Here is a 72,089-nt window from a genome sequence, read left to right as displayed (position 1 = left end):
TCCATGGCGAAATTCTGGCGTGTATAGAACAACTCGTTACCTATACCCTCTCTGAGGAATGGCTCAAACCACACTAGGCATCGATCACAAGGCTTTTCCATTCATGGCATCAAAATGACCGTCGAAAATCGAAATAAATCACATCCATTCTTTACTTTCTTCTTCACGTAATTGTGAAGCTCTGGTGCTGTCATAGAGATGTTTTAGCAGTGGAGTGACGCAGATGCAGACTTCTTCCGGAAACTGTGCTGAAGACAAAATGATATTTAAATTACCGGTATTTTATCAGCTTACTCCATCTTCAAATCTTTTACAAATTGTGTAATCCTCTCTTCTATGTCGACTTTTATCTTTGTATCCAGGCTTTTGAGTGAATTGGGCAGTAATAATGACTGTTTCGGCACGCACGTGATCCTTTCTTATAGGCAGGTGTTCAATGTATTTTTACAAGTTCTGCTTTTTAGTGGACCCCTCAATTATCTTTTTTCGTAAGAGCATCGATAATGTAATAAATTTTGTTTTAAACTATGCATTGCTATGTATAGGCCTTATGCTTTTAATTCATGAATTACCTCTATCGTGCAGTCAACTATTGTGTAGGCCTACTCAAGATCATTTGTAATTTTTATATTATCATTCTATGTTCTGTGGAAGAAGAAAAATGAAAATGAATTAATTGAACTGTCTTGGAATCTATAGCCGACCAGGAATCTAGCTTAAAACTTGATTGAAATAAATAGACAAAACACACGCAAGAAACAAAAACATCTTATGTAATGACCTAAAAAGAGTAGGCCTATATCGCTCCATGCGCCTTTACCACACCTTAGAGAAATGGATTGACCTGTATGTGGAACAGAAGAAAAAAGATAGTTGAATTGAGAGCAACGTATAACAAATTATCACTGTCAATACAATAATAACAATAAAAACATTCAGTCGTTTCCCTTTTCTCTGTTTCTTATCGTTCCCTCCCCTATGTTTATATACACACATAAAAATGACTTAAATCAACCAGCTCACTTAGCACAAATTAATACATCGAAACATGTTCTTGCTATGTTCGTAATTGGTGCAAAACTGTCTGAAAAATATCGGTAATTAGATAAACAACAGAGTCTCTTACACAGTAGCAAAAACCTTAACCAACGTATACGTGCGAGAAGGAGCATAGATTTAGTAATTTCACTTACCCTGTATTTAACAGTAAGGTTGCTTTCGGATATCAGAGAGAGAGAGAGAGAGAGAGAAAGAGAAAGAAAAAAATGACTAACATGAGGGTCGTCTGAAGTTTCTACTTTGATTTCCTATCGGAACATTGCCCACCGCCATAAATCGCTCGTAGCTCGCTGAGTGGCGCTCTGCACGTCGCTATGAAAAACACTGCCGCCAGCGGTTCTTGTCTGTGCATGGCTTGGACACAGTGTAGAGATTTGGTACGCCGCCGAAACGCACAGTTTGTGCATTTCTTTTCTCCACCGCCCCTCAACGGCGCTACTCCGAGCAATATCGCATGGTCTAACGAGGACCCTTAAGTGAGACAGAGCTTTCTCTCACCTTGCATTGGTGTCAAGTTCTACCGTTGAGAGTCGCAGCGGAGTACCCCCGAAGTCTGATGGTTTGAAATCAAGATGCCCTTTCGTCAAGTGACCCGCGGAGTCAACCTCTTTACCAGAGTCCAGCGTGACCACGAATTTCTGTCATTCACTCTCAATAGAGAGAAAACAAAGTGAAATACCTGCGTAATAAGTTTTGTTTTCAGGGATTAATATGCGGTTAATCAATGGCGTTAATTTTTTTTACTTCATCAAAGGTATAAAAGTGAGAAGTAATTTTTCCATTCTTTAAATGTTAAACGGATGATGTCAATAACCTCTCTACTTTAAGATGTACACTTCTGATGAAACTATGCGTAGAAACATGACAAAAATTTAATGTCTTGATATCTGAATATGGGCTCTGTATTGATTGAAAGTTACTTAATAACCTAAATGAACCTTGTAAACATGAGTACAGTAATACAAACTGCATAACATCTCACACGAAATGAAGAAATTAGAGTTCAAGTTATCATTCTTATGGAAAACAGAGAAGTGTATTACATCAATCATTTCTGTCGGTTGCTATGTAAAAGAACAAACTCGATAAATCAATCATGGTTTAACAATGAAGAAATACCGTTTGGGACAGTGATCCCGATATTATACCATGTTTTTCCCGAGGATTATATCTGCAGTCAATTGTTCATCTGTCTGTAAATCAACCTATTTGCAACAGATACAAAATAAAAATGAAAATGAAAATACCAGTCCACATTCACAATGTTGAAAAAGCCACAATGCTCATAACGGTGTTTGTTCATTTGATTGTTTTGTTGTTTTTTTTTTCAATTTAGGTTAAATCAAAGTCAATTTGGCATAATTTTTGCTATCATAATGGAACTTGCAATCAATCTATGGCGAGGACTGTGGCTGTACATGTCCTGAACACTGTGTAGGCTAAAGCAAACTAACAGCAAACATACCCGTATAAGGCCCCTGTTATGAAGATGGACGAAGATTGAGGTATATTCCACATTCTTAAGTGATTAGAGTGGATGTCATCTATTTGAAAATGACAACAACAGCAACATAGTGGATAGATTTCCCATTAATCTTTTCCTCTATAAAATTAAACTGCGGTCATGCAGAAAAGTGGCTGAAGTCATGAAGGAATGCAATTAACCATTAAAGCATTTCACCTCCTCAGAGGGAGGGTCGTTGTTTTTAGTGCCTAATGGAGAAAGAACACCAGCTTCCTCTCTCTTCTCGCTTTTTCTCGTCTGGAGGCCTATCCTCGCGAGATTACAGGCCTCCATCGTCTGTTGACGAAAACAACAAAACCTATCACGTTCTCCTAAATCGAGTTCCATTACAGAATCGACTCTAAGAAGACCGATGTAGTTCTTCACCTCGCAGCTTTGTTCTCATCAGACTCGCCTTGCTGTCATGCGCTCATCCCCCAGCTTAATACCAGAGTAAAGGTATTCTAAACTTCCCATCAATGGCCATACTTGCTTGAGACACTGACTGCAATAGTCGACAACTGCAGTGTCTGAAGTCTGTTAATATGTCCGAAGTCTGCCGATAACGAGATGCGTTTCTATTATATATGTTACTACATTGTATGTTACCTGGAATGTACTGTTATTTTGACATTACTATACAGATCTAAAATGTTGTTTGGAAATTAAGATAAGAAAGAAATGAATGAATGAATGAATGAATGAATGAATGAACGAACGAATGAATTAATTAATGAATGAGTGAATAGTAATGAATGAATTAAGTAATTGATATAATAACAATCGTTTTTTATTTGTCATTCACAATCGACGCGAAAGCTATACCCTAAAGGAGATGGAGAGGGCAGTATCCCCTAAACACACACACACACACACACACACACACACACACACACACAAACTTTTTTTTATGATATTCTTAATTTGAATTTCATGCTTTATCAGGCTCATTTTCTCAATGAAATTAAGTTTGAACAAGAATACGCAGCTGTATTCTTCTCACTTGTGCTGCTGAATCATTTTTAACATACATTATACAATTCATACCACGATACAAAATTGATATAAACGCACACACACATACATACACACACACACACACACACACACACACACACACACACACACACACACACACACACACATACACACTCACACACACTTTGACAACAATAACAACAAAATATTTTCCTTTTTACAAGATGAAAAAAAAAAATCTGCCCTTAATTACAACCTCTTCTGAAAATCAGTATTTGCTGAGGGTTTCGTCTATTGACCCCCACCCATTAGGGCCAGGCATTGCCTTTTGGACCCCATTAGGAGCAGTGATAATGTCTCTTCAACCCCCTTCCATTCATTTCGCGGCTCTTATTTTAGAAACATTATTCTACCATTCCTCTTACGGCAGATAAAATGAATTCTTCATGTAGACTTATTATGATAAAAAGATTTGTTTTCGATTTAGTAATCAGCGTAGCAGAGGTATATGTTTCAGCAAACAAACAATTTCACAATTGCGAAGTAAATATTGATATTTTTTCACTTTAATTTTCAATCTGTTTTCATATTTCTTAGGAAAATGTCATACAAAACAGTAAGATTATACAATAGGAAAATTACAAAGTACAAATTAGGTGAAACATTCACCTGAATGTACGATAAACGGACAGACAAACAAACATTTAGGGCCTACATCACAAGTAAGACATCAGGACCTCACTCTGAGTTCGATGTAGTTGTCAGTCGAGGGGAAAAATCGACGTGATGCTTCACTGGTCCAACCTGCTAAAGGTTACTAAGCTGTTCGTTATTCCAAAGGTTCGTTAATCCGAAAATGAAATAAAGTTTGTTATTTCATCGGTTCGTTATTTCGAGGGTTCGTCATTCCGAAGGTTCGGTAATCCGAGTACGCACGGTCTTTACACCTTTTAGGATTAATGAACGTTATTTCATTTCCGGATAAACGAACCTTTGGGATTACGAACCTTCGGTACAACGAACCTTTGGAAAAACGAATGTCACCCTCTTCTAATTACGACGCAAATCGTATGCATAATACAAATGTATGTCATAAATTTTGAGGGAATTTTGCAATGATTACGTTTTCTCCTCTCATCAGATATCACCTGCCTGAAAATTTGACTGCAGAATTCTTGATTGCGTCTTCCTAGAAACAAGGTCATCAGCAGATGATATTTATAGCCGGAAGTATGTACCACGCCCTTAAGAAACCATCCCATTGTAATGACTTTTTGTCATTTCCGTTTTGTTGCAAGTAAAGAGAGTGCTGGTTCAGTCAATTTGACTTCTCCGTCACTAACGATCAGTTGTCCTCTTGAGCGAATATGACGGTCTAACAATATTCTGCTGTTAATTAGAGTAAGAATATATAAAAGCAGATGGCGAAAGGAACAAGCAAAAACCTAATATTTATATTGTTACGTGAGATTAAACATTAAAGCTTATTACGTGGGGATAATGATACAATTTAAGAGCGTAGAGAAAAAAAGGGGGAGAAATCAACAACCTCAACGAAAAAAGCAACATCGCAAGAAGTGAATCAGTCCTACAATATATGCAAGGCGCAACCGTTGGTCACCGAGAGGGAAGAGGAAAAAGCAGAGATTTGCTCATCGTTATCTCACTGACGAAGAATGCCTTTAAAGTAGGTCTTCACAGGTGTCGGACATCAACTTCAAGTGACGTCATCAAGTGACTCGTGGGGAAGGAGAAGAACCAAGATGGATCCCTCACAGTTATCCGGCATAGTGGCAGGAAAAAATTCAATGAGACTGGAAGGGATGAGGGAGAGAGAAAGGTGAATGTCCTGAAAAAGGAAACTGCTGCTATAGCAACCCCCCCCCCAAAAAAAAAAGCAAAAACAAAAACAAAAAACAAAAAACAAAAGCAAAGCAAACTAAGATAAAACAAAAGAAAGCAAAAAGCAAAGTAGAAAGTTGAATAAAATAAAATTAAATAAAACAAAACAACACCGAACCGATTTCCTTTGGAAAAAGCTCTCAAAGCTACCCTAAATAAGGAACAAAGCTGGATGCCTGGAGGGAACTGAGTGTCGTGACTTTTTGTTGGGAAGTATGGGTCGAGGGGTGATCCATTACGGAGGGTTGTTGTGATATAACGCTTATAGCACATTATATATTTGGCTCTAATCCCTGTGCAATCCATTAATGTTCGTACCTCAATCAAAGTTGTTGAGACTTCTGTCTTGTTTGGAAGAACTTTCTTTGGCAACGATTCTTCTGATTCTTTTTATTTTCCGTGACATTTTGTTTGATTTCGTCTCTTCCTTTTATATCAATTTTTGTTATCTATCACTCATGATATTTTCTCCATCCTATAAAGTATACGTTAAGTGCATTATTAATCGTAAACTTCAAGGTGTAAAGACGTGCTTCCTTCAGTTTTTAAAAAGAATCTCAATCAGCAATGATATCTGACTTTTTATATTGCTTCATGAATATACAGTCAGCCGCGGAATAGGAATTGTATACCTTGTGAAACCAATGTTCATTATAAAAAAGCGGAAGAAGCTTGGGTTTACTTTTTTTTCTACTTTTTGGATGAACCTATGGAATGGGAAGAATTTTTGATAATCTTGTACACTATACAACTGACAGTTACGCCGTATATGGACAAAATACAAAATACATGCTGATATTTTATATGTATACAATAATGGCAAATTTTGACTCTTATAGTTTATTAGAAGGGAAAAGAATGAAATGGCACTTTGAAGAAAATCCATGAATTATATCTACTCCTTTAGTGTAATGTGTGGAAATGGACTAGGAAACAGAGCGGAGTGAAATGCGACGAGGGAACGATTAGACTTGGAAAAAGCATATGAGAAAAAGGAAAGAAATTAGTATTTCTTTCAAAGCATAGCAGACGTTGCCAATTATAGAAATGCTGTTGGCACATACTAATATTTCCCACGTGCCACTACAAGACCAAGAAACACTGATGGAAATTTGAAATGTATTATGTGACTGACATCGCTCTGATACCTTCGATCTTGCCAGATTTCCTCATTGCATTCATTATGCCAATAACTATATTTTTTTACAAGCTAAAACATAGTCACGAGACAGTCTTAATCATTTTCTTCGGACAAGGATAGTATAAGGCAGGTTTACTTTTAATAAGAGCATCTACATCTGACAATATTAACATCGTATAGCATTAAAGGATGCGGCTTTTTCGTGTTCAATAATTATGACAGAAAAGAGTATAGGATTTCGGTGTATTTTGTCTCTCTTCTTTCTTTTCTTCCCGCCAACCTCCAGTTTAAATGTAAATGCAATAGAGATCCAAACGGCATCGGTTGAGTAAAGCGGGGGGGGGGGGGTCAGAATGTGGCGAATCACTTCTTCCGGTTTATCCATTTATCGAATCGAAATCGATGCGGTATGTCTTCGTTGTGTCTGGAGCGAAAGGGCAATGGACTATACCCACCCACCCGTCAGTTGCCCATGATATCCCCGTGCATGTGTGAAACAGCATTCATTATAAGCTGCAATGAGAAATCCTTACGATGAAGCATACGACACGAGCGAGGGCAGTGTAGTGCTCGTCAAAGCACGACGCATTCGTCGAAGTCGAATGCGATCCATCAATCTGCACTCTTCGTGCGAAAGAATGCATCAGTTATAACTTGTCGCGCCGTGACAAATTGGCGGATTAGATCTCCAGCGCATACTCACTTGCAACGCGCCGTATGTCACACACGCCATGAGGAAACCCCTCGAAGTGTGCATGCTTGCAAAAGTTTTGTGCGCCACCTGTCACATTATCTGTATAAGCTGTCGATATTTCCAGGCATCAAAATGCTGTAGAGTCTGGTAAGGGTCAATAACATTATTCTGCATGCAGCTACCACTACAACAATATACGCGGTCACACTGGCAAAAGATAGCGAAGTGTAAGACCTCAAGGTTTTGCCAGTGTGACCGTAATCTTCTCGCAAAACTTCCCGCAAAACTTTCCACTCAGACTGGGGATATTTCCCGGAGCCCCGTCAATGTTCTCGATCTTTGGGCAGTGTGCACGCTAGAAACGGAATATTTGCCAAGTTTGTCACGTTACCAGTCCACCGTCTGTTTCTGAAGCGCGCGGTCATTGTGATGTACAGGTGTGCATTATTACGTAACAATCACCAGCTGTCAGACTCTTTCGTCTTCCTTGCGCACGCGCACTGTAATGACTCAAACTTTGGATCAAGAAGTTTGGCTGCAAGTGTGAACGGACGACCAAAGATCTTGAAGACTTCGCTATCTTAAACTTCTCGATCTTTTGCCAGTGTGACGGCGGCTTATAAAATCACCACCACCTCCAACAACAACAACAACAACAACAACAATATACATACTAGAATGGACCTATGACATGAAACCTAACAATTATCAATACGCAATCACAGACAACTATGGGTTAAAACTAACTTACTTTGAAAGATTCAAATCCATTTGATTCAATTAAAACTTTATTACCAAATTCACATGTTTGTTTTCAATATAATTTCAAGGGAAATGCATTACAATAATAATTATATAAAGATATACATGCATGAACATATTCATTCAAAATAATTGTATAATTGGAAAAGAGAGGCCCACGTAAAAGAGAAGCATGTGTGGGCCACTCAATAAAGTGATCTTTCAATCGACAAAAAAAAAAATAATGAGACAACGAGCCTTTAATGTCCAAACCTTTTGTCCGAGCAAGAAGGAAGCTAAGAAAACAGAGAAAACTTACTGACCTAAGATGCGATACAACTCTCCCTTCTATTTCATCTGAACTAACAGCAGTGTGCAATTTTCTACAGGAGAAATGTAACGTGCTGAAGAGATATGTTGTATTAGTTACGTCAGTTGTGTCAGTTACGAAGGAATTCGGATTATTGTTTAAAATAAAGGTTTTCGATCATCATGATAATCATAGCGACGTACTGTTTGAGTACATAATTACGATGTCGTTGATAAGAAAATCATAATTTTGTTTCCGATGATATCATGTTTGTCATTGTCGCTGATGGTTAGTCGATTCTCCCTATCGCGTTCATTATACATAAGTGGTCACATGATTTTTTTTTAAAATCTTTTACTTTCTTTTGTGGATGTGTGCGTGTTAGGGAGAATTTTCACCTTTCAATTCCGGACAGGCTGGACACTTACCTGAATAAATAATGCATGACTTACGCCGGAGTTCTCTCGATGACCTGTTGAGAGCTCTCCTATTTGTGTCGGAACCTGGAAAATGTCGTCAAGTATATTATTGCCGTCTCGACATGTACTATGTGCAAAATCTCTCAGGATATACCCGTGTCACAGACAAGAGTTACTCAACTGACAACTTAATATGGTTAAAATGGTTGGTCTGTTGATGACAATAATGGTTTGTTCCGGAGAGGGATCGTTTCACTTCATATCACTTTCTCTTCAACTCGTGAAAACAATCAAAATTCCATGTCAGAACAAGCAAAGCATGATGATAAAGCGTACATACAATGGCATGACAATTTCGACATAATTGCATATCTATTTTTATCACGAGATGGATAATAAAACAACACAACGCGTATAGAGAGGACAAAATACCATGGAGGTTTAAAATCGAAATTAAGCATGGTCTTTGCTAAATTCTTACGTAAGTATGATACTGTTACACTGAATGATATGCGATCTTTGCTCACTGAAGCGTTTAATGGTAAACTGTATCACGATGCATGGGAAACCATTTCGTGAGGCACCATGGATGAGCATGACATGCATGCTTGTGTGATAATGGCGGTGGTGACGTGTTTTTTAGCACTTGTTTGGGCGTGCGTGTGTTCCCAGACGCCTCGTAGCGATGTGCGAAGCATACAGCTTGTGTTGCTTGATTGCAAACTCCAGTTATCGAACATTGACAATCTAGATATCCCCTTCAAGTATCACGTCGCTGAAGGCTCGGTCACAAATACCATTAAGAACTGCTACGAACGCCGTACGAACGATTTGTAGACAATTTCGTAAGATCTTCTTAAGAAGGCCGTACGAAACCAGCGTTCGTAGACCGTTCGCAGACCGTTCGTAAGTTCGTAGCCTGGTCGATGATCTTGTCCAAGACTTTTTTTAACTTCATACGAAACCGTCTCGTCGTAAGGCGTCGTACAAACATCGTAACAACTACGCAAGATTTTGCAGGGTCGAGAGACAATTCTTGAAGCCTCAAATTTTTACGATGATTGTAAGAACGCCTTAAGTTGTTCATAGAGGACTCTTACGTCTTTCGTAAGAATGCCTTACGAACAGAGATTCGTACGGCGTTCTTACGAACAACTCTTCGAGTTTGTAAGGCGTTCGTAAGGGACTCATAAGGCGTAGGTACACAATTTGTTCTTGTGAATTAAACAGCGTTCGTACGAAATTCGTAAGAAGGCCGTAAGAATCTGTGCCCCATGTACGAATCTCTACGAACTCTAGAATTCGTACGAACAGTGACATTCGTACGAACCTTTGTGACCGTAGCTTGGATGTAGAGCAGTATCTCAAGATAAAAATCATATTTACCATTTCGTCTGATCTCGGTTTCGTTAAAGAGAGCATATTAGGAACGGTAGCCCAAAACAAACAAGCAAACAAACAAACAAACAAACAAGCAAACAAAAACCATGGGAGAGGGGAGTGATATAGGGACGGTGAAGAAGTTTCAGTAATGGAAACAGGTTTATTTTATTGCACTGGCCGCCAAAATAACCGAAAGCAAATAATGATAAAAAAACAATGTTGGAAATGAGTAATTCACTGAAAAGGAGGGCTCGTATTTATGTCGACTACCCCTAAAAGAAATACGGATCGTGATGAAATTTTGGTGAAAAAAAGCATAAAGAAAATTCATACAGCTACATGCAACTGCATGTACACACAGGATATAGATACAAACACAAAGATATAGGCCTACATCGCGGGGGAAGATAACAAAATGGAAAGGGAAAACGAAGAGTGCAAATGGGGAGGAGGAGAGCGGAAATGGGGTGGTAGGAGGGGGAGAAAATGAAAAGGAGGGAGAGGGGGACTGGCACGTAGACCTAACTTTTTTGTTTATGATATTTATGTTCATGATGTAATACCTGATTTATCTTGTGTTATGTTTTGTTGGGAAAACGAAGAATGAAAATGAATGAATTGAATTGAATTGAATTGAAAATTGAATTAACTACTCGACAAACAACCAAAACAAAGAAACACACACACACACACACACACACACTCAATATTAACCCATACACACTCCTACTCATTTATGACGTCCACCTTCATCAGTTGACACGACCACACACGCATATGAGAACACAACACGTAGATGATATCTACTCATACAGTATGCCTACATTGTCACTGATCTTCAATAATGATACAAGCACATGCTAAATTGCACCTAATTTACTTAATTTACCACTCTACACATTTAGCCTTTTACTTTTCTTCGTCCCTTCCTTCCCTACTCGCTTTCCACTGTTAATTCCACTAAGTTGTAACCATGAGCCACTTTTTTTTTTTCTGCCATCAACGATCACAAACGTCCTTAAGATGGCAGACTCCTTCATTTCTATATCTCTTAGATTGAACGCGACTGTATCGTTGACTTCTTTGATTTCATTGCACTCGTTCAACTTTCAAAAATCATCGTGATCATTACATTTTTTGTTCGAATGATTGTCATGGAAAATGCTGAAGTATAATCAAAATCAACTGAACTTAACTGACCTGAACAGAATTTCCTGCCTGTATAATGTGTCATTTTTCCTGACCCAGGGTTTCCTCATTGTCTTAATTTTTTTTTTCATCTAAAATTATTCTTGTGTAATCGTTGGAATATACAAGCTGCCAGAGATAGGGAGGTGGCTTTAAGAAAACTAATCTTCAGTGAACTGTGTGAGTGTGTGTTGCGAACGTGTGTTTGTCTAACCATGCCCGTGTATGTGTTCGGTGATCGTGAACGACGGTCATACGTATAATGTACGTTTCCCCGGGGTTTAATCGACGAGGAAGCGCATGTATACCTGCGTTGTTTGAACCGTGTACCCCTACTCTGGGCTCCATTTTACCCCCTTTGGAAGATCCGCTCTAAAGCTTGGAATACAGCGAGGCAAACTCTCTCTTATCGATTACGAACGCTTGAGAACGCTAACGGGGACACTCGGCGACCTCCTATTACAACCAGCGAGAGGGTACGGTCGTTCTGAACTTTCCAACAGCTAATGCATGTTGAAATCCGAAACCACATTAGTGCAACGCTAAAACAAGAATTTTCTTTTTAATTCTCCTTCGTCTTAAAGTTGCTGACCCCTTCTAGTTCATATTCCTTCTTTTATTTTGTTTCGTCTTCTAATGCACATTGTCTTGCCATTGTCATCGCTTTTCTCTTCCCCCTGTTTTCTTAATTTTTTTCGTTTGTTCTTTTCTTCTTTCTCTAATTCTCGCTCTTTTTTCTTATCTCTGTTACTTAGTTCTTTTCCTTTCTCTTCTTAAGTCATCATTTTCATTACTGTTTAAGCAGATGTACTCAATAAACTCCTTTTACTCTTTAAAAACGTGTTTAGAATTGATTTTTGAAGTCATACGTCTGACTCATTTTATTTTATTTTCTATTACATTTGTTCTACAGTATTATCATTGTTCATTTCATCTTAATTACGTGTTTTATACCATTAAAATCCTTCGCTTGTTTGTTCACACTATGTTAGGAAAAAAGGAAACTTGGTGATGAAAATTGATATTTTTCCAAGCGCATCTTATGTCTATACAAGCATCAAGGATAGTCAATTCGTTTTGAATGGACTGTCACAAAAAATGATTGCGGCGCCAGAACACTATGAGGGAAACCAATTATGCACATACGATGCCGCTCGTCATTATTTCAGCCCTATGAAAAATGAGAAATTGCCAGATTATCTTTCACTCTCTATATAATGTGTTATTTGTATAGAAATAAAAACTATCTTCATATAGTTAAAGAGGAAAACTGGAGGAGAAAGAATGAGGAGGAAGAGGAGAAGAACGGAGAGAAGGGGTGGGAGCTAGGAAAATAAGATGAGGGACGATTTTAAAGAACGCAATACAGAGCAGAGTTTGTAAATTATGGTGAAATTTTGAGGAAGTATGAGGGCATGACACTCAAAAGATGGGGTTAACTGAAAGTTGTCTGTGTATAGAACGCTGTCGTTGAATGTAGGCCTATTCATTTTTAAATCATACCAGTGCATACAGAATTGTGTAATATCTCATGACAAAGTTCTACTCACGTCCATCATCTATTTGCAACAGAAAATTTTACAGTATAATATAGGGGGGAAAATGAGAAAGCGTCATAACTCTACACAATAGAAACTGTTCAACAAACTCGTATCTTCATTTCTTTATTTCGAAAACGATGGCAACGAAAACGCAACTTGATTGTGTAATCCATAGCGTCACAGTGAATGACGCCCTTATAAGTTTTAAGTATAGATACTTTTATCATAAGGGTCACAAAGAACGTGATTATGATAGTGGGAATACTGCACATTTTGACCATTAAGGGTATTGTTTACCTTTGGGAGAAGTGATTTAAAAGATGCTATCAATCATGTGCTGCATATGTGTAGGTCAGTTGTATCACAAAACATCTTACCATATAAATATTTTGCAATAAAGCCTAAAATATAAACTATTTTTCTCACTAAACCGTTTACTGTAGACGGTCTAGAGACAATCGTACTATAACTATTGTTCACATTTGTATAACAATACTTAACACTAATCATACTGATTAACTTTTTTACACCGATTGTATCTATCCCTAAGTCACATTTTAGAACTATTTTGAAGCACTAAAGCTGGGTTTTGGTTCATCTGAAAACAGTAAATAATGCCTTCAATCGAAAACATGATGAGTGGTTGCTCTGGACGTCATAAACCCGAGAGCATAAGCGTCATTAATGCACGCCCTCTAATAAGCTTCATTGACTATATGACCATGTTTCGCTGCGCGTCGCAACTCTCAACGCTCGTCGACTGCGCTCCCAGAGCCTGCACCCACAATCCCATGTTACCGTCGCACTCTTCACTGTACGAGTATGTGGCGGACAAAGTGGTAATCACGTGACTAAAACTCCATTCCTCAGTGGCTGCGCACGAATGCATCCCACGCCGACGGAAAATGATGTCCCGTCGACAAGACCGAAGACCTTCCAGATAAAAAGAGAAACGGCACTCACGTGTCGACATACACACATAGACGTACACGCACGCGGACATCTAACGGAATAAGAAGTCCGTGTTCGGAATATTATCTTATTGCTTTGCATCCAATCGATCTCCGTAGTGTCTTAGATTTTCGCGCCATCGCTTGTCAGTCCATTGCCAACAATCAGTGCATTGCACCTCTACACACGTCTCTGCGTTTGAATAAACTGATCAAACCGACAGAAAGCATTGCTAGAGGCAACTTTTAGTTTTGAGGCAATTTTCTGTCATCGATCGTATTCTTTGGGAAGAGAGAGCGAGAGAGGGACATATAAAGCTATATAGAAAACGGAGCAAACTTGGATTGCATAATCTCTCGCTCCTTGGAAAATGAGAACAATTTGAATAAATCAACGGTGACTCCTACTGTATTTTGAAAGTGGAGACGATATTGGAAACGTTGGTGCAATAGGATGGATTTCTTTTGATGCACGCTGTTATAAGGTGAGTTTTTATCATTATTTTTTGGGCACATATGTGCTTGATATCATCGATTAAACTGTGTAAACAGAATTTGTAATGCGTTATCATAATCCTACTGGATTTGTTTACTCCAAGGAAAAATAATTAGAAACGCACAGTTCCAACAGCAGCAGCAGCAGAATGGATAAATTCGTTGTTTTGAATTTAAACCGTCAACGCTAGTATTAAGCATCACTGTGCATGCCACACCTTCACTCAATTTCAGTTATTGCCTATAAAGAGGTAAGTAGACAATTCTACAATCTGTTTTAAGAGTTCCTCATCCATCCAGTCTTACTTAAGAAAAAATATTTGAAGTCGGACATGGATGGCGGTATGTTATAGGAATTTAAATCACGTCATCGTTTAAACTCAAACGTAATGTTGGTTGCCAAAAATAAAGTGCCGTCTAAAATGTGACAAGTATTAATTCATAAAGTCATAGAGAACTGCTTTTGTGTATTCATTGCTTTAATTGGTTATAAGTTTTTTATTCAATGTCAGATAGTGTAAAAGTCTCCTTCACTAGACCCTTTTGTTCATATAATAACAATATCTTTTTCATAATGATCTCTGTTTCAAAAGTATCTGGGTTTTTTTTTCCAAATTTTGGTAGCATTTTTTTTTTAATTGTTCTCTCTCCAAATTCCTATTTCCTATTTCTCTCTCAAATAGGCAAAATTTGTAATTTTCCTTATGATGTTTCGCGTGTTTGATGAATTTGAACGGTTTCTTTGTAATGATTCCCCGATATAATGCATTCCACATGCAGTGCAGTCTAGAGGTGCCAACAAAACATTGACAAAATGAAAATTCCCAGGGACTTGATGAGGTAACGAGGAACTAACGATATTTCATTTCAATTCATTCCATCTCAAACAAAAACAAAAATACACAATCATAGAACACAACGTAATTGTCGAACACAAAATATTTTTACTATACATTGTATATTCATGCCATGAGTTCGTACATTTTAATAATAAGGTAACAAACTTTAAAGAAAGCTATATAGGATTCATTGACCTGGTATAGTAAATAATGGGTAAGTAAGTAGGCTGTTGGAAATGGGGGGGGGGGGGGCTGCTAAAAAGCGTAGCTTTCGTCGGAAAAAAAAAACCCACCCCACATATTTCCACAGTAAAAAAAAAAATGACCTGGGTTCATTACGCTAGCAGTGTCTTCTATGTTGTGTACAGGGAAGCTCTAATGGAAAACTGCAAGTGAAAATTAACCATTAAGTGCTTAAAAAGCAACAACAGCATGAACACATTTGTTAATGACCTGCTATAACCAGAAAAAGCGGAAATAAACGGAATGATCAAAATCGCGATATATCTTTGATGTGATGATCATGACGGTGACGAATGTTGTAGTCGCTAGTGGTTTTTTTTTTCCAAAATCCACTTGAGCATATATACAAGCCATTTAACAAAGTTCTACAACGTGTAATACAATATATATTTATAGAATATCACAAATACAGCGTCTGGAGGAAAATCGATTGAAACTGTCAATATTTCTCTCCTTGATTCCATAAATCGATGAATCAAACAGTCAATCGTCCAATACGGTATAATTTATAAGAATGAAAACCTGTAAATCAAGGGAATACTCAAACGATTTTTTTTAAAAAAATCTACATTCTGGAAAGAACACAAAAAGAACGTAAACCCCTCCATTTTGTTCTCATTGTATCCTACCCATGTACGCGAACTGAATTCACTTTTCGACTTATTCCTATAGCAAAATTAAAAAATCATCACACCATTACACTGTGTGCAGTCTGAACCTGGCAGGTTCAGAAATTTGTAGGCAAATGGTAACGAGATAAACCCTGGAATTTGTTTTCATGTAATCATGGTAAATTGAACAGTTTACTATCACTTTGATATTGATAAAGGCAATGTTACCTTCCAGTAGTGTTAGTCATTTGAAATAACCATCGTAAATTCAGTCGTTTGGTAACTTTAGTTATCCTCGGGAACATGCTACAAACTAAACAAACTATACAAACTATTTTTAGCGTACTTAGAGACACACGTGACACAGAGCCATCTCTTTATGTATAATTAAGAGGAATCGCTTTCAACAAATTTCGATGAAATCATTAACGAATTACACGTACGTAAAACAATTAGAAAGTGTGTCTGAGGTCTTAAATACAATGATGTGATAGCCAAATTTGTGTAATTACAAATGCGTAACGAATCAACGAACGATCGAGAAAGTAGAAAAATATAACTTGGCAATGAGCACTAGATGCCAAAGGAAAAGAGCGAAGATAAGGAGATAAAAAAAAATATTAAGATAAAAATAAATAAAGAAATGACCATCGGAGGGAAAATTAATTCTCGATGTAGTAACTTAAAGGAGCATAAAACGTTGGAGAAGCGATGAAAATGACACTAGAAGTAGTCGGAATTGCTAGTCGGATGGAAAAGAAAATAATCATGTTAAGTATAAGGAAGGTTGTATTTTGACATGATGTATGATATAGTATGGTTTGAATACATAAAATGCATCTTCATAGTAAAAGGAGAGTATAGTCAAACAAACATAAACGTAATTGTAGAAATTGTAATATGAATATGAAATTAAAACAGGAAAGTCACAGAATTTCGAAGTTTTAAAATGTTCACAAAACAATGTTGTCGCCTCACAACTTGATAACTTCCCTATTTTCTATCCGATTTTCAGCAAAATTTTACGGTTGTACTCGTAAGATACAACGCTTTCTTATCAGACCAATAACAGAATTGGAATTCATCTAAGTAGGCCTACATGACAGAAATGGTTGTGATGACATTCTTTAATAACCCACTTGCACATCAGCTGCACTTGATGTTATGACTCAAATTCAACAAATCCATGAAATAGGCATTTTTTAGATGCCATTTGTAATCCATACAAATACAGAAAAAAAAAAGATATGGAAAGCTCTGACTTCTCAGTGTTACAACTTTTGTAGAAGGAACTGAAACAATGTCCTGGTAGAACAAAATACCAATAGCCATTATTGCTGTTTTTATTTGAAATGCAAAACTCTGGGACGAGAAGAAGACCGCCTAATTGAACAGCTCCGTATCATGACGGATAATACCTTTCATGTTTGCATTTGTGATTCAAGGATTTGAACATTTTTATTCTGCTTACCTAGATGTTGCTGGAATAATAATGATTGCTCATTCAAGAGTATCATCTTTAGATTATCAGGAACAAACATTACAAAGGAACGGGAAATAAGTTCAGGGAGATGTAGTGCGATAAACAGGACGTTTAGAGCATGAGTGAGTTAAGTTGAATTACGGGCATTGCCATCTTCCCCATGCGCGGCAGTGAGCTTGAATGCAGTGTCAATAGCATGTGACACTCCTAAGGAAGTTATTTAGTGAATAAGAACAAGTGTCAGACAAACAAAAAATAATATACTCTGTTCGGGAGGCTGCACAAAGAAGTGCAGTTTAAAAGCAATAGCAAGATAATCGGAGCTCATGAAATGTTTTTTATGAATATAGAAATGAAATATGGAACCACGAGACAAAATAAATCACTCTAAAAGTCCTTCATTGCCCTTTGAGCTATGACAGGACCCATCATTCATGTTTTGGATTTTGGCGCATTAACACTCAACGTCGAACACAAGTTTAGACAACATCCCTCAACTAGTGGCTCGTCTGGTAATGCACAAAATACACCGTGCACATCCTCGTCCTGTAAAACAATAAGAGTAAATAATCTCTTTCAACTTTGTCTGAGGAAAATTCAATACTTGTTTTGCCGTGCCTTTAAATCATCATTATTTTGACACCCAGATCACTCCAAAATTCACAAACGTATATCATTCAAACAATTCACGCTGCACAGAACGCTTCATTAAAAGAGAAAAAGAAAAAAAAATGACCATTTGCAACACATTTGCTTGCAATGACAATGGCACTTTCACTCGCTGATTTTGCTGTGTGACAGAATGGCAAATTTTCTGCCGCCCTCTCAAGCGGTTACTTCATATCTATGGAAGATAATAAAGCCTCTTTACTTTGGCGTGCAATGCCCTATTAATGCCATATTTATGGCAGCAAAAGTACCATTGAGGAGAACGTTTTCTGATGTTATGACCTGTCTCAGTAAGTCTTGTTGTCTTTGACTTATATAGGCTATCAAGACTTATTTATTACTAAAGCGTGCAAGAGACTGTGTCACCTGCTTCGTGTTGGTCATCAAGCGGGAATTTAATTTGCGGAGCAGGTTCTATTCACGGAGAGGTCAATTTTCTATCAAAGATGTTTAGACAATGACCACAGCAGATCACCGGTTCTTAGTCGGTTCACCGCCGGATATGAAACCACTGACTTGCCACCATTAAACAAACGAACAAATAATTATATCAAGCAAACAAAACTAAGCATGCATGCTGAAATTCTGTGTAAACTTGGGCGGAGCAAGGCCCTGCCTTACAACTTCGCGTCGATTCATTAGTCCATACAGCACCGCGGACTGTATCATCTATCACTGGTACCCAAAGGGTGAGAGCTTGGATGCAACGTACGACGGATATTAATCAATGAAACACTTACAGAAAAAAAATACACAACATCAAACAAAACAGAAAGGAACCCGGAGAGCGCGCGGGTGGGTGGGGGCTCAGTGATATGAGGAGAAAGGGGATAAAGCCCACCTTTATGCAGCCCAAATCCGGGTGAGAAGTTGGCGGCTCGGATGGCAGGTGGGGCTTGGCACGCGGACAAAACAAGACGTATCCCGTGTCGGACAGCCAGCCGCGGCTAATTTAAAAAGAAGTGTGGATATGCGAGCTTCTGTACCAATTCATCAACATATCTCTGCAATAACAAGTCATGCCGGAGAACAGAGTCTTACGAATCTATGGACTATTGCAGCCAAATTGATGTTCTCAATAATTTATTTCTGTTTTGTTTTCCCCTCCAAAAGTACATTGGCACCTGTTCGCTATTCTTTTTTTCAGTCATTGGGAAAGACTCTCAAATGTCTGCGTGTGTGTGTGTGTGTCTGTGTGTGTGCGTGCTCGCCTCTTCTAACAATTTTACGTTTGTTGTCATAACTGCGTTTTATTTTTATTTTTCTATTTAGGAAATTTTCATCTTCATTTTCATCTAAATCTGTATTGTGTTGATTTGTACGATGTGTTACGCTGTTACCGATTTCTTTCTCACGATAATAGCTGACAGCCCTTGTGAATGTAGTTGTAAAGAGCAATTTGTATAATAAAACTATTTATTTTGTTTGTTGTGCTCTGTTTTGTTTGTTGTGTTTGCTTTTACTCTAAAAGTCTATGTATAATGTATACAGGTCTTCTTTGAAAATCAGGTCTGCTAGATATCAGCAGCACTGAACGGAATGTCCCTGTTAAAAGATGTTGTGAATAGATCAATGTAAAAAAGATACACTAACCACCAAAAATGTATCAAGATGTCAGATTCATTGTTCATGGTATATTGACACAGGGATTCATCCACACAATTTCTACTGCAACATGTCATCATAAATCGTCATTTAGAGTCATACCAGTCAAGGTCAAACAGTCAGCAAACCACCTCTACCTTCTTCCGTTCCCAAAATATGCTAGTCCGCAGAAAGTTCTTCTCTTAAAACTATCAGTCATCAAGCTCGTACGTTACAGTACCAATGTATAACACGTCAACCCGTGTTTTGGGTGCAAATACTATATGACTTTAAAATTTCCAGTGGCCACGAAAGCTCATGACACAAAATTCATGTATGATGTGAGTGTTCTCATGAGAGCGAAAGTATTAGATTCAAGTCAGTGTGTTGTTGAAGTGGACAGATTCATGTCATGGAACAACACAGATTCGCCTTGATTCGGATGACCTCGTAAGTGCTGATATGTAAACGATGTTAGTAGTTCAGTAGGCGAAATAGGGTACAGTACCTTACGGGAAGCACACGCGACTATTCGAGCTAAAAGAATAAATTGAGTCTGCATGAAGAACAGTGCTTCCCTTTTCCAATTAATTGTTGCGTGTGGGAAAGCGTTAAGCAGTCCTGTTTTAAAGGCTTATTAGTAAAATTTCATCATGACCTTCGATATACACATTACGCCCAAATTGGAGTAGGTAATGAAGAAGCCCTTTTAGAGTACAGCCACTGGTTTGAAGAAAACCTGGGAAAGGGGATCACACACGCAGGAAAGAAGCGAGTTTCCATCGTGACGCGCAACGAGCCTTGAATGTAACGAATTTTCAAGGGCTCTTGAGGGACCAGGGGATAGCGAGCTTGGCTTGGCACGGAGGCACAATATCCAACACACGACGCCGACATCAGCAGGGTCACGCTTTAGCACATGCGTGCAACACGTTTTGCTGCATCGTTGTGGGCTAAGATTGTATAATGTTCATTAACAAAAGGATAGCGTGAGGCCAATTCGCAATTCTCGGAGTTTGCTTTTCTTCATTTGAATTTGATGTGCCCTCCGAAACAACAACAACAACAACAACAACAACAACAACAACAACAACAACAACAACAGCAGCAGCAGCAGCAGCAGCAAACAAAAGCAACGACGACAGCAGCATAGGTATAGGGGCACTACTTCTCCCCAATTCGTATAGTCGTTCATACTACTCTGCCTTCTTGACAGGTACTTAGTGTTCGGTTTTCGACGCCTCTATCCTACTTCGCGCCCTGGGGAAAATTATGTATTTGGAATTTGCCCCCCAAAAAGGTCTGCTTCCTTTTCTCCACGTGCCCCAGCGACAATGAGATGACAAATAAAAACTGAAAATCAGAACACGTATTGAATCCTTTAGATACAACAAATAAACTGAAACTTAGATAAAAACAAAAATATAGCTATTTATACAACCTAACATGATTTAGAGATGGCTCAAACTGGTTGACACAGTGGCCATCGTTGACAAGCACTTGGAACTAGCAATCCTGATCAGGGCTCACGTTCTGTATCATTTTCAAGTCGCACAACTAGAAATTATGGTTATACCTCACATACAACTCACACCTCACAACACCTACAGATTCGAAAGTTTATTATGCGTAATCATACCACTTAGACCATAATTATGAAATTGATACATGTTTGACTTTAATAAGTGTATATTGCTCCAAATCCACTATGTAGAGTGGTCAACAGAGTGCTCAAGGCGCATGTACACTATTATGTCACATATTTTGAGTGGTGTGATGTCAGATCAATCAATCCTGTGATATAATATAACAGAATTCAACATGATATCATTATTATACAATGGCATTGTAATATATATATATATATATATATATATATATATATGTATATATATATGTATATATATATATTTATATATATATATGTACATATATATACATATATATCATATAATACATATAAAATATTGGATGAATGTAGGTCATTACTCTTGGGAAACTGGGAATAGCAAAAATTAATAATAATGATAACAAGAATGATATCTTGTTAAGCTACGGGAAGCCAAGGAGAGGCGCGGAAGTTCAAATATCGCGTGAGAGAGAGAGTTGCTATACTGTGTGTGAATTCGAAACAATTAGTCAGTTATAATTAGTATGGCTTCTTGAGTACGTCCTGTTTATCCCAGTAAGACCGCCTAATAGGTGGTCTAACAAGCCTGTTCGTAATTCCCTAACATGCATGTTTCCAAATTGATCTTTGTCTTTTCTTCAGTTGGTTGTTAGGCATTTCACTCGTTTTCGATGCAACGTAATGCATAATCAACGTGATAGGAACGTTACAGTTTCTGGAATGCTTGTTCAAGGAAAGAATAAGAATGATTGCTTATAGACCAAGTGATCAGAATTGCCAGTCAATCTGAAAGGAAAATCTTACATAATATTAGATTGTAAAATATGATTTGATATGATAATTGTATGATGACATAATACGCTCTACATAGTTTAGTATAATAACATAAAATATAATGTATAATATAATATAACATAATAAAATCAATATAATCAATATAATATAATATAATATAGTATAATATGATATAATATGATATAACATAATATAATATCATATCATATAATAGAATAGAATAGAATAGAATAGAATAGAATGGAATAGAGTAGAATAGAATAGAATAGAATATAACATAATATAACATAATATTATAAAAAATAACACATAACTTGACATGGGCTGAGTGTAGGTCATATTGATCTCCACTGTGCCCAGCAAAAAGAAGAAAAAAAAAAGCAAAATATCCTGAAGACACGTAGGAGGCCAGGAGGGAGAGATGGGGAATTTCAAAATATCGCGTGAGAGTTGCTACTGTTTCTGGTCAACATAGAAAGAAGTGGTCAGTTCTATGGCTTCTTGGTTTCCTCCATCTTATACCAAAAATATCGCCTAATTACGTGGTCCAATAATCATCCTGTTCTTAATTCCCTGGTGTGCACGTTTCCGAAATGATTTTTCTCCTTTTCTCAGCTGGTTAGACGCATCACTCATCTTCAAAGTGACAAATGCGACATAATGGAAAGCAATCAATGGAATGTAAAAGAAAAAATAAGATTGCTTAGACTAATTGATCAGAATGGCGCATGGACATTTGATGGAAGAATCTATTTCATTGTTTTGCATTGGATGAATTAACATTGTTGTTTTTTCTATTATTATTGCCAATAGTAGGCTTTCATGAAAACTTTTTTGCAGTCAAGTGAATAAGCTGGCGAGCATATCTGAAAGGATTTTATGAATGTTCATTACATCACAGATGCGTGTCTCAGTGAAAGTATAAAAAAGCAACATTCTTCTCACGGTCTCATTGTGTTGCTATATGCTCTTACGTGTTCTTGCAGACAACAATTCGTCTACTGCTGATCAAAACAGCAACTGAGATCTACCTGACTACATTGGGAAAGCGTGAACGTACAGTATCACCACGATGTTCGAACGCGGCGATCCGAGTTCGGACTCCCACAACATGACGGGGGTCTACGCCGATTTGGCCCCCTCCAGCACCCACACCGACGACGACAACTTCTACGACGAATACGTATACTCGTCGCCCCCCGAAGAGGGCCAACTTTTCCCTCACGTCCACACCGCCGCCAAGGTCGTCCTCGGCATAAGCTACACCCTTATGATACCCGTTTGCAGTATTGGCAACCTACTCCTGTGCTGCGTCATCTACCGCTTCCGGCGCATGCGCACCACCACCAACCTCCTCATTGGCAACCTGGCCCTTTCAGACTTCATCGTAGCGGCGGTGGTGGCGCCTTTCAATTTCTTCTACTCCGTTCACCAGACGTGGCCGTTCGGGCAAGCCATGTGCGTCACCGTCGGTTACCTGAAAGCTACGTCATTCTACGTGTCCATCAACTCACTGCTAGCCATTGCAATCGACAGGTGGGTATAATAATCTTTAGGGAGTATTTTTCTTTGACCCTTCCAGTCCCACAAACTAAACTTCTGTGTTTGGTGCTGTATCTTTCTTTTGCTGTTTACTATTTTCTCTCATACTTAATTATTTGTTTCAGCTGTGGAATTTTATAAGGCTTTCTTTTCTGGTTTCTATATTTATAAGTTAACTTTAAATTGGCAACACAAGTGAAATATTACCGTGGGGTTTTTTTTATCCCTCAAGCTGACAAACTGTCGTGAATGTATTTCTTATTTTGTGCAAATTTCACGAATTTAGTCAGTTCCATCTCATCCTTCTCCAACGTGCAAAAGTTAAAAAATACAAAGTGAACTTCCGCGGCGTCAAATTGATGATGACAAAAAGATGAAAATTTCAGCGACAAAATTCCTCACGGACTTGAGAGATTAACAAGGGATCACGCCCCATCCCCTGTTTTGGAAATTGGGAGACGAGAGAATGAGATTAAGAATTGTGACAAATACATTTTCTCCTTGTCTCTTTAACCTTTATTTTTGCATTCACGAATTATTTTGATTGATTTAAAATTGAAAAGGATCAATAGGATATCGGTATCAAGATTTTTTTTTATTATTATTTCTTGCCAGTTGAATATAAATTCATGCGTACTTAATACTCAAGTCTCTGCCCTGCACAACACTTTGAGTGTGTGTCTGCGACACCAATAACATTTGCATAGAATTTCGATTACTTTGTTTTTTAGAGGGTTTATGTGTCATATCAAAAATTGCATTCAACCTTGACGCGAAACGCGAATCTACCATTAATGCGCGGGGGGGGGGGGGAGGGTTATAGCGGCCTTTTTTAACTTTCATTTCGGCAGGATAGATTTGGGATGGGAAAGCCACTTATCATTTCGGACACTGTCTTCCTTCACAGTCTCTGGTATTGGGAAGAGAAATCGTAGAGACACCCCCTACGGCTGTTTCTCAGATTTTTGCCATTTATTTTCTTTTTCCAGCACAGCTTTTGCCGAAGCAACTCCAATGTATCTCTTCTGATGCTATTATAGCAATTTCCCTCTCGCTACAAACGCACACCGATTGTGCGTTGCACTTTGTCTTTTTTTCTGAAAAAAAAAACACTAAACAATACAAAGCTAAACAAAAACAACTTCTGATTCGTACGAGGTTAGGACAAATAAATCATCCGCCTAAAATACCAAGGCGCCACCAGCGTTGCTGAACGCACAACTATCCTGCGCCTTTGGCGATAATCGAATTTCAGGATTGCATGTGACAGCCGCAAGTCTGACTCTAAAATCTTGACAACAAAACGAAACTTTGAAGCATCGCAGAATATCTAAAACTCTGAACTTTGTCTCCCTGGTCACTGTGTTTAATTTTCCAGCCACACTTTTCAGTACGAATTACAGTAGGCATGATTGGTAGATGTGCAGATAAAAGGAGATAAAAGGACATATCAGCGGCAAACTCTGGAAAGTTGTTGCCGAATGTGCAAGGCGTGACCTATCATGTCTATCAAGAAGGTTGATGCGAAGCTATAGCTGCAACTGGTACAAATGACTTCCAGCCTTTTCGATTAAAATTTTATCTAAATTGCTCACGGGGCTGATACTGAGTCATAAAACAGAGCAAAGCGTAATTTATATACAACGGGGTTTTGTTTTGTTTGTTTTTATTTACACTGCATATCTTGTTTCTTGGAGGCAATTCTAAGAAGCTTGCTTTTGCTTTAATACACTTCTTTCATGTACAACTGAGAAAAGCAAATCATGACGTTTGGATCGTGTGCATGGGATTATATCAAAGATAATGAAGGACTGGAGATCTTTACTGTCATACCCTTGTTCTAACGTGTTTCGAAAAGTATTGATAAATGATGTGATACAAATCCATAAAGTGAATATTATACGAGAGAACTTTGAGGTTTCATGTCAAACCAGATGGTATAAACCACAAAAATCTCAATGTTGGCAGAACGTTCACATCGCAAAAGTTAGCACACAATTTGGGGATTTAGTGTTTTGTTTTTTTCAACTTTTCGTACGATCTTCTGTTGGTCTTTCGTTGTCTAATACCCTGTCTTAACGGACTTTACTCGGACATTCTCCTGGCATTCTCCGGAGGTGAAACAAAGGGTAACATCTTCAAATAATCCTCAGTGCTCCACGTCTTACAAGCTTGGCTTTTTAGTGGAGCACTGTTTTCCATCGTTATGATTACTTTCCATTTTTGTTGCCATGACAAAGTGCATTGTTTCTTTTTATGACATCATTTGCATATACAATGTACTTTATATTGTATTTGAAAAAAAACTGCCCTTATCAGACGAATGAAAGACAAATCGACAACTTATACCGCTTTGAATCACGTTCTCTTTTTCTTTTTTGATGATGGAAATAAACAAACTAGTGAACTGAAAAAAAAGAATAATTTGCAAAAGATTGGGTGAACGATGAGTGCACCGTCTTAGCAGGCATTGCTCAAAGTTCTTTCCCGTGTACCATAGCACACTGAGCCGTCTCAGGCCAATTCGTTACTAGTACTCGGGAAATGCTTATCATTAAGACACTATATCACAGCATACATGCGAACTACTAGTACAGACATCATCTACAAACATGTTCGAATTACTGTATTCTTCTGGAAGAAATTAAACTTTACGTTAATTGAATGCATTTTATTGCTCATCTCTTAAAGATCTCATTAATCCAATGAAGAAATCAGTCATAAAATCAGCGACAGACTAGAACACGAAGGTGGATATACCGTTCGACTAATAGCAGACAGCGCGCGCAACAAAATTTCCGGTCAAGGTGACTTCGTTTGGCTTCGCCGGGTAAGATTTACCTTGAGAGTGTCGTAAAATACAGCCTACGTTGGTGCATATCAGACGCTACCCCGAGTCTACCCTGGATGGTCTATAGCATTTTAGGGTAAATATGCACCGAGGAACTCCGGAGGCTACCCGGAAGGTGGCTGTCCAAAGTATTGTGTCTTAAGAAACACGAGGCAACAATATTCTCCGAGTGTCCTCCGGAGGCTAGCTATCCAGAGCTCTATGGTCTGTTCAGACGGGATATAATAGTCGTTGATATCGGCTGAGAATAAAATTTTTAACATTGCATGCCAACTGGAAGGTCCAAAGAGGACACAAAACGTATCTGCTGGCAAGTGAGGTATTCGTGTGACTTTTTGCATCCTGGACTGAAGACGGCTTGCAAATTCATAGGTTTTGACTCACTCTCCCAAAACTTGGATAAAAAATGAATAAATAAAAAATACATAAACAGAAAAAGAGACAAGAATATATTTATATACATTTACATGAAAGTCGATTCTACTATTTTTTGCGTGATCTCAGAACGTTTGTTTAATCGTTAAAGCCAAATCATTTTTTTTTCTAATGAAGTTTCATACAAGGTCAAAAGCGAACGGACATAATGGGAACGCGGAACAGAGGACTGTTAACCTTATAGTAGGCCAGCCAAGACGATTTTTTTTACTTTGGACGGCAAAATTTGTTAATGCTAAGTTTTCCAGCTGAAAGTCTTGCAAAAATACTCAAGTTTAGCGTACGACCGGATGTCAAGCGCGTTTTTGCCGAAAAATGCCTTTTTTAGCACAAAATTTGAAAGAATGTCAAAAATCACGATTTTTATTTTTTTTACCGAAATAAGTAATGGTTGATAAGTACCTTTCAAACTAGAAATGTGTTATCTTCCATTTCAAGTTTAGAACCTGACTAATATGCATTTGAATGTAGAATTTTTACACGCACATATATGGCGCAATGAAACATAAAAACTTGATTTACACAAAATTGTACTTTGTAAAATCTACCAATATTTCAAAGTTTTTTTAAACTACCTAAATCAATCTATTCAAAAGTTTTTATTTTTCCGAAATATAATATATATTCTGATATCTTATGCAGCATAGAAATTACAAGATAAGGCGAAAGATAACTCGTTTTATGTTATCCTAAATGGGACGATGTATTTTTACCGGACGCGCATTTTGAATGAAAAATCGAATGTATAGCGTAAGCCCATATATATTGTACATGGTATAGTGCGTGTAGGTATTTATCTTACATAATTGGCAAAGTCAATGGACAGGTTGGATAGCTGACTGCAAAACCCTTTGTGGCACCTTGATATGACTGAAATGTGTTTCTCCCCCCCCCCCTAAAAAAAATAATAAATAAATAAAATCAGTAGTGTTGTTACCATGGCAACTGATCATCATTAGGTCACTCCCTGAAAATTTCAAATATTCATAATTGTAAAACGTACGAAAGTGTTGAAACATTTTGTGTGTGTGTGAAAAATGTATCAATCTAACTAATCTATGTTTAACAATGAAACCTAAGAGTTATATATAAATTGTTTACTATGTTCGGAAATGGTTGTCATGGAAACCGTGATAACAAATCACGTTTTACTGGGAAAAAATACGATACCAAATCTCCCATCCTGCATACTCACCCCTTCCCCCGAGAATGCTTTGGAATTCATAATGCTATATAGTTTGCATTCTCAGGCCCTGAAACGGAGCCCTACAAGGGATAGGCACGAAATCACTTTTACTTTTGTAATGTTCTAAGGCGAGGTGTTTGCATTTTATTTTGATTTATTCTCCCGCAGAAGACTTATACTAAATGTTTCTTTTATGATGGTTGATTGTTTACATGAACGTTGTTTGGAACGCACACTTAGTCGGCGACATAAAAATGTTATTATGTATCCCGGATTTGTGTGAAAAAGTAAGGCAAATATCACCCTCAAAAGAGAAAACAAGAAGTAAAAAGGAAGTAGAAGTGAAATGCGTACAATGCAATAACAGCCTCATTTCCCCATCCCATCATTAAGTCGGTTATATCATAGAGTCTATATTGCAGATTATATTAATCCTTGGCCAAGTTCTATGTCCTTGGAGCAGACATGTAACAACTTGTTTGTTTGCAATTCGATTTTTTTTTCTATATTATCACAAATTTGTGGAAAAAAAATCATTTCAGTTATCACCAACACTCTAAATTCCCAGTCAACCAACAAAACGTACTACACAATGTGCACACGCCCGCAACCACCGTCTCAAACAGCGTTCACGAATGAAGTACAGTAAACAGTAAACGAGGCAATAAATTTCTCTTTTTTAAAGCAATGATTTGCCATTAGCGTACATTTACTAGAATAGCAGCACTTGACATCTATGTTGCTGGTTACCAAAATGCTGATTAGAATACCATACACAGTAAGAACATGCTTGAATCCTGCAAAATATATATAATTATTTCTCTTCAACAATATTTCGTTTTGAAAGGTAAAGAACCTCAGTCTCTATTTGTGGACATCTAAAAAAAAAACAAAAAAAAATCCATCTGAAAGCAATCTTCTTAAATGATTAAAAGCATTAGAAAAGAATGAGTCCTCAGTGAAAATGTCTATCATGAACAAATCTCTGTGACACATCCAAAGAGTTTGAAAAACAATACAAATTGTGCTGACTACATTAACTGCATTGATAGCCTCAATATTTTTTTTAATGTGACATATACTATAATGTGTCCAGCATCACAAACGTTACACCAGTTAGAAAAACAAAATGTTCTCTTTAAGCAATATTTCAATATCTCTATCTTTTTAACAATTTGTGGTTACATATTCTAGCTAATTATGACTGTACGCTGTTGCATTGAACTTTCGTCAATGTACAACTAAATTAGAATGGCGACTGCCAAATTTTTATAAATCTACTTTTAGTCTGATATTATTTTTGTGTTCTGCAGACCAGTGTGATAAGATATCTGTACTGAATACTCGTCTCTCAGTGAAGAAAAAAAAATCACCTCTCCAAAATGCATGGGTAATGTTTCCCTCTAATACTTTCCCATATTCCAAGTACCAGAATACATTGCTGGGGCCCTGAATAGCTAGCATATATTACAGTATTACCAACATCATGACAATTATGGCACATGTGAAAGAAACCTGGCAAAACATACATCTTGACCAGTACATTTTCTTTTCACTACTTCTTGTACTTGGCGTTTGGATTGAAACATTTTACTTATGTTCATTCCTTTAAGCTACATACTATTCTTTTATATCTTAAACTAGAAAAGAAAAAACATGCTCTATGCTATTTCCCTTCAGATTCACCAACTGTTACTTTGTGAAATTTTCTCTTTTTAAGCACTTCAACGTGCAGTTTTCTTTTTTTTTCTGACTAACATGTCACATATTTTCCTCCATCTGATGAAGAAGGGCAAAGTTCACTTCCCTTTTGTTGCCCCCCCCCCCCCCCCCCATAAAAACAAAAACAAAAGACATTCCAATCTGACAGGATTAAAATGTTGGCGTTTGGGCTTCAAAGGAAATAACAGGATCAATTTCCATGAACTACTAGTATGCGGCTTGTAACTCTGAGTCTCAAAGGCATGGTATAGTTTTGGTTGAGATGGAGATTCAGACTTTAACTTTTTGCAAGCAAATAAAAACAACTTATGAAATATGAAAGAGCATCAAATTCTTAGAGTAATTTGAAGCTTGTTTGATTAAAGTTCTTGGTTTTGAAACGGCCGAGAATTTTTTTTTTAAAAGTGACACAAAATGATGATAATTAGAAGTGGGTGCCACCTTTATTAGGACCTCTTTTTTTTGTACATCTCAGCCTTTTCAAAACCAATTTTTAACAAATAAATTTGGAATTCCTCTTGGTATTGTTTACTCTTTAATATTTCATAACAGGGTTCTCATTATTTTACAAAATCTCCATCTCAGCCCCCATCTCAACCAAAAGTAGACCATCCCTCATCCCTTTAATGCTGCCATCAAAATTGGAAATAGATCTATATCAAATCATATTGTAAATGCTCTTTGCCAAGTAGTGTTGTGCACATTTTGGTACATTGTATCAGGCCTTGTTTTACTTCATCACTAAGGAAAAAAAAAGAAAAAAAAAAGATTAGAAAAGAGGCATTTAATCTGGATTAGTAGAAATTTCTAATATATACACATGTCTTTTATATATTCAACTTCTATAATAGTCCTGAAAGCACATTGTGATTATATTTGAGAAGTTTAGATGGATGCATTCCACATGTAAGTTCAGGTTCTGATGACATCCTTCATACGGAATCTGGATGCGGACCGGATAGCCTGACAGGGTTGTTTCTGGAGAGAGACAGAGAGAGAGAGAGAGAGAGAAAGAATGGTGTATCTGTCTTTACTTGATGAGGAAAGTGACATGGGCATTTTAATCTTTGGTGAAGACACAGTGACATACAAGTATATGCTAATAAAGACATACGGTTACTTGATTTCCTCTATATGTAGTGTTTCCTTGAAACTGTAAAGTATATTATTTTATACAGTAGATCCTAATTGTAGCAATTTAACCGTGAGTACACAATGAAATATAAAATGTAGGAAACTTTCATGATCCAAATATCCAATTCTTTCCATTAAGCTTTTTATTCCATTCAGAAGAAGTTCAAGGTAGTGCTTGCCTGATACTGCAACTGGATGCATTCAACACTTTCGTGCATATAATGTCCCCGTGACTTTTCACATCAATACCCTCATAACTAATCAAAGTCAAATTGCTTAGAGGTTATGGTAACTTTGCCATCCGAAGGTAAATATAATGTCATGGTAGCAATGCTCTACAGTCAATAAAAATCAGGGTTTCCCTGTAATTTACAATCAGCAGCAAAATCACAACAATAACTAAAATGCTACTTGTACAAGGCTCAGCAGGTAATCATCTCTTCTGTATAAAACCAAAGTTAAAGATGATCTGCTGAGTAAATGTTAAGTTATTGCAAGATGAGAATAGGACAGATGTGCGTGTGAATGGATGACTGCAACAACATAAAAACTCCTGCAACCATCTTTGACAGAGGCTAAAAAAGAAATAATCAGCGTTAATTCATGTAAATCTTCGTTGTTGGAGTGATTGACTACATGCATATGCAGTACTGCATTCATTTAGCAAAACATGTGTTAATTTTCTGCCCAATGAACGATCGACAGTCAAAAATTTGGTCAAGATGTCAAAGGCTTGACAAAATATTCCAACATATTTGGGGTTTACATTTTACATGTATTATTGCTTACCTCCCATATTTCCTTTCGAAATAGAGTACAGGATGCACAGATTAGAAGTTGGTAGTCAGGACATCTGTCTCTTTCTTTTTTTTTCTCTCTTGTCCGTAGTTGGCTGTGGTTTGCAGGGTCCATTTTGTCCACTTTGTGCTAATTCTGGTCGAAAATACAATTAACAAAAACTTAAATAAGTTATCATTTTCATGAGTGAAACAGGATAATCATAGTGCAACAAAAAACAAACACATTCATCACGAATTAGAATTAATCATCACGATCTCATGAATCCCTTAGTATGAGATTTTGGATTTTCAAGTCACTGTCAACATTAATTTGTCTTACATGTAATACATTAATCATGTCATTGTTATTATCATCTTTGATGCTCTAAAGCCATATCTTACTGAAAATGAATTATGTAGGATGGAAGTCATCTTGACACCTGTAATTCCTGTACACAAATATTAGATTGTGTCATGCTCTCATTTGTATGTGGATTAGGATATGATTTCCTTGCATAAATCGGTTTGTATTCATGAGATGATATTCCTAATTTCAAATCGTTGACACTTACTTGTGAGCTGGAAAGGGCATTCACATCGCAGTCAAGACATCTTTCTATCTCCCCCTCACTCTAGTGGATGTGATCTCAAACTCAGCATGTCCATTTGTTGCTGACACCTTGATAAAAATAAAGAACAATACATCACAGTATATCACCCTTACGTCATACTTAACGCAACATAATAACAATGGAAAGTTAATTGATTTGTGACTACAGATGTATTTTCATCTGTGCACACATTAAACACTTGTGCCAATTGACATGGTTGAGAAATATTTCATTACATATAATATCTTACTTGATTACATTTATGTTTGATTTTTATATGATCTCATCTTCAGTAGATAGAATACCGTTCATGATCCTCTACAATAGAACATGCAATGAATTTACAAGAAAACAAGAATACACATTTGATCATAGATTTGCTCCCCTTCTTATATAAATGGAGATACACGTGTATAAGATTATCCTCCTCTCTTTGTTTGCAAAGTACTTGTACACTGCATTGTAATGCAACTGTCAAAGTGAAAACATGCTTGTTACAATTTATTCAAATGGAATAGGAATATTTGATACTCAATGTATTTAGATTTGGCATTATTTTCAGCTGGGCACTGAAGTGATACATTTGATAATCAAACACTTAGTAAGTTAGTATTTAAAAGATATTTCAAATTAGACCGCTATTTAAGACATTTACCGTTTCTTACCTTCTGGTTGTTCTGCACTTTGTTGCAGGTAGAAAGAGCTCAGTCTTTACAATTAGATTTTGGCAAGTCAGGATAGGCCTATGTCTCTCTCTTTGGTGAAGTTTGAAGACAAGACTCAGTCTGTCCACTTGTTGGTACATCTAGCTGAAAACAGAAATCAACATGACTCAAATAATTTTTTTCATCTTTAAAGCAGAGCATTATAAGCTAACAGTGAACACAAAATAAAATCAATTTGAAATTTGATTGTTTTGAAAAGGCATCTTGACATTGACATAATTTTCTTTGTTCCCCATGCAAATCAATTATAACTAAAAATATATCTCTTTTATTAAGATGATATTTTTTTTAGCTTTTTAAAAAGTTAAAAAAGAAGAAGGAAGATATTTAGGTTTCAGTGAGTCGGTATAACTGATCCATTAAAAATTTAATATTTACATTTTTTTTCAAATGAACCTTTATTTTTTGAGACATTAACATAAGAACTTGGTACTTATGAGTAAAGACATTTCTAAATAGTTCCTCTTTGACTAGATCTATTTGTAAGCTAGAAGAGTACATGTAAATGATTCACAGATTAGGAGAGGTTGGCAGTCAGGACTGAACACTTTCTCTCTCTCTCTCTCTCTCTCTCTTTCGGGCATATTCGAATGGCAAGATCACTTGGTTGTAGACTAGCTTTTATATAAAACACCTAGGCCTAGATCCTAGACTCTTTTTCTGAACCCACAGGTCTACAAATACCAGAAAGAGTGGAATCAACCTTAGACCTCTGCTCTAGAGACTAATATTAGTCTAGCTAATTCACGTTAGAGCTAATGTTAGGATCTTCTAATGTTAGATCTAACATAAACTTTTTTATCAAAGTTAGCCTACATATATAGTATAATTATTATGCATAGATTTTAGAACCTCTAGATGTCTAAACTTAGGTCTAGCTAGGCCTAGTAAGCTGGGTCTTTACAACAAAACTGCCTAGATATGAGTAGTAGGTTACTAGAAACCTCTAACGTTAGGTAGAATCAGTGGCCCAGATCTTGACTAAGGTTAGACCTAGATCCTAATTCCAGACGCCAGCTATTTATGCTTCAGACCCGGGCCCTAGATTTTATATTGTAGGTCTAGTATATTAGACTCTAAACGTTGGTAGATCTACATCTACACCTTCTGTATAGACTACAGCCCCTTGCCCTGGACCTGGCTCTAGCCCTACAAATACATCTAACCAGCGCAGTAACGTTAGTAGTAGTGGGCCTGTACTGTCCACGTTATACTACTGCTAATGTGCTAACGTTAGGTGTTAAGTTCATTGTGATTATACTATCATAGGGCCTAGCCCGATTGAATTGTTTTGGCATAATAACAGGCGTAGCCGTACATTCTAACACTAACACTAACGTTTAATAGAGTAACACTACCCCTACTAGCTAGAATGTCTAACACTAACGTTAGTATTAACAGTTAGAGAGAGTGTAACCGTTAGATAGATTAGACCTAACAGTAAACGAGGATTCAGTCCAACTGCATGTAATGAGGCCATAGATTACAAACCTAGATCGAACGAACAAGACACCTAAATCTAGACGTAGACCTAATGTTTGTTAGGCCTCTTTTCGCACCGTGTCAAGACGTGCTTTACGGAATAATCGGTGTTCCACTAACAAGCACCACCGGCACGGTCGGGTGGCGGCCCGGGGGTTGGTAGGCATGCCCGCGCCCACGGGATCGGTGCGAAATCAGTAATTAAAGACATCGGCCTAACGTAGTACTAGCGCTTGAACCTTGATATTAACCAAGTCTCAGATCAAAGTTGTATATCTAAGTGTTAGATCAAAACAGATTTTAAAGTTCCGTTATGCAGTGCAATAAAGAACTATGTATTTATTTACTAAGTTACTTACATTCGAAGGAAATAGTCCCTTTTCCAGTCACCACGTTTCCAACTCAACGACCGAAACATGCAGCTCTCGCGCGAGAGATTTTACCTGTAGCTAGCTCGTAGGGGTAGACGTACGCACACGTATTAAGTATTCGCGCGCACACAAGCTGCGCGGGGCTACTGGAAAATGCTCGAAAATGCATTTTCTGAGTTCCTGCAAGTTCAGAGTTTTGATTAAAAGTAAAGATTTCTTCAAGAAAACTAGAAATAATATTGACACATTCAATTAAAGAAACACTTGTAGTTTTATAAAACATTAAATTACTTTTGGAAGATCATCTATTTAGCTTGGAAAAGCAAACTTTGCAGAACGTTAATTAATCTGTGAATATTATTTCGAGAAAACAACACCCAAACATTTGAGAGCCCCATATATGGCTGTACAAAATGACTTTTTAAATTGCTCAGGAAACACATTTAAATTGCAATTTCATTAAAAGGGACAATTGAAACTCATGATCTTTCAAATATCAATTGAATGCAAGCAAAAAATAAAAATCGTGATTTTTGACATGCTTCTAAATTTTGTGCCAAAAATGACATTTTTCGGCAAAAACGCGCTTGACATCCGGCCGTACGCTATTCCTTAGTATTTTTGCAAGACTTTCAGTATGAGAACGGAGCATTAACAAAAAATGCCGTCGAATCCTTATCTAGAGCCTTTTTTGAGGTTTGGCTGGTCTACTATTATAGGGAACTGTCTATGATCGTATGATCTTATCACCGCATACGTTTCACTCTTTGTATGTATGTGTGTGTGTGTGTGTGTGCGTGGTGCTATCGCATGATAGCTATGTTTGCCGAGTATGCATAAATATGCTGATATTTGGTCCGTGCCTCTGCGGGGACAGTTTTTCCGACTACTGATACAGAGTATATAAATTCAGATTTGTGAATGTGCCCCGCAGGGCGCATTTATGAGAATGTGTAAAGTATGCAGGGCTTGTTGTGAATGAAAGGCGAGCTGATATCGTTTCGAGATCCATATTCGAGAATAACTTGACAGTCATGCATGGTGAGGTGCTAGAACAGGCCACAAACATACATGACGCGTTTAAAAGAGCAGCACGCTTGACTGGTAAGAGAGCATATCACAGGCGTTCCTTACGTCATGAGTGCAACAGTTGTACCGGCTTTGAAAAACAAACAAACAAACAAACAAACAAACAAACAAACAAACAAACAAACAAACACCAAACCACTTGTTACACCTGTAGGAATTATTGTAATGTTGTGTTCCACCATCAGCAAAGCTTAAAAGAATTCACCAAATTTCCAAAGAGGTGTGCTAACTTCATATGGTATGACGGAAGCGTACTACGGGGACATAATCACGTAGAAACTTGCAATATCCAGCTGTAACAGCCGCTATCTACAACCATTACCACGTGTCTTAATTTCTGACAGGCTTTCACAAAGATTTCTCGACTCTTAGCGGTGTCAAAGTTTTCACAATCTTTCATCAGCTCGGATACGCTTTTGATGTACAGAGAATATGATCAAAAATACGATCAGATTTCAGAGTCGCAGTATCTCAAAGAATCACACGATCAAGTGACTTTTAAATATTTTGCATAGCAATCGATGTAAACCTTGCTGCCACACATCTCATAATGTAAAGCTTTGCAAAATATGTTATATGATTGCGATAGCCAAGACTGCGGTTGTCAACTATACCAGGAAATCTACTTGTCCTAAAATTGTAGAGACTGTTCGATTTTTTTTTTCTCAATGATTTGCTCTTTAATTGCTGGCGTTTTCATGGCACTTTCAATACCTTTGATCCTTAATCGTTTCTTCATGTAGGAAAACATGATGAGTTTGTTCGCAAAAACCGATAAGTCCATTTTTGAAGATTTTGAAGTACGGTCTCTGTCATAAAGTACAAAAAACCTTTTAGATGATATATTGGTCACTACATATAAAGGTACATTTTTGAAGTTATGGTCAAAAGAAGCAAAAATTTTCTTATTATTCTCTTTACTTTTTCTTGACCTTTAATCGCAAATATCTCCATTTGGCAAACATGGACTTATCGGTTTTTGCAAACAAACTCTTCACATTGACAGGTTATTCCTAAACTGCCAATCGCATGAATAATAATAAACGAGAGATTGTAGGGATTCTTATCTCTCCCTCTTTGTTATAGTATCTGCGCTGTATACAGAATCCATTTAATTCAAACTCACAGTATATTTCACGGAAATCAATGCAACACGTTATTTTTGTACGAAACAACCATGTGCAGTTAGGCTTAGAACTTAGTTTCGATAAGGCGAGTTACATTTATTAAAAGAATAACTAACGAAAAGCATATTCAACATTGTGATGCTTTAAACAATGTCATGCATTCTGAATAACGAAAAGTCTTATCTAAATTACATTGTAAATCTTATGCTCTGCAACTACATTATTTCCTAGGCTTATATAGAACGTACAAAACTGCTGATGAAAAGTAGTCATGTGTCAGTTATATACAGTATCATATACATATGTAAATAAATAAATTAATATATATATTATATATATACAGTATTATATATATATATATATATATATATATATATATATATATATAGAGAGAGAGAGAGAGAGAGAGAGAGTAAATTGTCCACGTGTTGGTGTAATAATAACATCAAAAACATAAATGACACCAAGTTCATGTCGTAATCACCAACAGTTTATTTCGGCATACAAATTTTCGAACGATTCGCTCTTTCTCAACTTCTCACTTAAGAAAGAGCGAATCGCTCAAAAAATTATATATATATATATATATATATATATATATATATATATATATATATGTGTGTGTGTGTGTGTGTGTGTGTGTGTGTGTGTATACATGTATATATATATAATTTCACAGTAGCAGAAGTTAGTTTGCTATGTTATGACATAACTTGTGTCATTACCATTGCAATACTTTGTCTACCTCCTCTGCACCAAGAGCACCCCTTTCTGCAATCTTCCCTTTCCCGTCTTACTGTCTGTGACTCGCCAATACTCAGCAATGCTGCCTTTTCATATGAACTTACCTTATAGGTAACATGGACTCCTTGGTTAGTCAACATAAATTCAAATGTTTTCAATATGGTACAATGCAATCCGATAATTGTTTTCTGTCATCCGCTTCTCAAAAAAAAAACCCAACCCACACACAAACAGTGATTGTATATATTTCCACCATAAATAACACATAATTATCATATCAAGAGTTATATAAATGAGATGTAATGATAGGCAAACTAATATTGATTTAACTGATATCAAACCACCCTTAATTATTTTGACGAGACTAATCGACTTTCAAAAATGGTTCTACCAGTCTATCTTTGAATATCTACAAATCTACAAATCTACAGACGGATTTTGCCTCGTCACAATGATTATTAATACCCAATGTTTCTTATCATGCATTTTGGTGAAATCATCACGATTACATTGAAATCATCACGATTACATAGCAAAGTTTCACAGTGGCAAGAAAAAAATCCGCCATATCAAGAGGTATTCATTTAAAGTTGGCGTCAAAAGAAATAATCACTGATAATGGCATCGGAAGAGCCTGCATTCAGTGTCATTCAAACTTCGGATATTTAGTTTTTTTCCCCGCCATGATATATTGCTTCTTTTTTTTTCTTCTTCTTCTTCGTTCTTGCTCTCCGGTATTAAAACACAAAAGTATTAAACAAGGAGCGATAAGAAAATGGTACCATCACAGCTAACGTTACCTTCAAAACAATCTAACTGATTCATTTATAGGTCACCTTAGCCTGTTTTCGTCAACCTCTCGCCCGGCGTTATTACTTTACTCCCTTCCAACAGTTTTCCCCTCTTTTTTATTCATTCAAGCCGCGAGCAGTTGTGTCGTTTTGGCGCACTTGAAAACTTTCGTCATGTCAGCCCTGTGGCGTTCAAGGCTATATACATTTCCATTTTCAGCTTTGACGGAGGGGAAGGGGGGGGGGGGGTAATGCGATAAGCTTTGCTTACATTGGTCGCATTTTCCATCCCCGCGCGTGAGAGTGAAATCCATGCCTCAACGAGAAAGAAATAGGCGTCAGCTACCGAAGGATACGGCCAATTAAAGATAAACACTATCTGATAGTCCGCTTTTTTCTCGGTGAAAAACAAAAATTAGCTTCACGTGACACGAGAAAAGCGCAACAATTGTCATATTTGAAAACGATTTATGCCTTACCTTGCTGGTGGTGATTTCAGTGGCAGGTCGAATGTCACGCGATCTTGATTATTATGAGCGTCACTGGTTTGGCCCTCAAAGTGACGAGATAGCACAAAGGGGATGATGTGTCGGAAAGTATATCCGCTTCTGACACGGCGTCCGACACTATCTATTCTGGTGAATGATTCCTAAAAAAGAAAATCTTTCAAGAATTTGAAATATGTCTGGAATGTTGTTTTGACAGAGGCTCATGAAATGGATATTTTGAAGCATAGATATCTTATGATGATAAAGTATTGATAAGATCATTTACTTCATAAACGTTTATTGCTAGATTGCTCGGTTGGAAATAGTCATTGTTGCTTGATTGAGCAGGTCTCTTGTGGATATCGTTGAAACCGTGTGGCTGTCACGTGTAGCTTTCATGAGGAAAAAAAAAGAGAGCAAAGAATGTGGAGTCATTGACTCATATAAACATGGTATATTGTCTATCAGTATACACTGGTATATTTTTCTGGGATGTGATTCTAGTGAGGTTCTTTTTTTTTTTTCACGCCCAGTAGGTTCTAGAACGAGTTTGAATCACATTTACATTCCCGTAAAATGTAAGTCAATTACTTTAGTTGCATTCACTGCGTAGCTGCTCTCCTAACGGCCTGGGATTTATTTCTTGCCGAACCGGCGGCACTGACGTCGAGTGATTTGCTTCGAATTCGATGCCGTGACCTTTGCGGGGGATAAATGTAAAAGTCGCTTAGACGATCATCTGCCATTGAGATCGAATTTTGGATGGATACATTTGGCGGAAATCAATCCGATCGTAAGAGCGGGAAGAAATGAATACGGCTGTATAATCGTTTGTTCACGTCTTCATCGTCTGCTCCGCCACCCTAGTAGAGTTTTATCCACAGGCGCAGACGACCAGTGGACGAGAGACGAAGGAGAATTCACTCTGGATTAAATTGTCCTTAGAGAGTGTGGTATTTTACTGGTTGTCTTAACTTGCGAATGAAATAGAAAGCGATGGAAATCCAGGCAACCTCCTTCCACGTATCCATTGCTTACTTGCATGAGCAGATTTGCACTCGAAGTTGTATATAAAAAAAAATCCATCGAAAGTTTCTGTTCTTCCATTAACGCATTGACTATGATCCTCGTGATCCCTGTACAAAGTGTACAAATTTCAGAATGTCGTACCTGCCAGATGATCCTGCCAGTTTTTTTTTTTCAATGTCTCCTGTCGTTGTCCTTCTCTTCTACACTCGTAGTATGCCTATTTTTCTCTAAATCGTCAGCCGTTACATGTCATTGCGCCGTTGTTGTTGTTTTTTTTTTGTTCTTTTACAAACGGACCTGTGAAACATTACATATGGACATTGTTGTTAGTCTTTTATTTTGTGGTCAATTTGTTCTTGTTAAAATTAACCATTGCCTTTCCTATAAATCTGCTTTTATCTTCTTATTTTTCTGTTACAGTCACTGGTAAATATTTGGATATTTGGAAGAGAAAGCTCTCTTTCATTTTCTTTTTTGCAGGTCTTGTTTTCCTCTTTTTGTATCTTTTTTTTTGTCTTGTCAGTGTCTGTCTCTTTGATTTTATCAGTATGTATCTGTATCTTTCTCTCTTGGTTTGTCTATTGTATCATTTTTAGGTAGACATAATTTATCTTATTTTCTTTTTTCCCTATCATCACTATTGTTCTCAATTCTCAGTACAAACCTTATACAAGCCAACCTAGTAAGGAGTTAAATAGGTACATAAAAAGGATTTCTATTCGTAGGTTTTTGATAACCGATAGCTAAGCATTATGGTCCAGGATCATGTTTCTCCTGTATGTAGTCGGTGCTGGATACGACTCAGTGTCTTTGTTGTATTCAATCTCTCGCGCCCTGTTTATCGTGGTGAAATTGACACCATTGCTAGTCAGATGACACGCAGAAGAGCTTTTGCTAAGACTTCGTTGGTTGGTCGCAAGTTTAGCGGCGGCATTAAAAAATATGACACCACTACTTACCGGCGGCATACATGATTAAGATAGAAAAGAGCAACGGAAATCCCCCGAGGGATGGTGCCTTTGATTTTAAGTCCAATCGGAACAAACTAGACGTCCTATTTTCGACAGGGCGACAAGCCTATTGCAGACCTCACCGCCAACTCCTCGGAAGCATGTATATTCATCAGAGAAGCTCGGCTCGGATTTCACTCTTGAAACGAAAATGATGACAGTCCATCACAAGTTTCCTTCGAGCCGATTCTTTTCTTGCCCCCCCCCCCCCCCCTCCCCACCCCTCCCAATCTATCTCCACAGTTCAATAGTCCCACCATCTCTTTGCTTTCTTTTCCTGTATTTTCCTCAATTGTTTTTTTATTCCTTCTTCTTGCTTTCTCTCTTTCCTGATTCTATCTTTTATCATTTATGCAAGAGCCTATCACGCTCGATCTCTGCTTCCTTTTGCTATTCCATTTTTAGGTTTGTTATGTAAGTTTTTGCAGTTCTCTGTGTCCACGTTTCCGTCTTTCCCCATTTTGCCTTTACACTCTCTCTAAATAGAAAGCGTATCGGATTTCCAGAAACAAAGCGTGGAGACAACCCATCCACAGTATAACTGCATGCTTGTCGAGCGAATGTTAAGATCCCACCACGTACATACTGTCTGCGAGAAAATGATAACCCTATGTCAGTCCATACTCTGTATGCTTCAATCGAATTATTTCCTATATGACTACCAGAAGGCAATTCGGTCTTTCCTGCTATACCACCTCACGGGATGCAGTGTTCAACATACATATATTTAATCTTTTCCCCGACTACCCACCCCCCCCCCAGAAGAGAAGAATTATATCAGCTCGTGTCCGAATAATTCTTTTAATTTAACAAATCTAATGAATAACTGCAATGAATATATATATATATATATATATATATATATATATATATATATATATAGGCTATGCATGTTGAGATTTCACATATTGGCTCCACGAAGAAATGAAGAAACAAACTGGTAATGCATTTATGGCCAATAAAGAATAAGTTTATTCGACTCAAATTTTCGGCATCCTACGCCTTCTTCAGTCTTGACAAAAATGCATATATATGTATATATGTATATATATATATATACGTATATATGTATATATATATATATATATATATATATATATGTTTATATATCTATGTATTTTTTTCCTGATGGTACAACTTTTTGGGGGTAACTGACTGTTGACGTTATAAAGTAACTTCAAGCAAAGCATTCTCCTCTTGATATCAATATGCCTTATCATTCTTGAAGAAACAAGATGTTTGGCATTTCAATCACGACATTTCTTTGAAAATTTGTACCTGAATCCCTAGAGGATTTACGTTGTGATGGAACGAATACTTTCCTTTCACATTTCAGTCTTACTTTTAGTGATTGAACACAACGAACCAAACAGAACATAGGATTTGCCCGCGAGGAAAACATATTACTCATTGTGATAGCGATAGTCTGCGATAGCGATTGCGATAGCGATAGTCTTCGTTAACTCAAGCACCCACGCAAAGTGCCGGAAATTCAATGGGATCGCGTAAAACCTATTAGTTCTGCCGTCTTGGGAGGAACTGCTCGGTGCAAACTTTAAAAAGCAGATTATTTCTCACGGGGTTCCATTTTAGACGTGATCGTGACTCTACGGGCTTACATTCTAGTCTTAACATCGAGAAGGGATCATATCAGTTTAGTTTGCACGAAAACTGATCTTGCAAGAGGCAGAAGGGAGATTGGTTGTATAATGCCTAGGTGTAAATTAAAAAAAACATTCATTGGATGTTCTTTATTTTAAGCCCCCTTGATCATGTTGATAAATATATCATGTCTATTGTAGTGTCCTATCTAAGATGAAGGTGCGCGTGATTATTACAGTAATATAATCACCGTTTTAGGAAAATTTTATGTGATTCTGCTTTCCTTGATAATTATTTAGGACCTGGTGGTGTGTTTTGCACGACATTTATTGTTCGTCCAAGGCGGGACCTTTCCGAGGATGATGTTGTCAGAGGTTCAGACGGGTGTTCGTGGTTTCTCAAGCTGCGCGGTTTCCCGAATGATTTCCGCCCTTTTGTGTCGATATGAAAAGGGCGAGTGATAGGGACGACGAGACGAATGGTCCCATCGTCAGCAAACCTCAAGGACCCATTGACGACCAGCGATCCGAGTTGCTCTAATCAATGCTATCATGGAGGTGTTCGAATCGGGCGGGAACAACACGCAGGAAATTAAAGTGGTAATAAGGACAAGCTCCCCCGCTGTAAATCACTGTAATTGTGTTGTTTTGCAACTTTGCATGCGCCTCCTGGAGGAACCTCCCTCCCATCAATACCGGTGTGCAATCTGTCACATGGTCGTTCGGTAACTCTCGTGCTTCTTGTTCCTGTTTCTTTGTTATACCTTTCTTTCTTTTCATTCATCTGGGTTTTTTTTTCTTCTTCTTCTTATATATCCAGGCATTTTCACTTCTTGATGCCCTCCTTTCGGTGAAACGTAAAGATTAATCCTCTTTTCTCCTTTCCCAGATTCAAACAAGGTTATTTTGTGTCCCCCTTTCCACTTGTCTTTTAGACTTTTTTGTGTCTTGTTTTACTTTTCCTCCACCTCCTCTTTTCCCACTGTCCATTTTGATTTCTTCCCGTCTCGATTGCGAAGCTCTAGAAAGGTAGGAATACTATACATAAAAGCAAACAAACAATGTGAACAAAAAAGAAATACTCAAGGAGATATACCAAAACGACGCGGTCCATCTAGTTTAAACTTCCTTTGTACTTCCCATCGTCACTTGTCTCTTACACTTCTCTTTCTTTCTCTCGCTTTCATTTTCTCTATTTCCCTTTCTAGCACACACACACACACACACACGCACATACACACACGCACACACACACACACACACACATACACACACACACGCAATAATTTCCTCCGCTCTTTCTCTGACACTTATGGTGCTATCCGTTGATATTACTGACATGTCCCGCTTAAAACAAAGTGGACAACAGGATATTGGACGGGGAGCTCTCTTTAAAGGATGGCCCATTCAAGACAAAATGGCTCCCGTTTGGCCTCATCCTGCTGAATATTGCTACGATTATCATCAACCGTATGCTTAAAAGTCGTTGCCGTTGTTGTTGTTTGTTTGTTTGTTTGTTTGTTTGTTTAAGTGTAGAATTACCCTGATGTGACGCCATAGTATTGTTTGGCGTGCTTCGCTAATCTATACCTTAAATGCCTGGTCAAATGTTCGGTTTAAACTGTACTTTACTCAGCGTCAAAAAAGTGCATTCCTAACACTATCAATGTACCGAACAATAAAAGTCACTTTGAATCACTTCCCACTCGTTACCCCCCTCCTCGCCCGAACACAAGTTTTATACATCCGCCGAAATGTTCAAGCAATGTGAAATCACATAATTGGCGGAACGCTATTGTGGTTACTTTTAGTTTATGTCGTCTGAAAACTTGGACGCCGCAAGACACGATCGGGCGTGTACCCTCCCCCCCCCCCCCCATACACAAAAGAACATCAGTCTCAATAGCAAGACACAATTTTTATTTAACATGTCACTGAAATCGGCGAATCTATGTGGTATGTATTTTTTTTCTTCTTCTTCCCTCTAGTAGAAACAAAGTTGAGTGACCCAGCTACAAATCAATGGTAATAGTGAGGCGACAGCTGAGTTGCCCCCAAGGCCATTCTTTATGTAGAAAACGACCTGATTTAGCTCGGCTTTTATCTTCATGCTTTTTAGTAGCACACACACTTTGTAGCCGTATGGTGGTTAACAATAAATTTATACCTTACGTGGTTATGAAGGAATGAATTGAGTTTTTCTAAGCAGTCACGTGATCAATGCCCCTTAGTCTTCTTCGAAGGAGAAGATACAGTATATACCGTGTATATTAACTCTGACCACGGTCAGTGGACTATAATAGAACCATGGTCCTTAAGATCGAGTGCCCGTGAGCTACACTACTGAACCACACTAGTTTCCCATCTAACTTAGATTCTGCCAAGGCATATGATGCCACAGAAGTCTCATCTACACACAACACACATTGTTACGAACACAAATGTGACTACTGATTTCAGGTGAAGGCGACATTATTCGAGAAATTACGAACCTCATCTTCGATAGGATTTATTGGATTGTATAACAGTGTTTTTCGCACTATCATGGAAAAGATAAATAGGGCCTACAAACTCTCCTAATCAAGGAAATCTCCGGAAAAAAATCAAACGTTAAACCATAAACTGCTCAGTATAAGTTTCATGCACAATTTGCGTATGGGTATTCCATAAAAACAGTATAAGCTTTGAAATTTGCAAAGGTTGTCTGAATCTAACAAACACTAAAGTCTAATGCACTCTTATTTCTGCTTAGTAAAATTCAACTCGGACAGTGTCAATATTGTGACTGTAGGCATTGACGTCACATTTTTTGACTCCGCAAAAATAAGAGTGTCTTATTGTACGTTTGTTTGTTTGTCTATCATAATGTTCCCGTCAATCCCCTTTTGGCTTTTTAGAAATGCATCACAAAAGTGTTAGTGATTTGATGACAACGCACCCTCTTGATGAGAGCCCTACTACGCGGCATTATTTGGAAAAGCGGAAATGTACAGTTTGTTCTTGATACTACAGATAGCGGCAAAAAACTGTATTTGCCATTCGCAGATAACCATATCAATCTTCGATATTTTGCGGCCTTGTTGACTATACAAGACAGTCGACAATTCTCTCCCTCTTTCTCTCTTTATTTTTTCAACTAGTTGTCTCTCTCGCTCTCTTTGTATTTTGCTGTCTCTCTTCCTCTCTCGTATTACTTCATTCCATTTCATCCGATGCCATCTCTGATCTTCTCTCTCCGTGGTGCTGTATGTATTTCTCACATCGTTTCTTGGACACTTTTCCGTTTTCTGTCTTTCCAATTTCTGCCTCGCGTCGTCTTCCGGTCTGTATTTGATTCTGCTCTGAATTATACCTGACACGTAGTAAAGTCTTCCTCCACTATCACCTCCTTCTCGTTAGCTTTGCTGCGCGACGGCACGCTGAACGATGAATTTCCCATCTTATCGCACTAAATGTCAGACACCATTTGGTAACTTCGATCCGTAAGTCTGATCGTCATCTTTTTTCCCCTCTCAGTCTAGCATGGTGTGTCTACGTTACTGCTTGCAACAAATTCACTTTATTGAAAATATATTATGAGTCAAAGAGTAACCGAATCTACCATTCAAAGAGCCACGTTTTGCAGCTTTGCTTGCTTGCAGCAGATACTCTGTTATCTTGCTTTTCTAGGCACCTGGTACCTCCAGAAAAAAAAAATGAGAACGTAATATTCCAGCGCACTTCGAGTGGTGATTGGATGACAAATGACAACGCATTTTTTTTTCAATCTTTGCCTGCTCCGTGAGAATCGTTAAACGTTTGTACTTTATATGTTTATCTACTCTTGTCTGTTTGTGCGTGTTTGTGTGTGTGTGTGGGGGGGGGGGGGGGCTGTACACTATAAATTTCATCGAAGAGATGAACTAAAAATCATTGCCGACACCTTATCGGCTTCGATATACATTCTTATTCATAGCAGTACTTGAGAGAGTAACAATCAAAAGATTTGGCGAGTACAATGAGTGTAAGTGTGTATGTGTTTGTGTGTCCGTGTGTGTGTGTGTGTGTGTGTGTGTCTTTGTGTGTGTGTGTGCATGTGTGTGTGTGTGTGTGTGTGTGTGTGTGAGTCAACGTATCGATCTTAGCGAGAATGTAAGAAGCTGACAAGGATACATCAAAATAACTCACATTTGGCAGGGTTGTTTTGTTTTTTTTTCTCACAAAACATTTCAACTTTTCAACTTTCAACTTTATTTTCACCTCCATCAAAATGAACAAAGAACTTTATGTACATTGCGTATACACGGGATATTTGTGATACAGAACAAAACTTGAAAAGGTACATAAGAAAATTATGAAAGTGAAAAGTAGATGTGATTACATCTTTGTTAAATACATAAAGCGTATAATACAAGTCAACTAAGGATGAGGATGGAAGTGGAGGGTCCCACTAAGAAGCAAAGCTTGTACGATATGGGACCCTCAGAAAAATACACAAAACATCAATATAAAACACAATAAACGAACCGATGTCAACTGACATCAAAATGATTGGGAAGAGGAAAAAGAGAGAAAAGGAAAGGAAAAAGAAGAGGAAAAAAAGAGAGGAAAAAAAGGGAGAAAAAAGAGGGAACTACAGCATGTGCCATCGTGGACGCAAGCAATCTGGATTTCATAATGTAAAATAAGTGATAAAATACAAGCTGGATTGAATGTAATGCAAAACATTTTTTATACGTAGTTATGTTGGTAAGAATGCAGGAGAAAAAAAAAACACATCGTTATATTTAGAACACAGAGAGGGACATAGTTTAATAGGAGGACTTATGTAAAAAAAAAAAAATGATGACTTGACTGAGATGATAAAGGAGACCTCCGGATGGTTTTCAAATTTTTACATTTGAACAACTATAAATTAGTTATACTGAGGACAGAGTTTCAGAATTTGTGAGAATTGGGATGAAGAATTAGAATATTTCTAAAATTTAGAACAAATTGCAATGAACAAGGATGATGACATGGCCCCAGAGTCACCATAAGAATGCATGAGTTGGGGCTCAAGGAAGCAGAACAAAAGAAGAAGGCATGCATAGATTATACACAGGTGAACTCGCAAGCAAGCGGTATTGTAATAGAATTACACTGCTACATTTCTGAAATATGTGAACCTCCTATGTCATCATCCTTGTTCAGTGTAATTTGTTTAAGGTTTTTTAAAGTATTGTTTCTCTGCTCAAGAACCACAATAAATTCCACAAATCTATACCTGGAGTTGTCGATTTATGTACTACATGATGTGAAATTATGAAAATCGTCTGGAATGCCCCTTTAAGGAAGACCAAGAAAGCTGCTATCAGTCCTTCACTTCGTAAATTATTTTCTCGTTTTCTCCTTACTAACATTTCTGCCACATATTTCCCATTCTCTCAGTCTTTCTCTCTTGCAAGCTTTTCGTTCTGTCCTTCTTTCCAACTTCCTTTCCATCGTTTTCCCCTTTCTTTGATTTCACTTTATTAGGTTGTCCATCACGACAGATGTCTAATAGCGTTATTTTGTCAGTACGACTCGATCGAATTCCTAGAAAAAAAAAATCCTTTGCATGTCACGAGAAATATGTCCGATCAACATCTCATACCGTCATGACGGCAGCTGCACATTGATGTACGTCATAATAGAAAAGCCGTACTCTCGTCTTGCTATCCAGAAACGGTCCGTAAAGAATGTCAAATTAACCTTGTTTGGGATGATCGAGTGCAAAACAGTTATAGAATAAAGGAGCTGATCGTTCTCCACGCATTCAGTTCTGGGAAGAGAAGGGATAATAAGTAATGACGCCAGATACTTTTTTTTTCATCGTTGGGAATTCATTCTGTTAGAATGCCATTTCTCTCCATGTTTACCTGGCAAACGATATATGTGACCGTGCACCTCAAAACGAACATAAAGTCGCACACACTGATTTTGCGTGAGGAGTGGAAATAAGTGAAATGGGTTAACCTAGCCGAACATGACTTTTTCATATTTTCTGAAAGAGCGGGTCTTCTTTTACATTATGCTAAAATTTGGTATCATAAAACGGGCAGGAAAGTGTGTTTTTTAGCAGTTTATCTTGAACATTTTTGGTAGAATAGTGTGATTAGCTGCGTCTGTAGAATCCCTTTTTCATTTCTGAAAAACCTTGTCCACACTCTTCACTTTCAACTCTAATAACTTTTGAAAAGATAGTGCTACTGCTTTGAAAGTTGGCATTGATTATGGACAGAATGTGTTAATGACGCATGCTTAATTTCAGTTTAATATAATAATCAATTCATTGTTGTTACTCTGGTGGTTTACTTCCTGTTTTTTGTCCCATTCATCGCACAGCCAGCACGGTTTGGTAAAGATTAAGCGCTTGAATAGACATTGTACTTCAGAGCCTCTTTTCTCAGTTCACACTTTTCATGAGTCTGTGCTTTCTTTTCAATATTTAGATAGGTTTGGAGAGTCCATTTGATTTGAGTTATACATCATTTTAAAGCTTAAAGTCTGCTCTTTCAGAATATGGTCTTAACTAAAAAATCATGTCTGGCGACTTTTTGTTTGTTTTGAGGTGCAGGGTCACATATTATCATTGTAGCCAAAAGGCGTTTCAAACTATACGGGTGATAGAGTACGTGCTAATTCAATGATGTTTAAAAAAGAGTGGAAACATGTACATAAGACATAAACAGTCTTGCATTCTTGTATTCTTGCATCGAGTTGTTTTGATTTCATCTGATGGACAAAATGCCCTTCATCGACGTACATTAACGGCGATTATCCAATTAAACGTTCGAGTAGTAGCCTTGATAAGAAATCATAGGCATGTACAACATATCACTATAGGCATGCATGTCACCCAAGTATGCATGCCCATCATATTTTTTTTTTAGTAATGGTGCTACTACTCAAACACTAAATAATTTGTATATTATGTTGACGTCGATGAAGGGCAAATTATCAATCGGCTACAAGCGATTAGTTATCAAGAATGTTATTACTTAAAGGAATATACAGAGCCCCCCCCCTCCCTCCGAATTATGCATTCTTTCGGATTAGCGTTTAAATTCGTTGTTGTGATGTTTATTTGATGCTCTGCAGATACATCATCATCATGCATCCGCTGAAGCCGCGAATGACGACTTACAGGGCATGTTTCGTGCTCTGCTTCATCTGGCTCTTCTCGCTGGCCATCGTGATTCCCACGGCGCTCTACTCGTCCACGCACCTCTACTACAGCAATCACGTCGCCCTCATGCAATGCGGGGAGAATTGGCAGGACAGTAGCGCCAGGAAGTGCTACGCTCTTGTCCTCGTCATCGGCGAGTTCCTCATCCCGCTCACCATCATGTCGGTGGCGTACTTCCTCATCGCGCGCAAACTCTGGTTTCGACGCGTGCCGGGGGGTCACGTGACCGCGCAGCAGGAGATCGCTGCCGAGACGTCAAAGCGGCGGACGATCCGCCTGCTGATCATCGTGGTGGCCCTGTTTGCGCTGTGCTGGGCGCCATACCACGTGCTCGCCATCTGCCGCGACATCATCTTTCCCACGTACCAGGAGTCTCATCACGCCATCATCCTCACCGTGTTCTACCTCGTAGAGGCGCTCGCCATGAGTAACAGTATGTTCAACACTCTCATCTACGTGGTCTTCAACGCCAATGTGAGGAAGTACGTTCTGCAGATCCCAGACTCCTGCCGGCGCCTCAAACCCAAGGATAAATCCACGGTGCGCTACTGGCACCCGCTGTCGAGGCGGACCAGCTCCCATTGTCTGCGCAGTTCGGTTCGATCCAGTCAACTGCGCACCACGTCAACAAGCATCCCAACCCGCCTGACCATCAACTTAAACCAACAACCCTCAGCCCAGTCTAGCTCGCTGTCCGGACCAATTCACGATCCAAGATGTTAGCACGTTTTCCTCGGGAAGATTCTTAGGAAGCCCTCATTACAATCTATCTGGCATCATACAGCGATAACGATCATAGATCCATGTGGTCTGTACAAAACAAAAGATACGGATAATAATGATATACGCAAACTTATGCTGCTGAACATAATGTACTGGGAGCGTCGGGGATTATTGTTATTGTAAGTTCAACCATCTTCTCGAGAGGCATGCAGCACCGCCGGCAGTCAATTTTCTAACCTCATGTGTTCGCGGTTTCCTCCGAGTACCTCTTGTCGTGGTCGATAATTGACACGATTTTGAGTGCGCGACATTCGAACTACATCAAGGATCGACAGTAAACTGGGCAACATCTTTTCAAAAGCTGCAATGATGCACGTACTAACTTGGCGCGATGATATCCAGAGTCGTCGCTTGTTTATAAATCCAGATTGACCAATTAGAAACGAGTGCTGGAAAACGCCACTTGTAATGATTACCATTGTTACCCTATTACCTTGCGTTGGAACTACTGTAATCACACAAAAAATCTTTGAAGGTGGGTGTAAAATGTTTGTTTGTCTGTGTGTGTGTGTGTGTGTGTGTGTGTGTGTGTGTGTAAAATAGAGACGGCAAGCTCCAGCTACTAGATGATGTAGCATTGGTTGAAACGGAAGAGAATGATTTTAAAGATTAGAGGTATCATTCACTGTAGATTGCTGCAAGTGTAAAGGTTTGTTAGTTTTCACGATAGGATTGTTACAAAATTGTCTGGTATTTCAAATAACGGTCACTTCGCTCACTCATCTCTTGAGTCACACTGTATAGCCACTTGAGTTATATTTCGACATAACAAAATTACATTCTTCTATTCACTCTGTTGAATCACACAAAGTGGAATAGTGCTTACGTTTGTTTTGATCACTGTCTCAACCGATATTGTGTTTGTCTGATTATCTATGTGCTAAGCCTTTTCATCACACTCTGCGTCTTGTTCATGAATTTAAAATTAATCTTTTCTGTTTGCTTTTTTCTCATACTTTGCAACGTTCACGGAGAAAACCTGTGAGAGAATGTGACACACATTTTGACACATTACATCACTGGAGGCTATTATGCCTAAACGCAATCATTGTTAACAAAAAGAAAAAGGATGTTTCTTTTCTACATATTAATATCAATTACTTTTTGAAAGAGAGATAGCTCTTGATTGAAGTTTTAAGAATTACGTTCATGCCCCTTCCAGATCTCATTTATCTTTGTTGTGTTTTGCTTGTTTTAGAATTGTTCTGCTTATAGGGTCTGAATTTTCACATTTATTCATTTGTCAATGTGAAAGAGCAGGATTTTTCTACTGTCTCAGCGAGAACAGAATTGATAGAACACAACGAAAGTAACAGCAACCTAAAAGAAAATAACTACTGAGGGGATCACGCGCATACCGTGAATAGATATGCGAAGCCCGTACGTATTCGAAAAGGTCAAGTTCGTTTATGCATTCTTTCAAAACTGTTTCATGAGCCTATGAGTTCAAACTTGGTTATCTAACCTTGTTGATATCATAATTACATGAGTCATATATTCATGGTTTGAACAGAAAAAGGGAGAAGATCTAAAATATGAACGAAGTTCTGATGTCTAGTGTTTTGCATTGAATGTCATTGCACTTACCTTATAGTTTAGTTGTTGTCCTTTGTTAATGTTAAGCATCTTTTTCTTATCTGCAATATACGGAGATGGTATAGTATGTACATGCTAGTAAAATGATTAAATTTCTGCTGCATCTATGATTGTGTCTGAGATTGTATTCTGTTCAAGAACCTGTGCTATTAAAGATTTGATCATTGTTATATCTTAATATTGTTATTATGACAATTCTTTGCCTGACAAAGTACACCGTAAACCTTGTAATGATATGTAATTTATATTTCTTATGAGGAAGCACATTATGTATCTATTTATGCTGACAATCTTTTACATGAAGTATTTCACCTCACCTGTTAGTTTAATTCATTACAGTTTGATCTGTGTTTTATCATGGCAGCATTAGTGTGTGGAGCATCGGGGTTTTTCTTCATCATCTTGTAAATACATTTCTCAATACATGGAATGACGGTGGTTGCATATTATTTTCTTTCTAGACGGTCAGGACACTATTACAGGTACAGCATACGTTCATATTGAATAGCAAATATTAACCCTACGCCTTTTATCATGTTTAGAAAAGAATGGTCTGCACTTAATGTGTTCCCATATATAAAGAGAAAGGCAACAAAGAATGCTAATAACCATGTACTCAAAAAGTTAGTAACACGGATTTGTATACGCGGGACAAAGAAATATAAGATTACACCTTATTCACAATATGTTGGTTTTCCGTTCTTTGCGTGAAGACATTTTGACTTCAAAGATAAATGTTCACAAAATCTCACTGCAGTGTCTCTCATTTATGCCCTTCCCTACGAGTGTAGGATATATTGAAAATCCCTATTCATTCAATACTTTCCACACCCCGCGATCAATGGGTTCAAACTTGCTTCCGAAAGTTTTACTCAATATTGAAACAACCCACCCCTCCCCTCAAAAAACCCAACAAATTAACAAACAAACAAGAACATCAACGCAAAAAAAAAAAACAGCAGAAGTTTCTCCAAGTAGATTTGATTTTTGTTTTCGTTGAATTCGAGCACCTAGCAAAATTGTAAGACAGTTTTTTTAGAATGAGTTCCTGTAGTTATCATGTATATACATCAAATCTTAATCTTATTGTGCGTGTTTTCGGTGAGCCGAGACTTTCGTTTTACGCCGCTTCGTTGTTCACGGCTCCGGTTGGTTTTCAGTTGCTGTCTATGCGATGAGATACATACGTGACCCGTCACCATGGACGCCTGATAAATTCGTCAAACACAGATGTTATTATTCTGGTATTATCAAATCTTCCGAAATCTTAGCTTTCAGCATGATATGAACTTTGTCTCACTTCATTTTCAACAACTAGAATTCAAGTTAACAGATAAAAATGGTTTTGAAGAAGAAAAAAAAAACCGTCTTTGAAGTGTAAGTGCAGTTAAGCAAGTTTAGAGATCGGACATTCAACGCAGTAATGAACGTATGTCATAAGCTCAACTGTAAGCTTACTCTACAGCATAGTAGAAGAGCTCCAAGTTTCTGGAGCTTGAAATCTAGACAAGAGATTTCAGTTTTCAGGTTGTTGTTTTTTTCCAGTTTCAGTTTGATTTTGTTTCTGCATTTTCCCATGAAATCATACATGAATTAACCGTACATGTACTCTAGTACTTTGAACAAAAATGTACACAATAATCCTAACAGTCTAATGATCACGCTAATCATTAAATCATTTGAATAAATACAATTGAATAAAATAAAGTCAACGATGCACTTGCTTCCAGTATGAGAGAGAAATAAATAAATGCAGCCATATCAAGTAGGTCCTAGATAGTGATGGTAGCCTCGGAAAAAAGAAAATGACAAAAAGAAACGTACACAGAAATTAGCAAATTGCCATTGAAACTTGTCTTGTACTAGCTTCATGGGATCATCAATATATGGAAGCAAGTGAGGTGAGAAAAGGCTTACATGAAATCACATTGATTTCATTTTTCTTTCCTTTTTATGAGATGTGGAAAATAAAACTTGAAACTTGAACTTATTCAAATTTCAAAATGTGAAAGAATTGAGAATGTGTTATCTTTTTAATGCCAGCGACTTTTTTTTAAAAAAAGAGAGTCATGATGAAGGATAACAAGATAATTGACGCAGTGATCTCGCTATTGAAAGTCAAACGATGTCAGCATATCAACAGTAAGTTTGTTGTGTTGGTTGTCGATATTTACAATGTATAGTATGTCCCCCCCCCCCCCAAGAAAAAAAATTACAACCGGATTTTCGCATTGATAACTGTCAATATGTTTAAACTGTCTGCATACTGTTTCAGGGTCTTAAGATATAACATCTTACCTACATTTTGCAGAAAACCCCATTCAATTTCGTTAAGTGGTCACAGAGAAATGTGGATCGTTGTAAAGCAGGTCATGGGTCTGATTCTTCCAAGTTTAGCACTTGGATGCTCTTGGAACTGCATATTAATGTGTGAACACAATGGACAGAACTTGGAGGGAAGGGATTCCTGACATGCTCCACAAAAATCCTCATTTCTCTTTGACCAGTGAAGCAAATCGAATGGGGTTTTTCTGTAAAATGTGGGTAATAAGTTATAGTTTCACACTCTGAAAGTATATTTGGATTAATTCCCTCTTTGTAAAGTTATTGGTGCGGAGGGTCCCGTTGTAATTATAATTGTAATTTTTCCGTGGACATAGGGTATAATTCCATCTTTGGTATGCATGATATGGATGGCGAAACCTTCTTACAGACAATTGATTTGTCAAATGCAAGAAAACAAAATAAACAGGTCAATGATAAAGACTTTTTAAAAAGAATTCATATTTTTCAGTTCTTTTTTTGTGTAAAGATATTTGTCTGAAATATTGCTTATTGCCATTGAAGTGTCATGATTACTTGTTTGAAATGTGAAAAAGATATGAGCTAACTAGATCCTTAATGAACAATCCTTTAGTATTTCTCATTTCATGTGTTTGTCTATTTCCTTTTTCTGTACAGCAGCGCTAGCATGAACTCCCCCTTAACATATTACAAGTGGTTACACGATGGACAAGAAACAGCATGATCTTTACAACTCTTTTAGTATTTTTCGCATTTGTTTTTTTTTTCCTCACTGTCTTTTAGATAACACGCAGCTCTCAATAGTGTTTTTTTTTGTCTACGTGCATGATATCTATTTCATTTCAGATTTGTTTCAGGGGCGGATCCAGGAATTCCGAAAAGGAGGAGGGGAGGGCGCCAATGATATTTCTGGTGCCTATTTTTGCTACCACTACAATCGGCTGACAAGGGGGGGGGGGGCGCCAGCGCCCCCTTTCATATCTTTTTATTTCTTTTGTTTAAAAAAAATGGGGGCGCCTGGGGCGCCCCTCTGGATCCCCTTATGTGTTCGTTTGCTTATACCTGGCTAATAATGCTTCGTAAGTAAGACACAAGTCAAAACCGAGGTGCGAAAATCAAATACTAAGGCGAGTTGTGCTCAGTTTCAAACACAAAACCAGAAACATGACTAATTGCATATCAAAACGAGACGTTTACATTTAACTGCAAACGTGTCATATCTCAGTAGCCGTGATTTTGTTGTTGTTCTTGTTATATTATACCGTAGGTAATTACGAATCAAATCAAAACTTGTAGATACGGGTATCATCGTGGTTGTTATACACATATCCATTGTCCAAAAAAAAAAATAGAATTGCGATGAGTGTAAACTTACACCAGTCAATTACACCAGTAAACACGAGATGTCTCTTTTTCTGTTGTGACACGTTCAATCTCCAGTGTTCCATACACAGGCACAATATGATGGTAGTCATGTGTAGAAATTGAATGTGTTTGAAATAAAGGTATCACCACGAGATAAAAGATAAAAGGATTCCCAATTGTCCATCTCTTTATTTGACAATGAAGTGAATTGGTATGTAGGTATATGGTGTTTTTATGAAGGGCCTACGTATGTATAATGTATAATTTTATCGTATATATACCTTGAAATTGCCCACGTACCTGATGGTTGCTGCATTGTTTGGTACACTACTAGTAGTAACAGGATATATATATATATATATATATATATATATATATATATATATATAACAATAATAATAATGATAATAATAATAGTGTATACTTTTATAGCGCAACAGTCCATCAAAAGATGCTCATGGCGCTTTTAGTCCTAAGGTTAGGAGAAGAAAGAAGAAAGAAAGAAAGAAGAAGAAGAAGAAGAAAAAAAAAAAGAAATGAATTGTGTGACATCTTCACTTTTTTTTTGTTTCCTACAACATATTAAACAGATATGTTTTTAGGGATGTTTTAAATGATTCCACCGAGGATGACTGGCGAACAGTGACAGGGATATCTTTCCAAACTTTTGGTCCAATGTGGGAGAAAGAACGAGTTCCCCATGAATGCTTAACCTTAGGTATCTGAAATGAAAAGGAAGTAGATGATCGAAGTCTGCGAGGAGGGTTATAACAATATAAAGAATTTTGGAGATACTCGGGTGCAGTTGAGTGAACCACATGATACACAAGAAGAGCAATTTTGAAAATAATTCGCTTTTCAACAGGAAGCCAATGGAGAGAACGTAACACTGGCGTAATGTGAGCAGTTTTCCTACTATAGGTCAGTAATCTTGCGGCAGAGTAGACATATATATATATATATATATATATATATATATATATATATATATATATATATATATATATATATATCTACCGAGATGAACTAAGGAGTAATTCGTCCTTCAAGCAAATTTTGTTGAAGTTTCTAACTCACAATATACGAGAGCATTCTTCCGATGCGCATTGCGGGCACTGCCCCCTCATACAATGCGTAGAAAGTACAGCCGTTTCTATAGGTTCAGTTATGATATTGTCCTTTTCTCAATTTAAGGCTTCGCTCTGAAACCCATTCTCCTCTCTGCATCGGCCCTATATCTCGTTTCAGCAAACTTTCACTGGGAGTTAAGATGTGGAATCATCATGACAAAAGGAAGGAATTCTGTATTTATGAGCTAACTCAAGGAGTATTACATTACAGAGAATTATTTGAAAGTAGGCCGACTGAAAAGAAAAACAAACAGATATGAAATGCGTCGAAACGCACACGGAATCCCCGTTAATGTCATTGTGCATGACATTGGTAAGAGCGAGAACATAGACTATCGTGATACCCTCAACACAGAATAAGATATGAATGATATAATCCTGCACATCAATGACGACTAGCGAGGCAAAATAAAACACGTTTAGAACCAATCCAATTATATATAGAAAAGGACGTGAAAGATTTAGTCAGCCCAATATTGTCGTCTTTTATTTCCGGTTTGAGTGCAATATGATCAACCTACAGGTGGGGACGATGGGACATCATTCTCCCTGTGCATTCCACACGGCGTGAGATCGATTAAACCCAACATCCAAATGAAGGCCTGATATGATTACGCAAGTCGTTTTCCAGAATGACTCTTTTTGAACATGAAATGTGCAAGAAATTTGTTAAATACATAAAAATTCCCAATTATAGACTGCATGAAGTTATTGTATAATAAGGGATTCGCCTTTTTTAAGGAAAGCAGCCCCCTCTTCTCGATCACCAGATGACTGTGAGTATCTCTGATATAGCAAAGTGGTTGTTTCTCTCTCTCTCTCTTCTTTTACACCTAAATTATCTGCATATTAATCAAGAATTTTACATTAAAATACTAGATTTTTGAAAAATTGTGAAAATAAATTTACAACACAGTAACAAGAGCTGGTGTGGTCTCTTATTGAAGCTGGACGGGTGTTAAACCATTGATATTAACACCAACAAATATCAAATCAACACCATGTGGGGTCATTTTTGAATTAACACCAGTACAGTGTCAAAATAACACCAGGTACAGTGTCAAATTAACACCACGAAGTGTCAGGTGAACACTTTTCAACACCATCACAGTGCATTTTCAACACCTGTGGGTGTGGTCCTTTATTGAAGTTTGATCGGTGTTAGATTTAACACCCGTGGTGTTAAATCTAACACCGATGTTTTTACAGTGTAACGTTATGGACATTTATTCATAGTTCATTTAATAAGCGCAAACAGAGGGAAACTGACCAGAAATGAATGTAATTAATCAGTGGAAAAATGAGCAAACAAATGAGATGCTATAGCTTCTGACCAATCGACCATTGAGAATTAAGGGTTTCTGCGAGGAGCACTGTACTATAGGGCTTTTTGCAGCTCAGTCGGTAGAGCACCGGGTTAGCATCCGGAGGTCTCGGGTTCGAATCCCGTTGGAATCCCATTTTCTTTGCTCATTTTTCCACTGATGAATTATAGTTCTTTTTTGAGATTTGATGATTCTATCTCTTTGTGCATTAGAAAAAAAAATATGCATATTGTTTTACCACAATGTATTGTTTATTTTCCCTAGTTTACTGAATTGAACTGAAATGTAAGATTTCGTATATCTTTCACTGGTGAATGAGCTCAACTCCAAATAATTGCCAGTGTTTCCTATATACGATGGAGACAGATCATGATCGTTTGGAGTGCATATCTAAGAAAAGACTCGACAAAATGGACCGCCATTAGGTCAGTGTTTGTGTGTGCAAAAGAAACATCTTCATGAGGTGAATTACCGCATGTATATTCCCTATATAGTATAGGTATAGCGTGGCACATATCCCTTCTTGACCGCATTCTGATTTCGCTTTTGGGTTGTTTGTTTAATATTCATGGCACTATGAACAGAATGATGTGGAAGCATCTCGCACAAAGCAGAAAGAGTCTTTCACTTCTTCTTTTTTTTTTTGTGGTGGCGGGGGGGGGGGGAGGGGTGGGGGGACATTGTTAAGCTGTCACGACAGGCCCTGGCCATATAGAGTGGTTGTATGAGTTGGGTTGCAGGAACGAAATTTCTCAAGGACTTCAGCTCTTCTTTCAATTAAAGGGCAATTCCACACTTCGTTCAAGTGTCGTTATTTTTATAGTGAGTGGGGTGAGATCGACCAAACAGAATCACTGAGTTGTCATCAGAAAGGGACCTAAAATAAAAGAAAAGTTGAAGATATTTGACATTTTCCCCTATTTTCGCAAATTATTGATAGCTATATAGTCGCAAAAACAAATTCAAATTGGAAGAGGTAATAATATTGCTGAACTCTGCGCAAATCGTCAATAAGTTTGTTGTTTTGACATGAAATCAATAAGTCGTATCCGTCGAATCAAATGATTGCTGCCATGTAATAACCTGGTATCGATGACTTTGAGGGGTAAAGAGGCTGCAATAGTTAAATTATCGACCACAATATAATTTGATAATATTTGCTGTACAAACTAATGAAACATTGTTTGTCTCTTGTTGTTGTTTTGCATGTATTCGGTAAAAACATATACAATTTTAGAGATGCAAAACTTTCTTATCTGTTTACAGATTTTGATAAAAGCTGTATCATTCTGTTTGCCTGAAGTGGGTATTTTTTTTTTTTTTTTATCAAAGGTCGCTTGAACATTGTGTGGAATATGCAATATAATTTGATGCAACGATTCACGGGCTAATGTCTCTGTCATGACATGTGAAAAGTTTCCTAAAGTTTTTTGTTTGTTTGATAGATACTTTATTTTCTGCAAATCAATATACATAAGTTACATAATCATGAACATGTGGGAAACATACAAATTATATTTAACACAGACTTGCATAAACAAAAATATTTAAGGAAATTAATGATATAATATACAGTATGCATGTCTTTGCAGCAGGGATTACAATAACAATTGTAGTTAAGAAGCGATTATGCAGAGGGTTGCCATTGTTGGATAGCAGCAAACATTCTTATTTCATAAAGAAGAGGGGAACCGCATAAGCCATGTGTATTTACAATACACTACACGCAGTCTCATCAGTATTTCACTGGGAATTGGTAACGACAAAATAAACAATATTTGAGCTTTTTTAGTTTCTGTGCGAGCTGCCTCAATATCTTAAAAAGCAATATAATGTGTTCGTCATTATTGCATTCATCGCAACCACAAAAAGCGTCCTTTTGAGAGAATCAGAAATCTAAATCTGATAATTAAAAAAAAATACACATACACACACGCACGTATGCACACACACACACATACACACACACAGATATATATATATATATATATATATATATATATATGTATATATATATATATATGTTATACATGTTGAATATATATATTTCTGTGTATACTATAATAGTATATCAAATGCATATTATGTTGTTATAGTCAATATTATTCTATCATTATTTCCTCAATGAATTAATCCATAGCGGACTAAGAGAGTTTTATATGGCCCAACTGAGATGCTTACCATTTCCCTCTTATTCACCATTGCCCTCAGCTGCGCAAGTGCATTATTAATATTCTGACGCCCTATGTTTCAACTTGTTACTCTCCGAATGAAACAGGAAGCAACATGTCTTTTAAAGATTCAAGGGCCGCCCTAGCTGTTTCGGAAACATTAAACAATCTCCATCAGACAGTGCTGAAAAGCAAGGTCGAGTTAAATCGTTAAGGTTTGAAATGTTGTCATGAACCGTTCCGAGGAGGAGAGGGAAAATCATTCGTGGCTGTCCTTGAATTTGACATTTCATGTGAATTGGCATTCAGGATAAATGAAAAAAAAAAACCGAACGTTCCTCTAGAATAAACTCAATACGACACCAGCTGCTCCGGGTTATTGCAGGATCTGATTTACTTACAGAAATCTATTACCATAGCCATACAGTCTGATGATACAGATCAGAGACGCATTAATCTATACATGTGACTGAATTATCAATCGTTTGGCAGTTGTGTCCTTGAATGCTCAATCAATAAATAATATTCCACTATGATTACGACGTTCAAGAAGACGCTCTTATACACGCAACCCCAGCATACAGGAGTACAGTTGTTATACCAGAAGCCTGTATGCCGTGGTCCAAAAATGGTTCTAGGGCAATACTCCCTGGACAATCACCCCAGACCCTTCCTCTGACCCTAACCCTAATCCTAATCTTTACTCTAACCTTATCACTAAACAGTATTTAGCCGAGGGTAGTTGTCCTCGGGTGGTAATTGCCTGATACATCTAAAATATCAGAACGCCATTTCTTTCCGGATAATTGGATAATTACAAATACTAAAACGATCTGTTCATGTATTCTTATATTCGGAAAGAGAGGGAGAGAGAGAGAGAGAGAGAGATAATTGTGTTCACTTTCTGCTTTTTTTTTACCCTGTTGGACGCAAACTGACCTCTCAAGACGATGCAATACAGATTGAAAAAAAGGGGTTTAAACTCCCGCGCCAACAAGTGAAAACAATCAGTCAGTTTGACATGAGCATCGAGGGAAAATCATCGGTCCCTATCAATCACATAAACGTAGTGGAGAGCGAGCACCTGCGAATCAGTGTGCCTTCGAGGAACATAATATGCCTTGATTTGTTGTTCCGAGCGCAACTAGTGAAACTAATTTCGCCCCATAAACAAACTGACGTATTAACGTCGGAAAAGTTCAAGAAAAATATGAAACCAGCTGGATTCTCTTAGATTTGTAGGAGCTGCTTTTAGTTTATTACGTTTTATCTTACTAAGTTTTTGTTTTTTTAGGGAGGTGTTTGAAAAGCAGCAAAAACAAACCGAATACTTTGCCCAGTGCTTGATCTTTATACTTTTCTTCACGAAAACACGATTTCTGTAATAGGACAATGCTATTATGATAGTAATTATATCGATGTAGATTTATATTCATCCAGGTAGTATGATAAAAGCGCGTAATTAAATCTGTTCAACTGGACTTACTCGTGCAAATCACGGAGAAAACAGTTTCGTGACTCGTCCATGCAGGGATACCACCTCCTTGGTCCAAGTCACTATTAAAGGAATAAAGTGTTTTGGGAAGCCGTTGTGAGTGGCCGAACGTCAATAAATTCTCAGCGATTGTACGTAACCAACCTGATTCGCTTTGAAAGAAACGATATCGAATCTGGAGACTAATCAATCATCTCTGAATGATATTAAACTACCATTCGATCGTCGCTCCGGTCTATGATGTATTCGTTATTTCGTAGATTCGTCATAACATAACAGAATATATATATATATATATATATATATATATATATATATACATACATGTTTATATATATATATATATATATATATATATATATATATATATATATATGTGTGTGTGTGTGTGTGTGTGTGTGTGTGTGTGTGTGTGTGTGTGTGTTTGTGTTTGTGTGTGTTACATCTATGTCTGAACATATCATTTAAAATGTATGAGTATACTCACGGTGTCCGGCAAATGTCGTATTTAATTTTTAATGAATAACCTGTGGAATCAGAAGGTTCTCTCTTTTCTCCCTCTCATCTTCCTGCCTATCATATCCCTCGTTATAAAATTAATCGTACATATATTTTGCATATACTCTGTTACTTGTACTTCTCTCAAATTGTTTGATAATATGAAATAGCAATGTATATTATTTTCTATTTGATGGAAATAGTATGATTGAATTTGATGGAAATGGTATGATTGAATTTGATTTGATTGAATTAAATTAAATTCAACTTGAATATACATGATTTAGTATATACAATATAGACAAACAGACAGACAGAAAAAAAGAATATATAGAATGGATAGAAATGGATACAAAAATTAATTCCCAAGTCCATCCTCACTTTTGCAATCTTATCAAATTAGAAAGGCAATGATTCAAGGTGTCTAACGTTAATCTTCGGGGAGCGGTTTTTATCTTTAAGACTGAATGTGTTGTTGACTTGCATAAAATAATACTAGGCGTGTCTAAATCCAAGAGTGGTTCACTGATCATAGTATAAACGTGTATTCTAACATAGAGAAAAGGCCTGAAAATTCAATCCAGCATGATAAAACTGCTTTGTCATTGATTCGTCCCTAAAAACATCAAAAGTATGATGTATCTCGCTTTTTATGTTTGAAACTTATGTTCGTATTTCTTTACTGTCATCAACATTGTGCACATATGTTATTGATTATGGTGAGATGGAGAAAAATAGTAATAATAATAATAAGTCACGTGACCTGGTATAATCGGAAGGGAAATATGATTTGACTTCTGCACATTTCTTTTTTTTCACAGATTGACATTACAAAAAAAAAAAAATCTTCCAAGTACAATATGCATTCGAATACCCATTATACAGTATGCGTAAGTTGTAGTCATTCACGATAAATTTGAAAATCGTTAATTATTCCATGAAATTTTACGATCAAATGCAGGAGCGAGAGCTTGATTATGATCTTAACAGAAAGCATAATAATTACAGTCAACTTACTATACTGCAAATCATTTGATACTGAATTCGGAGGGGGGGGGGGTAGTGAATGGAATAAGCATCGGCGCAAGGGTGAGTTAGGGTGCGCGTATGGATGTGCAGTCTTCTAAGAGAGGATTCGGTTATGATTGTGTATGTGCAAGAGTGTGCACGTGTAAGCTTGTTTGTGTTATTCAAGCCAGATCAATCCACGAGTTTGTATAAGAAACAACAACAAAATTCAAAGGGTGAGAACTCTGGATTAGATAGTATCTACGGCATTGCGAATTTATTGACAGCATCTTACTTAAATTCAGATGATGGTCCAAAAAACAAATTAATACACATTGTAAACCTACATATACCTTGGTAGTTGCTCAGATAGTCAATGCATTAATTGCTCCAATATTGTGTCTCTTTGTATAGCATAAAAAAATGCAGTCACAAATGATTAGATAAAAAATGATAGAAAGCTCACAGGAAATTGTAGTACTGACATGAATTATTCTATAACTTATACATTGTAAAAGCGGATTAGTAATGGCACCCGAGTACTAACCCCCTCCCCTACACGTTGGCATCGGTGTTTGTAATTTATATATATATATGTAACACGGGTATGTTGGAGAACATATAGTCGCTCTAGTCTGAGTTCAAGTTCCCTCCTTGGTAAACTCTTTTGTTTCCTGATAAAAGGCCACCAGGCGACCACCTTAGCACCCGGCGCTTGTTTGGTAAACAAATCCCATTCTTACCTGAGAGCTGAATGAACATCATCTGGCGTGGGTCAGCACAAGTTCTTCACTTTGCAGAACTGTGTTGATCAAGCCAGATGTGTTCTCCCCCTGCTCTCTATACAGGTAAGAATTATTCTACTTCATATGCTCTTGCTGTCTCTGTATGTTTCACATATTGATATGTCATTAATAAGTATGTCGTGGTTTGATAATCACAGGATTACCAAATTATAGATACGGTTGAGAATTTGTTTTATCAAGTTATAATATATGAAGTTGCGATTTGCAGTTAACTTCTGGTCGCTTTCCTGCAATAGTATTTTATTCCAGTTGTTGAGAACAACAAATGAGATATATACATTATTCTCGCTTTTCTATACAGACTTGATATATTCCGAAGTTAAGGGTTAATTTGTAGTTACCTTTAATTAATTTGCATTTGGTAACTGGCTCAGTTGCAAAATACTGTGGCGGTAATCATATATTGCTAAGTAAGGCGTTAGCGGTTATGATAACGCTGTAATATCATCGACAACTTAATTTATTTATATGTCGGTGGATATTTCATTTGATATGCCCTTCGCAGTATTCAATGTATATATAGTGTTAAAATCTGAGTACATGTAGGTGGGGACGTGCCCCATGCTGCCGTATATAATGTATAGCTTTTCGTTTAACCCAGAATTTATATTGCATGTGAAGGAACTCATGGCTTTTCGTAGAAGTTAGCATTAGCCTCTGTGTGTGTGTGTGTGTGTGTGTGTGTGCGTGTCTGTGTGTGTGACTGCTTGTGTGTGTCTGTGTGTGTGTGTGTGTGTGTGTGTGCGTATGTGTTATCTGTGCCCCGGTTAGTCACTAACATATAGAAGAGGTAGTTGATTTGATATAGAGTAGGACGCTAGTTTTCCTGCTCAGGCCCATTTATACCGTTGAAGTAAGTTTTGTACACAAGGCATTGACAGGGTGTACATTTGTATGCTATAGTACGATAAGTGAATGGGGTCTGCGCTAGTAGACTGTGCCGGCTGACCACGGCTTTTTAAGACCGCACTACGGCGGAGGGCCATTGTCAAGTTTCTTTACTTCTGTGGGGACCGGAAAGATGTGCTGGTAGCTCTTTTGTTTCAAAGTCTTAATGGGGGAAGTCTCTCCACCATCTCCTTTTCTCTAGGCCTGGAAGAGGCGAAAAGAGGAGCTAACTTTTTGTAGTACATGTACGGTGCATACGCTGGTTAAAGCTCCCTTTGTACACTATGTTGGCTTTTTATACGCTGGGGAGCCAAGCGTCTTCTCGCCATAGCTTTTATTTTAGTTTATGAGTTTACAAAGTGCTTAATCCATGACAGGGTTCTGCATCGGGGCTTTTTACCAATGTACAGTATTCGGTTGAGTGTAGCTGAGAGCGTGTGTGTCATGTATGTATAGAGAGATAAGTTAAGTCAATGTGTACAGAAATGAAGTTTGAGTTAATGAGAAATAGTAAATGTATAAATAGGACATCTGGTGATAGAGCAACATGTAGTTAATAGTACTAAGGGGTATAGTTTGGATAATGTGTTGTATGTAATAATTATGTCAGTGTAAATAATGTATGTGAAAATTGTGATTGTTGCGTTTTTGTAAATTGAAAGTATTATGTATCATGTTGAATGTGAATAAAGACTTTGCAGAACTGTGTTGATCAAGCCAGATGTGTTCTCCCCCTGCTCTCTATACAGGCGTCATATCTCGCGAGGTTAGGGACCCGTTCTTGCATCGTCACCCCCCCCCCCCCCTTCTTCTTCTTTTTGTTGAGTGAACGCCCCCTGCATTCCCCTACCCACAAGCAGGCTACGACTATACACACAGGAAAGCAAGTGCGCTGTTAGCTGTCGCGCTTGCAGCGAAACACGGGCGTTACATATATATATATATATATATATATATATATATATATATAAACGAAAAGTAAACAGTGTAATGACAATATCGCACCTCTCAAAATTGGAATGCATTAAAGATCATTGTAATAACCTTCATATAGTAGAGCAGATAAGCCGAAGAATTGTGCAAAATTTGACTAAAGCATGAAACTTTCACCATTGTTAGTACATGCTATAAGATTAATTTTAAGATCGGGAGGTAAGTCTGAATTGACCTCTGATGACCTCTAGAGGTCAATGACCTCAAAATCTAAGAAAATTGATATTTTGCGTCATTGGTTAATGATAAACACAGTAATGCTGTACTAAAACTTAATATTTGTCACAGTGAAATTGTCTTTATGTTCCACAGAGCCCTGACAGGTTTCTACCTTTGACCTCTGATGACCTCCAGAGGTCAATGACCTCAAAATGTCAGAAAATTGATATTTTGCATCATTGGTTAATGATAAAACACAGTAATGATGTACTAAAACTTAATTTTTGTCACAGTGAAATTGTCTTTATATTCCACAGAGCCCTGACAGGTTTCTGTCTTTGACCTCTGATGACCTTCAGAGGTCAATGACCTCAAAATGTCAGAAAATTGATATTTTAATGCGTCACTCATAACTGAAACACGATAATTATGTACTAAAAACTAATTTTTGTAAGAGGAATTGCCTCAATGTTCCACTGAGCCTTTCGAGTCAGATTTCTACCTTTGACCTCTGATGACCTCAGATGACCTATGATGAGGCCAATGACCTCAAAATGTCAGAACATTGATATTTGGTGCAATTGGTTGATGACAAACATGATTTAGATGTTATATGCATTTGTATTACAATTGAATTGTTTTCCTATTCCACAGAGCAAGAGAAATTACTCACGTGTCTCTACCTTTGACCTCTGAGGAAGGTGACAGATCAATGACCTCAAAATATCAGAATATTGATATTCTATGTATAGTCAATGGTCAACTTTGTAATACCCGATGTACAATCATTTATGCTATAATAGAAGAATCTTGTCATTCCATGGAACATTGGTCATTAGCCTGTGCATTATATCCAACTTTGACCTCTCAGGACAATGAGAGGTCACTGAGGTCACATGTGTAGGCTTACCTGTATTGATGTTTGGCTTCATTGGTGTAATCGTAAATGCTTAATCACGTACAAATCACGCATTGATGTTTTGATCAAAGTATGTATGCATATTCCACAGAGCATTGGTTTATAGTAACAGGTCTCTGGAATGTGAGAGGTCAATTACTTCAGAAATAAAGCTTAAGTTTCTTGAGTGATGGCAGTGACCTCAAATACAACTGTTATGTTTGGGTTAGTTATGTAGACTAGCAAATATAGGCAAATATGGCCATTATCTCGACACTCGAGGAAAACAAGGCCCACGAGACTGATATACAGAGTGTTTAATCTATTCAGTGTAAGTCTCATAGATCTTTTCCCCCATTTGCCGGAGTCATTATGGGACTGGTTTGCCTAAGTGTCAAGCTCATGGGCAATATTTGCATAGTTTCCAGCTGGTGGGCCTGTATTGGCCAGTGTAAAGCTGGTGGGTTGTTACAGTATGACTGCGATGAATGACTCATGGTCCTGGAGTATACAGTCCACAGCTGCGACATCATGGACCATCTTGGAATATGCATGCATCATCTGGGATCCATTCACCCAGGTGAAACATCATGAAGTTTGGAATGATCCAGAGAAGACATGCACTCTTTAGCTGCAATGACCATCATATGCGAAACAAGCAGTGTTACAGCCACACTTGAAAAACAAAACAAAGCAAAACAAAACAAAACTACAATGGCAATCCCTGTAAGAAAGTACAACTCAGGCAAATTCAGCGATGATGTTCTGCATCAAGAACCCCACAATATCCACTCCGCAGGAAGTTGTGGCTCTATTGCTGCATTCTTCAAAAAGGGCAAGTGACCAAAAATGTCAGGCATCATTTGCAAGAACACAAAGTAGGCCTACTCCCAAAAAAGGTGGCGGCTACTCTCGGCCACTGTCTCTTGTATCTCTTTGAAACACTTCAGGAGAGAGATACTCAATATTCAGCTCTGTTATTAAAGATACATATGTCCCTCTTTTTGTTTTTGCATTTGTTTGTTGTTTTTTGCTTCATATGGCTCTTTGGATACCTTCTTTAACCAATTAAGAAAAGGCTCCATGGCAGAATATTACAAGATTACACAGTATAATGAAGAAGAAGAAGAAGAAGAAGAAGAAGAAGAAGAAGGAGAATAGGAAACGAGATCTGCTGTCAATAATGCAGAGCCAATACCAATCAGTTCCATGGCAGATCTTAGTCGGCACTGCAAAGGTTTGGATGTCTCTCTCTGTTGACAAAGGATATTCTAAAGCTCCAAGTAAGTCCATGGGGTGGTTTACATTGTCTGGGCATAGAGGGTTGGGTTGGGTATATGAGGATATGATGCTTTGTTATAACAATTAGGTCTGAGATATCTATTTTTTATGTTTGTTTTGACCATCCCGCATGGATCTCCAACGAAAAGGAATGGTAATGTATTAGACCCAGCCGCCACCGTGTTTTTTCAATAGATTTTGATATTGCAGTGTAGTTGAGAAAAAAGTAACCGCTCATTGTCCTAGATGGAAGTCAAAATTGAACTGTGTGTGGAATACTCTGCATACAATTTTGGACACACACACACACACACGCACAAAATGCATTTTTTTAAATATAATTATTATTTCATAAGCAGCTGGCCATTACAAACCAATGAGACCAGACATCAATATTCTTACATTTTGATGCATATCTTTCAATATCCTCCAGAGGTCAGAGGATCATCGCTAATGTTCATGTGAAATGAGTGCACGCCTTTTGAATTGCTCACTTTTATTGCTATAGAAATACACAATATGTGCATCATGTCAATCATTAAATATTGTATCAGTTTCATTTTCAGTCTTGGATTATTTTTTCTATGTACAAATAAAATCGTGGCAAAGTAAACAACTTTCACATCAAAATATAAACGAGAATACTAAAAAAAGAAATAGATGTAATAACGTGCAAGGCAAATACCAGGCCTACATCATCTTAAGGTATACAGGTGAAGGAAATCACCTTATTGATAAACAATTTACTTGACTGGGATAGCGACCACTGAACAATATTGTTTCTTAAAACTCTCTCTTCTTTTCAACAAGTGGAATAAAACACATGCACATACCGGGGCATCAGTTTGGAGGAGGGGTGGGGTGGTGGCAGGGATAGTTGACCCACACCCCATTAAATTCTGAGATGTGGACTATGTTTTGTTGTTGTTAGTTTTTGTTGTTGTTTTTTGTTTTTTGCTTTTTAGACAGAAAACTGCCCAAGTTTTTCACTTTAAAGGACAAGTTCACCTTCATAAACATAAGGATTGAGAGAATGTAGCAATATTAGTAGAACACATCATTGAAAGTTTGAGGAAAATCAGACAATCCGTTCAAAAGTTATGAATTTTTGAAGTTTTTGTGCAGTACCCGCTGGATGAGAAGACTACTGCAGTGTATGAATAACTTAGATGTCACATGCGTACAACAATATAAGGAAAATATAAAGAGAATTTCACAAAATTCCATCTTTTGAAAAAAGTACACATTCCCCTGACTCGTTACCGACAAATGTTATGCGTAATATTATTCCCCCTGCCTTTAGAAAGAGGCAAGTCAAGTGCTCTTTTATTATGCGAAAAAAGTGAAAATATGTTAAATTTTCTTTTACATTTTCTTTATACTGTTGTACGCATATGACTCACAAGCTGTAGTAGTCTCCTCATCCAGCGGTTCCAACACAAAAATTTAAAAAATTCATAACTTTTGCATTGATTGTCCAATTTTCCTCAAACTTTCACTGATGTGTTCTACTAATATTGTTGCATTTTCTCAATCCTTATGTTTATGAAGGTGAACTTGTCCTTTAAGTGTGCATCGGATTGTTAAAATTTAATTCTGAAATGCAAAATCTCCCTTCTGTGAGAGGGGATATCTCCTTTCGATAGACTCCTTCCCCCTGCTTGGTTCCTTCCACAGATATAACATACTTTGGGGAATGATAATTTCCCTTATTCTATGAAAAATGTTTTTAAGAGATGTTTTTATTTGAATTCCAAAGATGAAAAGCCTTTCCTATATATGCACGATTGTTCATTTTGGAGGGCAAGAGGCATTTGCCCCGCCTCCCGAGAAAATATGGGAGGGGGAATGGTGGGGACATAAAACTTTGCCTCCAAGTATTTCCTGAGATTGAGATTTTTTTTCTTCACTTTTTTGACAGAAAATGAACTGTCACCGAACATTTCAGCTATAGTATGCACCAGATTAAAAGGCAGAATCTCCTTTGCATACCCCCTCCCCCACACTATCTTTCGTTATGTCCCCTTCCATATACGCTCAGTGCTTTTGTCCCATTTTTGTTCTATATCATCACAATGTACTAGATCTTTAATTTCAGTTCCAACATATTAAAGAAAATCCCTCTTGTTGGAGGGGGTAGTGTATCTTTCAATTAACAATCCCTCCTCGGTTTCTACCCTTAGATTTGGTACACTCCTTTTACTGATAATTTCCCAAATATTCCATCATAAATGTGTATACTAGATTTTTTTTTTTTACATTTCTATTCTTACTGCAAAGGCTCCCTCGCATGGGAAGGATTGGGGGACAGCCCCTTTCATAGCCTCCTCTCGCTGTATCAACCTCTCCTCCATGCATTGATTATGGCTACACATTTGGGTATGGACTTTTTTTTTTCAAAATGGTAGTTCAACCAAGAGTGGCACGAGATCATTGAATTGCAAACAAAAGAATGCAAAAGCTCCATAATGTGGGAGGGGGATACCTCCACCAACATCCTTCTGTCGATTGGTCTTCCTCCATAGATGGCTGACTTACTACACCTTTTTGATACAAATTTCGAGGTATTCCTTCAAAAGTGCCTGTGTGCCAGGTCGTTGAATCTCATTTCTCAAAATACAAGAGCTCTGTCGAATGGGAGTGGAATACCCTACCCTCGCCAACGCTGCGCTTGCTGGGTTCCCATCCATATAGACTTGGTACACCTTGGTGATCCATAATTTTCCAAATATTCCCCAAAACGTATGCATCAGATTCTTAAAAAAAAAAAAAAAAAAAACTTCGTCTTTGGGAGGAGGGTAGGTGAGATGCGCCCACACCCCATCAACTTCCGTATGAGTGATGACGCACACATTAAACAAGAGCTACACTGAATCACTGATTTCAGGTCTAAACCTGCAAAAATCCAATCCCCCACCCACATCCTCCCCTCCCCCTCCGCTTCATTCCTTTGCACCATGAACTTATGCTTTTACATATTTTCCAAGTCCCCCCCCCCCACGTGAAAACAGATCGACACCCCTTGCTCTGTGCACATACCCGACTTAGATAATTACCTGAAAAGTTCTGCGGAATGAGTAGCCACTTTTTTGGTAACAGAAATGCATGGTTTGTAAGCCCTACATTATAAACAATTATTAACTATTAACTATCGCAATATCAATATTAACATCCTCACATTTCATTCGAGGTATTTGACCTTGTGTGACTTTCATAGGTGAACGGTAATGGCTCGTTAATAAACAGGGCCTACGAGTGCTCTCTAAAACATCATCATGTTTACCATTGATGATGCCAAACTATTCTGATACTTTGAGGTCATTG

The 72,089-nt window shown here is 37.5% G+C and overlaps 1 protein-coding gene and 1 long non-coding RNA gene across 3 annotated transcripts; one reads left to right on the top strand and one right to left on the bottom strand.

Moving 5' to 3' along the window:
• Positions 1–23,231: 23,231 nt before the first annotated feature.
• On the top strand, positions 23,232–50,788 carry LOC139726741 (prokineticin receptor 2-like). Its single transcript, XM_071637735.1, has 2 exons — positions 23,232–23,695; positions 49,978–50,788. The coding sequence occupies exons 1-2, from the start codon at positions 23,232–23,234 to the stop codon at positions 50,786–50,788; spliced, it is 1,275 nt and encodes a 424-aa protein (XP_071493836.1).
• Positions 30,792–35,026, bottom strand: LOC139726729 (uncharacterized). 2 transcript variants are annotated; one of them, XR_011710718.1, is made up of 5 exons: positions 34,986–35,026; positions 33,085–33,228; positions 32,381–32,487; positions 31,819–31,962; positions 30,792–30,873 (listed from the first exon to the last, which is right to left on the bottom strand). It is a non-coding gene; the product is annotated as an uncharacterized lncRNA (long non-coding RNA). The 2 variants fall into 2 exon arrangements; XR_011710717.1 differs by lacking the exon at positions 34,986–35,026 and having other exon boundaries at positions 33,085–33,315.
• Positions 50,789–72,089: the final 21,301 nt, after the last annotated feature.

Source organism: Diadema antillarum, unplaced genomic scaffold (assembly GCF_040938485.1).
Source record: "Diadema antillarum isolate AM-2024a unplaced genomic scaffold, OU_Dant_1.0 seq00000097_RagTag, whole genome shotgun sequence".
NCBI lineage: Eukaryota > Metazoa > Echinodermata > Echinoidea > Diadematoida > Diadematidae > Diadema > Diadema antillarum.
This window is presented reverse-complemented; position numbering and strand designations above follow the sequence as displayed.

Excerpts from the sequence above, each read along its gene's own strand:
- LOC139726741 (XM_071637735.1), top strand. The coding sequence starts at position 23,232 with ATGTTCGAACGCGGCGATCCGAGTTCGGACTCCCACAACATGACGGGG. Across the intron at positions 23,696-49,977 it reads CTAGCCATTGCAATCGACAG|ATACATCATCATCATGCATC; the intron begins GTGGGTATAATA and ends GATGCTCTGCAG.